Source organism: Pristis pectinata, chromosome 37, assembly GCF_009764475.1.
Source record: "Pristis pectinata isolate sPriPec2 chromosome 37, sPriPec2.1.pri, whole genome shotgun sequence".
In the NCBI taxonomy this organism is placed as follows: domain Eukaryota; kingdom Metazoa; phylum Chordata; class Chondrichthyes; order Rhinopristiformes; family Pristidae; genus Pristis; species Pristis pectinata.
The window spans coordinates 3,809,708-3,870,655 of record NC_067440.1 but is presented as its reverse complement, the minus strand read 5'-3'; the positions used below and the strand labels follow the sequence as shown (position 1 = coordinate 3,870,655).

The 60,948-nt window shown below is 46.2% G+C and overlaps 17 non-coding genes across 17 annotated transcripts; all 17 read left to right on the top strand.

Moving 5' to 3' along the window:
• Positions 1-2,299: 2,299 nt before the first annotated feature.
• trnaq-uug (transfer RNA glutamine (anticodon UUG)) lies at positions 2,300-2,371 on the top strand. The gene has a single exon. It is a non-coding gene; the product is annotated as a tRNA-Gln (tRNA).
• A 10,603-nt stretch (positions 2,372-12,974) lies between these two features.
• Positions 12,975-13,046, top strand: trnaq-cug (transfer RNA glutamine (anticodon CUG)). The gene has a single exon. It is a non-coding gene; the product is annotated as a tRNA-Gln (tRNA).
• A 271-nt stretch (positions 13,047-13,317) lies between these two features.
• Positions 13,318-13,389, top strand: trnaq-uug (transfer RNA glutamine (anticodon UUG)). The gene has a single exon. It is a non-coding gene; the product is annotated as a tRNA-Gln (tRNA).
• A 1,349-nt stretch (positions 13,390-14,738) lies between these two features.
• trnaq-uug (transfer RNA glutamine (anticodon UUG)) lies at positions 14,739-14,810 on the top strand. The gene has a single exon. It is a non-coding gene; the product is annotated as a tRNA-Gln (tRNA).
• A 1,912-nt stretch (positions 14,811-16,722) lies between these two features.
• Positions 16,723-16,794, top strand: trnae-uuc (transfer RNA glutamic acid (anticodon UUC)). Its single transcript has one exon. It is a non-coding gene; the product is annotated as a tRNA-Glu (tRNA).
• Positions 16,795-18,331: 1,537 nt separating this feature from the next.
• Positions 18,332-18,403, top strand: trnaq-uug (transfer RNA glutamine (anticodon UUG)). The gene has a single exon. It is a non-coding gene; the product is annotated as a tRNA-Gln (tRNA).
• Positions 18,404-20,540: 2,137 nt separating this feature from the next.
• trnaq-uug (transfer RNA glutamine (anticodon UUG)) lies at positions 20,541-20,612 on the top strand. The gene has a single exon. It is a non-coding gene; the product is annotated as a tRNA-Gln (tRNA).
• A 5,275-nt stretch (positions 20,613-25,887) lies between these two features.
• trnaq-cug (transfer RNA glutamine (anticodon CUG)) lies at positions 25,888-25,959 on the top strand. The gene has a single exon. It is a non-coding gene; the product is annotated as a tRNA-Gln (tRNA).
• Positions 25,960-28,434: 2,475 nt separating this feature from the next.
• On the top strand, positions 28,435-28,506 carry trnaq-uug (transfer RNA glutamine (anticodon UUG)). Its single transcript has one exon. It is a non-coding gene; the product is annotated as a tRNA-Gln (tRNA).
• Positions 28,507-33,679: 5,173 nt separating this feature from the next.
• On the top strand, positions 33,680-33,751 carry trnaq-cug (transfer RNA glutamine (anticodon CUG)). The gene has a single exon. It is a non-coding gene; the product is annotated as a tRNA-Gln (tRNA).
• Positions 33,752-35,676: 1,925 nt separating this feature from the next.
• Positions 35,677-35,748, top strand: trnaq-cug (transfer RNA glutamine (anticodon CUG)). The gene has a single exon. It is a non-coding gene; the product is annotated as a tRNA-Gln (tRNA).
• A 10,579-nt stretch (positions 35,749-46,327) lies between these two features.
• trnaq-cug (transfer RNA glutamine (anticodon CUG)) lies at positions 46,328-46,400 on the top strand. The gene has a single exon. It is a non-coding gene; the product is annotated as a tRNA-Gln (tRNA).
• A 1,644-nt stretch (positions 46,401-48,044) lies between these two features.
• Positions 48,045-48,116, top strand: trnaq-cug (transfer RNA glutamine (anticodon CUG)). Its single transcript has one exon. It is a non-coding gene; the product is annotated as a tRNA-Gln (tRNA).
• Positions 48,117-50,902: 2,786 nt separating this feature from the next.
• trnaq-cug (transfer RNA glutamine (anticodon CUG)) lies at positions 50,903-50,974 on the top strand. Its single transcript has one exon. It is a non-coding gene; the product is annotated as a tRNA-Gln (tRNA).
• Positions 50,975-53,347: 2,373 nt separating this feature from the next.
• Positions 53,348-53,419, top strand: trnaq-cug (transfer RNA glutamine (anticodon CUG)). The gene has a single exon. It is a non-coding gene; the product is annotated as a tRNA-Gln (tRNA).
• A 3,529-nt stretch (positions 53,420-56,948) lies between these two features.
• trnaq-cug (transfer RNA glutamine (anticodon CUG)) lies at positions 56,949-57,020 on the top strand. The gene has a single exon. It is a non-coding gene; the product is annotated as a tRNA-Gln (tRNA).
• Positions 57,021-58,351: 1,331 nt separating this feature from the next.
• Positions 58,352-58,423, top strand: trnaq-cug (transfer RNA glutamine (anticodon CUG)). The gene has a single exon. It is a non-coding gene; the product is annotated as a tRNA-Gln (tRNA).
• Positions 58,424-60,948: the final 2,525 nt, after the last annotated feature.

The window sequence follows — 60,948 nt, the reverse complement described above, 5'->3', positions numbered from 1 at the left end:
AGTTTGATTACTTACAATGTGGTATCATGTGTCAGGTGCTTTTATGACATTATCCTTGTACAGGATGGTATGGTATAAGAATTACAGAGTCACAGTTTTCTTCTGCGGGGTCAGCTGGTGCAGACCGCTGTGGTTATACAGCAGCACTGTGCAAATGTGGTTAAGGATGGTTTTGTGGTGCATCGTCTTGAGAAAATGCGGTAACCTTCATCATCCAGAGAATCTGAGAGATCACATTGGGAATCTATGTGTGGAGACACGAGAAATGGGCAAATGGTTAAACGAACACTTCTCCTCAGTATTTACCATCATGTCGCAACTGGGAAGCAGTGAGTTCAGGGAATTGAACCGTGGTATTCCGAAACATGTCAACGTTACAAAAGAGAAAGTGTTGGTGGTATTGGAGTGCATCAAGGTGGATAAAACCCTGGGGCCTTGGTATGATATTCCTGGTCCAAATGCTGACTGCTTTTCCTGGCCCAACCCTGTACACTTGGACTGAAGCATCATGAACGTCTCCCTGTACTTTCGGGATTACAAACCAATTCATTTGAAACCACACTGAACACGTTACGCATGTTGGTTATGAGAATGAGCAGACGTTAAATGTTTTACACCAAATATGGGTGGATGTCCCCAGGGTGAGGGGATGTTTCACAAACTGGTGGAGCACACAACGGAACAGATGGCTGGCGCTCTGATGGAGACTTCACTGGCCACAGAGCAGGTTTCCTGTGACAGGCGGTGAACAAATGTCATCCTTTAGACAGGCCGGGCCACAGGGAAAAGCCAGGTACTTTTGGCTCAGTAAGTCTGACATCTCTGACAGGGAAATTACTAAAGGTAACTCTCAGGGACAGTATTGATCCAGACTTGGAAAGGCAGGGATTGGTTAGGGTCTGTCAGTGTGGCTTTGTCGATTGGAAATCCAGCCTCAGTAATCTGATTGATTGTTTTGAATAAGTATCTTAATTTATTCACGAGGACAGTTCAGTGGACGTTGGACTTCAGTGAGGTCTTTGACAAGGACCGGCGTTATAGACTGGTCCAAAAGTTTCCAGCCCATGGGACCCAGGGCAGGTTGGATCCAACATTGACTTCGCAACATGAGGCTTGGAGTGTGAGAGGTTTTGCGTTTCTGACTGTAAGTCAGTGACCAGCAGTCATCGAGTCATTGTGTTTTACAGCTTAGAAATGGGCCCTTCGGCCCACCATATCCGTGCGAACCATTTGTCCTTCCACACGACTCCCATCACCTGCATTAACGCCGTGTCCTTCTGCGTCTATCTGTTATCTGTTTCTGTAAATGTCCTTTCAATGTGGTACTTGTCTGATTCCACACCTTCCTCGGGCAGAGCGCTCCGATATCACCCACTTTCTGTAAAAATCTTACCCCTCAGGTTCCCTTTAAACCTCCTTCCTCCCACCTTAAACCTGTGCCCTCTTGTTGATCCCCAATCATGGGAAATAGATTTTGACCATCCATATTTTCTCTACCTCTCATCATCTTACACACCTCTATAAGGTCACCTCTCAGCCTCCTTCATTCCAGGGAACACCAGCTTAGCCTCTCCAATCTCTCCCATAACTAAAGCCCTCCAATCCAGGCAACATCCTGGTGAATCTCTTCTGCACTTTCTCCAGTGCAATAAGATCCTTTCTGTATTGTGGAGACCAGAATTTCACACAGTTCTTCAAGTGTGGCCGTATTCATAAAGTTGCAACGTTATATCTTGACCCTTCCCTTGTCTGCCCTGACCAACGAAGGCACACAAACCCTTTGCCTTCTTCACCATCCCATCCACCTGTGTTATCACTTTCAAATTGCGATGGACATTGACCCCAAGGTCTCTTTGCTCTTCAACATTCCCTGGTGACCCACCATTTATCGGACACGTCCCACCCTTGGATGATCTGCCAGAAGCATCACATCACGCTTGTCAGGATTAAATTGCATCTGCCAACACTCTGCCCAACTTTCCAACTGATCTGTATCCTGCTGGAGACTGAGACATCCTTCCTCATTATCTACATCAGCTATTTATGTGAACACCTACTCCATTCACGTCCATGTCATTAAAGTGCTTCACAATCAGCATACATCCCAGCACCCATCGTAGTGGTACACCATATTGTCATATCATTCAAGGCTTTAGTCCAGTCATGCGTCTTGAAAAGTGTCGGGTGGGGTGATTCATGCTTCTCAGTAAAGTAGTTTGCAGCAGGTTCCGAGTCCCTCCAGCTGGAATGAGACATTCTCCTGGTGGGGAGACAGAAAGAACTTGTCGAGGAACGTGTAGGTTTCATGGTGTAATGGCGAGCACTCTGGACTTTGAATCCAGCGATCCGAGTTCGAATCTCGGTGGAACCTTCCTGTTGGTGATTTGACAGTTGACAAATTTAGGACGTGCAATTTGAAAGGCCGGGTTTCTTGCCATAGTTGGGGATGTGGTGCTTTGTTTCTCCGTTCATTTAGTAACACCAGCCTGTCCTTTGTGCGGCTAAATCAGCAGAGGGCAGACTGGTGCTGTCTGGACCTGTCAACCAGAGTGTTTTGTGGAGCGTTCTGGTCAACTACGTAGACAGTGTTAAATAACAGAGTCGACAATCAGCAGTCCGGTTTCCGGATACAAGCAGTTTATTGATATCCCTGCAGAGAAACGGCTCAAAGACATTTCCAGTGAGTTATAGACTGTTGTGGGTTTTACACAACAAATGCAGCGACACAATCTGAACTTTCAGCTTCTTGGTGTTCACAACATTTAACACTTCCTGCCAGTGAAAAGCCACCGACCCTGTTCACCTTGGTAACCATGTTGCATCAGCTGCTTGTCCAATCCAATCCAGTCATTATGACAATTCTTCTCGTTCCGCTTTGGAAACTATCCCAACCTTCTTCACAGGGTCAGATTTGGCCAAGTTCGACTCTGATACGTCCTGGTGTCCTGTGGTGAGGATGTAGTTCCTTGGTCTGTGGATCTGCTGTTGTCGTGGTGATCAGGTGCAGAGGGAATCCAGACACATCCTGAACCCGTATTGTCCCTCTCTCTTTTTGTACACCGGAGATTTTCTCTTCACATTCCCCATTAATCCTCTGACCTGTCCGGTGAGTTTGTTAGTGTCTCTGGTCGGCATTCACTTCACACCGGACTTCTTCCACACTTTGCCTCACAAAACCAGCCTGAACCACATTTGCACAGTGCTGCTGTATAATCACAGGGGTCTGGGACAGCTGACCCTGCAGATGCTCCCTGTGACTCTGTAACTCTGATACCCTCGCATCATGCGTGAGGATAATGTCACAAACTCACTTATCGTCATTATACCACAGTGTCGGTAGTCCTGAGTGATGTCCACGCTGACACGTGATAGCATCTTCATTGCTCCACAGGGGGATAAGTTTCTTGTGAACTCAGCCCAAGGGTACAAGGTTGGGCCAGGAAAAGCCATCAGCATTTGCGATGGTTCCATGGTGAAATGGTCAGCACTCTGGACTCTGAATCCAGCGATCCGTGTTAAAATATCGGTGGAACCGGTTTGCTGTCAAGTGCTGTGCTGCTCTTGCGGGTGCGTGCAGAGGTTGTGCCTCCGAGCATCCGATGAACCAAAGCAGCCATCAGAGATTTCGCTGCAATTCGTTTCAGTCAAGGTCTCATTCTAACTCCATTTTTGCTGAGATCGTTCCCTTCTTGGCTGATGTCGTTTATTCTTGGCTTGGGTTTGCACCCGGTGACAAGCCCATCTCAGCAGAGTGAAAATGCTTGAGGGTGTGCATGTTCCATGGTGTAATGATCAGCAATCTGGACTTTGAAGCCAATGACCCGAGTTCAAATCTCGCTGAAACATTAATGCTTGTTGGCAAATTGGTAAATATTGGGCATGCAAATTGACAACCTGGGATTGTTGGCATAGATGAGATTGTCGCTGTTTGGTCTCGATGTTAATTAAGAATCTGAGGCCAGACATGTTGTGCTGTTAGATCAGCAGTAGTCAGGTTTGCTGCTGATGGCGTCCAGAGATGTGAACAATTGTGTTTTGCTCAGTGCTCTGGTGTACTGTGTGGACAGTGTTAAACAGGTTAAAACCTGTCTACGCTGCCCAAGGTATTGCCATGAGCAAATGAATAATGATGAATATTTGGGATATAATTCTGCTGAAGAGATGGATATGAACAGTCAATCAGCAATTTCTTAATCTCTCAAACACGTTCCGACGTAAACTTCCTTTCTCGGTTTGCTACCCAGTTCTGTCAACTCGGAGAGAAAGGTCTGGTGTCCTCTGACCACAGGGGAATAAGCTTCTTACTTCCTTAGTCGAAGTATTCAGTATTGGGCCAGGAAAAGCGTTCAGCGTTTTGTGTGGTTCCATGGTGTAATGGTGAGCACTCTGGACTCTAAATCCAGCGATCCGAGATCATATCTCGGTGGAACCTGTTTGCTGTCAAGTGCTGTGCTGCCCTTGCGGATGCATGCAGAGGTTGTGTCTCTGAACTTCTGATGAAGCAAAGCAGCCACCTGAGCTTTCGTTGCAATTCGTTTCATTCAAGGTCTCCGTCCAACTCCATGGGTCCTGAGGTCGTACATTTTGCAGGTTTGTCAGGATTAAACGATCAGACCAAGAAGAAGTCGAGATCCATGAGAATCTTTAAGAAATTCAGTCCATCCAATTGGAAACAGACTGAGGAGAAGAATTGAAGCCATATCGGACAGTCAGTTTGATTACTTACAATGTGGTATATTGTGTGAGGTGAGTTTATGACATTATCCTTGTGCATGATGGGAGGGTATCAGAGTTACAGAGTCACCGTGAGCCTCTCCGTGGTCAGGCGGTCCGGATCTCTGTGGTTATACAGCAGCGCTATGCAAATGTGATCCAGGCTGGTTTTGTGATGCAGGTTTCTCGAGGAAGTGCTGTAACCTTAAGGATCCAAAGATTCTGAGTGATCGCTTTTGGAATCTATGTGTGGAGACATGGAAAATGTGCAAGGTGTTATTGAACACTTAGCCTCAGTATTTACCGAGACGTCGGACCTGGGAGCGGGTTGCTTCAGGGAAGAGAACCGTAGTATTACGAAACATGTGAACATTACAAAGACGAAAGTGTTGGTGGCCTTGAAGTTCATAAGGTGGATAATCCCTGGTGCCTTGGCAGATCTATCTGAGAATATTGTGGGAAGCAAGCGAGGCTGTTGTTGCATTTCCGGCAGAGATGGTTGTATATTTGTCAGCCTCTGGTGAAGACTGGAACCTGACTTTATTTCAGATGGGCCACAAGGACAAGCCAGGGAACTACAGGCCGGTGAGCCCAACATCAGTGATGGGAAAGTTTCTGAAGCGTGTTCTGAGGGACAGGATTTATTTGAATTTACAAAGGCAAAGACTGCTCAGGGTTAGTCAGCAGCAACACACAAAACGCTGGGGGAAATAAGCGGGTCAGGCTGCATCCGTGGAGGAAAATGAACAGTCGACGTTTCGGGTCAAGACCCTTCATCAGGACTGGAATGAAATTGAGGAGATGGTGAGTATAAATAGGTGGAGGGGAGCCTGCAGGTGTTAGGTTGATCCAGGTGAGGGGGTGATAGGCAGGTGAGGGAGGGGGAGAGTGGGAATGATGTAAGAAGCTGGGAGGTGGTAGGTGGGAGTGACAAAGGGTTGAAGATTATGGGATCTGATAGGAGAGGACAGTGAACCTTCGGAAGGAGGTGGGGCGAGGGACCGGTGGGAGAAATGTTTGGGTGATGGGCAGATGGAGAGGGTGGGGGTGTGAAAAAGAAGGGTGAGGGGAGCCGGTGGGATCAGAGAAAGGAAAGGGAAGGGGCCGATGGGAGGGTTACCGGAAGTTTCAGAAATCGATGTTCATGCCGTCAGGTGGATGGTCAGCCCAGCTTTGTGTGCGGGAAATTCTGCCTCACAATTTTAATTGAGTTTTTTGAAGAGGATTGATGAGGGCAGGGTGGGAGATGTTGTCTTCAAGGACTTTAGTTGTGATGATATTGAGTGGACCCGTTCTAGGGTCCTAAACTTAAGCCAAGACCTTAAGTCTTAAAGTTATACGTGTCTACTATGCCTTCACTTTCAGGAGAACATACTGCATCAACCTCTACTGCAAAGACTAATTTACTGAACATTCTCTTTTCTGAAGGGGTTCACCTATCTATAATCACTCTTTCGAGCGGTGGGTCCCCCTCCCAACCAAGCATGAGATCCTTCCAGCTAACGAAGCAGAACACACAGGGTTATTTTTTGTTAAGTTGAACACATTAATTTTGAGGAATAATTCCAACAGAGATTGTATTTCTACAAAGGATTTCTAAACAGAAGTAAAATTCTTACAAACTAGAAAAACATCCCAATGAGTGTCAGGGCAACGTGTCATCCGTCGCAGAAAGACGGCTCTGGGAAGGGATCGTCCTCGGGTTGAGGCTGAGGAGTGGGCTCTCTGTCTGCATCTCCGGAACCCCTCCCCACCCTCACTGCCTTCTAGTGTTTCCGTCTGTTTCTGCCAGTCCTCCATTAACGAGCTCACCTGCGTGTGATGTTTCCCAAACCGCACTGAACAGTTCAGACGGCAGGAAACTTGGCTCAACCTTGCTCCTTCTGATTAGGTTACCGTCTCAGTTAAGTCAACAATTGGCTTCCTGAGCCGGGACATTATTGTTCCTCAACAAGATGGCTGAATAATACCAGTTAAAAATTAACAATAAACATCGTTGACCTCAAACAGTTTCTTTTGCTGTGCCAAAGAGCTGAGTTTAGCGAAAAGCCTCCTGACCCTGGATGGTGAAAATCCATCACATAATGAGGCCTTTGACAAGGTCCCGCCTGAAAGGTAGGTAAGGAGACACATGGGACTTGACGAGAGAGCTGATTGGGGACAAAATTGGTTTGATAGAAGGATGAGCAGGGTGGGAGTGGAGGTCTGGAGGCCTCTGAGAAACGGTCTGCTGCAGGGATCAGTGCTGGTCCCCTGTGGTTTCTCCTGTATATTAATGATTTGGAAGAGAATGTAATCTGCATCATGAGCAAGTTTACAGATGACAGCAAAACTGGTGGTGTGGTGGACAGTGAGGGACATTGTCTGAGGGCACAACAGGATCTGGTTCGACTGGAGAAGTGGGCAAGGGAATGGCGGATGGAATTTAACTCGGACACCTGCGCAGTGATGCATTTTGGGAAGTTAAACCTGGAAGTTAAACAGCTGCTTCGACAATGACCTTACTTCGATCGTGAAGTCAGAGGGCAGGATGTTCACTGATGACGGGACCATGTTCAGCACCATTTGTGACTCCTCAGATAATGAAGTAGTTCCATATCCAAATGCAGCAAGACCTGGACAATATCCAGGCCTGGGCTGATCACTGGCCAGTGACATTCAGACCACACAAGTGCCAGGCAATGACGTATCAACAAGAGGAAATCCCGCGATCACCCCCTGACATTGCACGACATCACGTGGAGACAATGACCATCAGTCCGTGGAGAGTCCAGCTGGAGGAGAGAAGATACTGGACCTGGTTTTGGGAAATGAGCCAAGCCAGGTGACAGATCTGACAGTGGAGGAACATTTTGGGAATAGTGCCACAACTCAGCACGTTTTAAGATAGTTATGAGTAAGGATAACATCGGATCTTGCTGGGAGGTGCTAAATTGGTGCAGGGAAAATTACAACAGGATAAGACAGGATCTAAGGGCTATTGATTGGTAGAAGCTGCTGTGGGACAAGTCCACATCTGACGTGTGGGAGTTGTCTGAAGACCAGCTGATCAGAGTTCAGGGTCGGCGTGTTCCGGTAACGAGTAAAGGTCAAGGATGGGAGGTAAGGGAACCTTGGATTACCGGGGAGGTCCTAAATTTAGTCAGAAGTAAAAGGAAGCATTCGTAAGGTTTAGGAAACTAACATCAGACTGGGTCCTTGTAAAAGATAAAGATAGCAGGCAAGTACTCAAGCAGGTGATTAAGAAGGCCAAAAGGGGCTGTGAACTATCCTTGGTGAGCAGGATCAAGGAGAATCACAAGGCATTTTATACTCAAGGATAAAGGGGGGAATTTGTGCTTGGAGTCAGGACAAGTGGCTGAGTTATTAAGGGAGTACTTTGTGTTGGTAATTACTGGGTAGAAGGCTTTGGAGGATAGAAAAGGCAGAGTGGGGTATGCCAACGTGCTGATACATTTTGAGGTTAAGAAGGAGGTACTTATCGGTCTTCCGAAAAGCATGAAGGAGGATAAATCCCCAGGGCCTGAAGGCACCTGTCCCAGAATATTGAAAGAAGCAAGTGAGGAGATTGCTGGGGCTTTGGCAAAGATCTTTGTGTCCTCACTAGCAACAGGCGAGGTCCCAGAGGACTGGAGAGTATCAAGAGTTGTGCCTTTGTTCAAGGAAGGAGATAGGAATGATACAGGTAATTGTAGGCCAGTGAGCCTCACGTCAGTGGCAGGGAAGCTATTAGAGACGATACTGAGGGATAGGATTTATGCACATTTGGAAAGGCATGGCCTGCTCAGGGACAGTCATCATGGCTTTGTGCTGAGCAGATCATGCCTTGCAAACGTGATCGAATTTTTTTGAAAAGGTGACAAAGGAGCTTGATGAGGGTTAAGGAAGTTGACTTTATCTACGTGGACTTTACTAAGTCATTTGTAAGGTCCCTCATGCTAGGTTGATTCAGAAGATAAAGACGCACAGGATCCAGGGAGAACTGCAAGTTTGGATTCATAACTGTCTTGCCCCTGGAGAGTAGGGGTGGAAAGCTGTTATTCTGGCTGGAGGTCCGTGACCAGTGATGTTCTGCAAGGATTGGTGCTGGGACCTCTGTTGTGTGTGATGTTTATCAATGATTTGGATGAAAATGTAGATGAGTGGATTAGTACAGTCGCGGATGACACCAAAATTGGCGGAGATGTGGACAGTGTAAAGGACTATCAATGAATACAACGGGACATGGATCAGTTACAGATCTGGGCAGAGAAGAGGCAGATGGAGTTTAATCCGGGCAAGTGTGACGTGTTGCATTTGGGAGGTCAAATGAAACGTCAAGGTATACAGTTAATGGTAGGTCCCTTAATAACTTTGACGTACAGAGGGATCTTGGGGTCCAGGCCCATAGTTTACTAAAAGTGGCAACACAAGTAGATAATGTGGTAACGACGGTGTGTGTGACATGCTTGCGTTCATTGAGTACAGAGTATCGAAGACATGCAGCAGCTGTATAAATCTTTAGTCAGACCACACTTAGAGTATTGTGTGCAGATCTTGTCACCCCATTATAGGAAGGATGTGGAGACTGTGGAGAGGGTGCAGCAGAGTTTCACCAGGATGCTGCCTGGATTAGAGGGAATGAGCTATAAGGAGAGGTTGGACAACCTTGGGTTGTTTTCTCTGGAGCTTCGGAGGCTGAGGGGAGACCTGACAGAGGTTTCTAAAATTATGAGAGGCATAGATACTCTGACATTCAGAATCTGTTCTCCAGGGTAGAAATGTAAGGTGAGAGGGGGAAGTTTAAAGGCAACATGAGAGGTGTTTTTACACAGAGAGTGGTAGATTCCTGGAATGGTTTACCAGGAGTAGCAGTGGAAGCAGGCAGTTTGGTGAAGAGGCTTTTCGATAGACACATGAATATGAAGGGAATGGAGGGATGTGGATGATACACAGGAGGAGGACATTAAGTATAAATCATCATTAAGGTCGGCACAACATCGTGGGACAAATGGCCTGTCCCGTGCTGGACTGTTCTGTGTTCTGTTCCCTCTGATACCGTCACTGAATCTCCCAGTGTCAATACCGTGGGGGATACCATTAATCAGAATCTGAACTGGAGTAAACCCAATGTGGCTGAAGAGCAGGTCAGAGGCGTGAACCCTACAGCAATAACTCACCTCTTCACACCCCAGAGTCTGTCCACCACCGGCAATGCTCCAGTCAGGAACACTCTCCACTTGCCTGGATCAGTGCAGCCTAAACAACACTCGACAGCCCACAGAAAAGAACAGCCCGCCGGATAGGCAGCCCATCCACACCCATTCACTCACTCAACCACCAAGACACAGTGGTAGCAGTGTGCACCATCTGCAGGAGGCACTGCAGAAACTCACCAAAACACCTCAGACAGCACATTACAAACCCACCACCTCTACCAGCTGGAAGGACAAGGGCAGCCGAACCACAGGGAACACCACCCCCTGGAAGTTGCCCTCCGAGCCACACACCATCATGACTTGGAAATAAATCATCTTTCCTTCACTGTCACTGGGTCAAAGTCCTGGATCTCCCTCCCTAACAGCACTGTGGGGGTACACACACCTCAAGGACTGCAGCAGTTCACGAAGGCAACTCCCCACCACCTTCTCAGGGGCAGCTGTGGACAGGCAACTAAATGTTGGCTTAGCCTGTAAGGCCCCACGTCCCTTCAGTGAATATCTGAGCAGAAACACAGTGAATGGCAGGGCCCTGGGGACTGGTATTAAAAAGCCAAACCTTCGGCTACAATACATGGTTCCTGAAAGTGGCGGCTCAAGTAGACAGAGTAGTGAAGAAGGCGTGTGGTGTGCGTGCCCCCATCGCCCGAGGCACTGGGTATAGGACTTGCAACATCAATTTACTGTTGTACTGATCCGGGGTTTGGCTGCACTTGGTAAGGTTCAGTGCTCTTCTGGTCACTACACTGGAGAAGGGAGGGAAAGAAGTAGGAGAAGGTGCAGAAAATATTCACGGGAATGTTGCATGGACTGGAGGATGTGTTATGAAGTGAGATTGGATCTGCTGGGATTGTTTTTCCTGGAGCACAGGAGGCTGAACGGTGACCTTCGAGAGGTTTTTAAAATAATAATGGACATAGATAGGGACAGTGGCCACTGTCTTCTTCACGGAGTAGAGGATACAAGTGTAAGGTGAGCGGGGAAAGAGTTAAAGGGGATCTGAGGAGTAAGTGTTTCACCCAGAGGGTGGTGGTTCCGTGGAACGAGCAGCTAGAGGAAGTGGTGGAGGCGGGTATAGTTACAACATATTTAGGACGTTTGGACGGGGACATGGATGGGAAAGGTTTAGAGGGATATGGGCCAAACACAGGCAAATAGGACTGGATTTGGTCGGCACCTTTTTCAGCACGGACAAGTTGGGCCGAAGGGCCTGTTCCCATGCTGTGTAACTCTACAAATCCATGAAGTGAAATGTCAAGTGAGGACGTTGAGCAGAGGGAGGGACCACCTCCCTGGGCAGGTTAGAAAGTCTCCATGAGTTCAGGATGTGCCTGGATCCCTTCATAATGTGCACCTGATCACCACACAATGGCAGGTCCACAGCTCAATGCCGCCGTATCCTCACTACAGGACACGAGGACTTCTCAGGGATGATCCTGTCGAAATGTGTCTCTGGGCTGTGAATTGGGCCGGGATTACTTACCAAAGGTGAACAGTTGTGTAATGATGTACACCACAAGGTGTGTCAGTACTGCTGGATTTATCCAACGTAGGAATGCTGATAAGATTATGGGAGCACAGGGGTGAGACAGATCGGCTGGTTGAGTGGTGTGGCAACAACAACCTGGCACTCACCGTCAGCAAGACCAAGGTGTTGATTGTGTACTTCAGGAAGTGAATGTTACAAGAACACACACCAGTCCTCACTGAGGGGTCAGCGGTGGCAAGGGTGTACAGCTTCAAGTTCCTGGGTGACAAAATCTCCGAGGATCTAACCTGGACCCTACACAATGATGCAGTCACGAAGAAGGCACTCCAGCATCTTAACTTAGTACAGGGCTTGAAGAAATTTGGTATGTCACAAAAACTCTTGCAAATTTCTACGGATGTACGGTGGAGAGCATTCTGACTGGTTGCATCACCGTCTGGTATGAAGACTCCAATGCACAGGATCGCAAGAGGCTGCAGAAGGTTGTAGACTCAGCCAGCTCCATCACGGGCAGAATTCTCCCGACCATCGAGGACATCTTCAAGATGCAGCGCCTCAGGAAGGCGGCATCCAACATTGAGGACACTCACCACCCGGGACATGCCCTCTTCTCGATACTACCATCAGGGGGGAGGTACAGGAGCCTGAAGATCTACACTCAAAGATTAAGAAACTCCTTCTTCCCCTCCGCTATCAGATTTCTGAATATTCCATGAACCCATGAACACTACCTTGTTATTCCTTTATTTTTACACTAATTATTCAATACCACAACTTGCAAATTGAGTTGACAGAACTGGGGTGGAAAGCGAGAAAGGAAGTCTAGGTTAGAACGTGGTGGAATAGATGGAGGAATTGTGGATTGACCGATAATAGCTACCTTCTTCAATTATATCTCAAATATTAGTCATCATTCAGATACTCGTGGCAACAGCTCGGGCAGAGTAGACGGGTTGCATCCTGCGACCAGACCACTGGATATCGAGCCTGTTGCTTAACACTGTCCACTTAGATCACCAGAGCGCTCAGCAAAACACAATTGTTCACATCGCTGGACCACATCAGCAGCAAGCCTGACTTCTGCTAATTTAGCAGCACAAAATGCCAGGCCTCTGGTTCTTAATTAACATCAAGACAAAACAGCGACAATCTCATCACTTTCAACAATCCCAGGTTTTCGCCTTGCATTCTCTAAATGTACAAACTTGCCAAAAAGCACTAAGGTTCCACCGATATTTTAACTCGAATCGCTGGATTCAAAGTCCTCTTCAAGATTCTGCATTCAAAACCAGCCTGAACTACGTTTGCACAGTGCTGCTGTATAACCACAGCAGTCTGGACTACCAGACCCTGCATATGCTCACTGTGACACTGTAACTCTGATACCCACCCATCCTGTGTGAGGATAATGTCACAAACTCACTTCACATATTATACCACAGTGTCGGTAGTCCTGAATGATGTCCACACTGACACGTTGCTGCATCTTCATCGCTCCACAGGAGGATAGGTTTCTTGCCTCCTCAGCCCAAGGGTACAGGGTTGGACCAGGAAAAGAAGTCAGCGTTTGCTGTGGTTCCATGGTGTAATGGTTAGCACTCTGGACTCTGAATCCAGCGATCCTAGTTCAAATCTCGGTGGAACCTGTTCGCTGTCAAGTGCTGTGCTGCCCTTGCGCATGCATGCAGAGTTTGTGCCTCCGAACTTTTGATGAACCAAAGCAGCTATCTGAGATTTCTCTGTGATTCGTTTCATTCCAGGTCTCAGTCCAACTCCATAGGTCCTGAGATCGTTCCCTTCTTGCAAAGGTCGTTCATTCTTGGTTGAAACAACTTTACACCCGGTGACAAGCCCGTCCAGCTGGAATGAGATGGTCTGATGCTGTGGAGGTGGAGTGACATTGTCTGAGGGTGAGCAGGTTCCATGGTGTAATGGTGAGCACTCTGGACTTTGAATCCAGCGATCCGAGTTCAAACCTGGGTGGAACCTTACTGCTTCTGTTGGTAAATTTCGAACATTCAAGGTGAAAGTCTGATCTCACGAACAGAGATGGGAGTCTCGCTCGTTTGTGAGTGGTTACGTCCTTTGTGCTGATAAATCAGCAGAAGTCGTGTTTGCTGCTGGTGTGGTCCGGAGTTGTGAACAGCAGTGTTTTGCTGAGCGGTCTGGTGAACTGCGTGGACAGTGTTAAATAACTGACTCGACACTCGGCCGTCCGATCTCGATCTCGATCTCAGATCTACGATTTTCACCAAGTTCTAGACTGTTGTGGTGTTTCAGAATAAAGTGCAGCTACACGTCCTTTAGCGGCAGACAACGGGGCTTTGATACATTCAGAATAAACAAAGAAAATACTGCAAATACACAGCAGGTCAGGCAGCATCTGTGAGAAGTGAAGCAGAACAAACGGTTCAGGTCAAACCCTAGGTCAGGTTTGATTTTCATTCATGATTTTGGTACATTTATGTCTGGGATATCACATCCTTTGCCCAGTGTGGGGTAGAGAGATTGTTTAGCTGGTCGGTTGCTCCTCAACTGCGTTGTAACTAGTTTTACAGGTGATAGTCTTTATCTGTATCCTGACCACTGCCCGGGGCTAAAGGTCAAACTGCTCCTGTCACCGTTCTGCACACTCTTCCACAACCTCTGCCTCCGTGATCTATTCACTTCACAGATCATACAATCGTACAGAACAGCAACAGGCCCTTCGGCCCAGAATTTAACCTAGACTTCTATGTCTTGGCAATTCAACTGCTTGTCTCAATGTTTCTTACATACTGTGGATGTGCATCCACCGACCCCTCAGGTCGATTTCCAGATTCCAACCACCATCTGGTGAAGAAAATCCCCCTCAGATCCCACTAAACCTCCTACCTCCCACTTTAAACCTCTGTCCTCTTTGCTTTAGACGCCCCTACAAAAGCAAAACACATACTCACCACCTGCCATATAGATCTTCCTCATAATATTGCCCCACTATGTCAGGGTATAATGATGCAGTTCCATGATGTAATGGTGAGCACTCTGGACTCTGCACCAGCGATCCGAGTTCAAATCTCGGTGGACACTGTTGTCAAGTGCTGTGCTGCACTTTCGGATGCATGCAGAGGTTATGCATTCAAATTTTTGGTGAACCAAACCAGCCATCTGAGCTTTCCTGGTGATTTATTTCATTCAAGGTCTCAATCCAACTCCATGGGTCCTGAGATAGTTCCCTTCTTGGCTGAGGTCATCTATTCTTGGTTTTAAACGACTTTACACCCGGTGACAAGCTCCTCCAGCTGGAATGAGACTGTCTGATGGTGGGGAGGTGGAGTGACATTGACTGAGGGTGTGAAGGTTCCATGGTGTAATGGTGAGCACTCTGGACTTTGAATCCAGCGATCCGAGTTCAAATCTCGGTGGAACCTTACTGCTTGTTGGCAAATTGGTACATTTAGTGCGGCAAATTGAATGGCTGGATTTACTGGCAGAGATGAGATTACAACTCTTGTGTTTTGATGTTAATTAATGACCTCAGGCAGCCTTCTGTGCTGTTTAATCAGTGGAATGCAGGCCTGCTGTTGGTACGGTCCGGTGCTGTGAACTACAGTATTTTGTAGAGTGTTCTGGTGAACTAGGTGCACACAACAGTCTACACTCAGTGTCCAGCCTCATATGTGAGCGGTTTACACGCAGACAAGCGCCGAAACAGCTCACAGACCTTTCCAGTGAATTACAGACTGCTGTGCCTCTGATACAGAAAGTGCAGCCATGCGCCCTATGTGCGCAGACAACGAGGCTCACTGGAACATCCACATCTTCTGCTCCAGATGTAAGTCTTACATCTCTGACAGGGAAAGTATTAAAGGCAACTCTCGGGGACAATATTTCTCCAGACTTGGAATGGCAGGGATTCTTTAGGGACCGTCAGCGTGGCTTTGTACATGGGAAATCCAGCCTCAGTAATCTGACTGAATGTTTTGAAGAAGTAGCTAAGTTTATTCAGGAGGACAGTTCAGTGGACGTTGGACTTTAGTGAGAATTTTGACAAGGACCGGCGTTATAGACTGATCCAAACGTTTCGAGCCCATGCGACCTAAGGCAGGATGGATCCAACATTGACTTGGTAACATTAGGCAGGGGCTGTGGGAGGCTTTGCATTTCTGACAGTAAGTCAGTGACCAGCTGTTATAGAGTCATTGTGTTGTACAGCACAGAAATGGGCCCTTCGGCGCACCACACACGTGCCCATCCACACTAATCCCATCTGCCTGCATTAGGGCAGTGTCCTTCTATGTCAGTCTGTTAGGTGTTTCTGTAAATGTCCCTTCAATGTGGTGCTGGTCTGATTCAAAACTCTCCTCCAGTAGGGCGCTCCGATATCACACACTCTCTGTGCAAAAACTTACCCCTTAGGTCCCCTTTAAACCTCCTTCCTCCCAACTCTTGTTGTTGATCCCCAACCTTGGGAAAAAGATTCTGACCATCCACACTTTTTCTGCCTCCCATCATCTTATACACCTCTATCAGGTACCTCTCAGCCTCCTTCACTCCAGGGAAAACCAGCCCAGCCTCTCCAATCTCTCCCCTAACTAAAGTCCTCCAATCCAGGCAACATCCTGTTGAGTCTCCTCTACACTCTCTCCAGTGCAATCACGTCCTTCCTACATTGTGGAGACCAGAACTGCACACAATTCTTCAAATCTCGCCTCACTCATAAAGTTGCAACTTAATATCACAACTCTTCTGTTCTGTGCCCTGACCAATGAAGGCAAACATGGCTTCCGACTTCTGCGCCGTCTTATCCACCTGTTACCATTTTCAAGGTACGATGGGCATGGACCCCAAGGTCTCTCTGCTTTTCAACATTCCCTGGTGCCCGACCATTTATCGGATACCTCCCACCCCTAGATGACCTGCCAAAACATCACCTCACACTTGTCAGGATTAGATTCCATCGGCCAACACTCTTCCCGACTTTCCAACTGATCTGTATCCTACTGTAGCCTGAGACAACCTTCCTCATTATCCACAACACCACCAAATTTCGTGTCATGTCTTCTGAAAACTTACTAATCGCACCTTCTACATTCACATCCAAGTCACTGATATCTATCGCAAACAGCCAATTTCCCAGCACCGATCGCTGTTTTACACCATATTAGCATATCATTCAAGGCTTTAGTCCAATTCATGGGTCTTGAGCCCTGTCCCTTCTTGACTGCGGTCATTCTTTTTTGTATGAAAAGAAGTGTGTGGCAGGTGACAAGCCCCTCCAGCTGAAATGAGAAGATCTCTTGGTGGAGATACAGAGAGAAGGGACTTGCCGGGAAGTATGCAGGTTCCATGATGTAATGGTGAGCACTCTGGACTTTCAATCCAGCGATCCGAGTTCGAACCTTGGTGGAACCTTAGTGCTGGAGATTTGGCATCTGGCCAATTTAGGAAGTGCATGTTGAAAGGCCAGGAATCTTGCCAGAGTTGGGGATGCGATGCGTTGTTCCTTCAGTTATTTAGTAACCCCAGCCTGTCCTTTCTGCTGATAAAACAGCAGAAGGCAGAATTGCTGCTGGTGCTGTGAACCAGAGTGTTTTGTGGGGCGTTCTGGTGAACTACGTGGACAATGTTAAATATCGGAGTCGACACTCAGCGGTCCGGTCTAGGGACACATGCAGTTTATTCACATCCCTGCGGAGAAACAGCTCACAGACTTTTCAACTGAGTTACAGACTGTTGTGGGTTTTATACAGAAATGGGCTGACATTATTCACCAAAGCACAAAGGGAGGCTGAGGTTATTCATTAACATCAAGACAAAAGAGCAACACTCATCTCTGCAGACAAAGAGAGGTTCTAAACCTTCCAAACCCTCAATTTAGCAATTTGTCAACAGCATAGAACTTCCACTGAGATTCGAACTCAGGTCACTGGATTCAAAGTCCATAATGGTCACCATTCCACCACGGAACCTGCACTCTCCGCTCAGACAAGTTCGCACTGCCGAGAGGGGCTTTTTACTCCTTTCAAGGCCCGGAATGAATGACGTCAGCACTTCTCAGAGACAATGCTGCCCAAATTTGACTCTGCGCTGTGAAGTGAGCTGGGGTCATTTACCAAGGGTGAACAGTTGTGTGATAATACACACCACAACATTTATCAGTACTGGTGCACTTATCCAACTTACAAATGCCTGAGCACTGTGATCTGTGGTCTGGTGTGTGGAGGATGACGGGGTCATTAACTAGGGCTGTGATTGGATGAGCAGCTGATGCAACAGGGTTACCAAGGTGTACAGGGTTGGTGGCTTTTCACTGGCAGGAAGTATTAAATGGTGTCAACAGTAGGCGATGTCAAAATCAAAGTCAAGTTTATTGTCATATACACAAGTCTATGCCTGCCCTGGTCAGAGCAGGTACCTGCATCGAAGTGTCCTGTGGTGAGGACTTGGATGCATCCTTCTGTGGATCTGCTGTTGTTGTGGCGATCAGGTTCAGAGGGAATCCAGCTACATCCTGAACCCGTATTGTCCCTCCCTGTTTTTGTACACTGGAGAGCTTCTCTTCACACTCGCCATTAATCCTCTAACCTGCCCAGTGAGGTGGTCAGTGTCTCTGGTCGGTACTCACTTCACACCGGACTTCTTCCAGATTATGCATCACAACACCAGCCTGAACCACATTTGCACAGTGCTGCTGTATAACCACAGCTGTCTGGACCACCTGAACCTGCAGAAGCTCACTGTGACTCTGTAGCTCTGATACCCTCCCATCCTGTGTGAGGATAATGTCACAAACTCACTTGACACATTGTACCACAGTGTCCGGTAGTCCTGAATGATGTCCACACTGACACGGAGCTGCATCTTCATTGCTCCACAGGCGGATACGTTTCTTGTCACCTCAGCCCAAGTGTACAGTGTTGGACAAGGAAAAGCAGTCAGCGTTTGCTGTGGTTCCATGGTGTAATGGTGAGCACTCTGGACTTTGAATCCAGCAATCCGAGTTCAAATCTCGGTGGAACCTGTTTGCTGTCAAGTGCTGTGCTACCCTTGCGGATTCATGCAGAGTTTGTGCCTTCGAACTTTTTATGAACCAAAGCAGCCATCTGAGCTTTCCTTGCAATTCGTTTCATTCAAGATCTCAGTCCAACTCCGTGGGTCCTGAGATTGTTGCCTCCTTGGCAGATGTCGTTGACTTTTTACTTGAACGAAGTTTACAACCAGTGATAATCACCCCTCAGCAGAATGAACATGACTGAGGGTGTGCAGGTTCCATGGTGTAATGCTGAGCACTCTGGGTTCTGTGTTCGAATCTCGTTGAAACCTTAATTCTGGTTGGCAAGTTGATGAATTTAGGGCATCCAAGCTGAAATCCTGTGTTTGTTGGCAGAGATGAGTTTTTTGCTCTTCTGTCTGCATGTCAATGAATAACCTCAGCCACCCTTTTCTGTTGGTAAATCAGCAGAAGTTAGGCTCGTAGCTGGTGTGGTCCAGAGTTGTGAACAACACTGTTTTACTGAGCGTTTCTGGGAACCAGGTGAACAGTGTTAAACAACTGAGATGTCATTTAACCCTATGGTCTCAGGAAACAAGCAGTTTATCACATCCCTCTGGAGAATCAGCCCACAGACTTTTGCACCGTGCTGCAGACTGTTGTGGGTTTTGGACAGTAAGTGCCGGTACACGTCCTTCAACGGCAGACAACGGGGCTTGGATATGTTTGTTTCTGGGTCTTCCATATCTGTCATCTCCAGTGCGATAAATAGATTGTTCCACACCTTGTAAAAGTTTTGCCCCGGATGGTGTTTATCCTGAATCCTGACCCCTTCCCAGGGCCCAAAGGTCAAACTGTTCCGGTGACCTCTTTGCACTCCACCATTCGTTGTCTCTGTGCTCCATTAACCTCTTCAGTCTGGGCTTCCGTTCAACCAGGTTGCCATCCTTCGCTGCCACTTCTGCTCATTCCAATCAAAGTCTGGGTCTGAACAACTACATCACGTCAACTCTCCCTTTGCTCCAGACATTGTTGTCCCTGGCAACCACTTTTGCCTTCTTACCAATTTCCAAATGTCCATGTGTCCTGTACACAATTCTGCCCCAAGAAATTCTAAGCAACTGATTAATTGTTCATATTTGAGGTATAATTCTAATACAGGGGTGGATATCAACGGTCAATCCTCAGTCCCAACATCTCTCCCGCCCTGCACAACACGTTCAATGAACGGGACCTTGAGCCCAGCTCCTCCACGCCGACTGTGATACCTATCTGTCCCAGTCCCGTTTGCCTGCCTGAGGCCCATTTCCCTCACCTTTCTTCTTATCCATGTACCTGTCCAAATACCTTTTAAATGCAATAGTTGTCTATGCCTCTCCCCTCTCCTCTGGCAGATTGTTCCATATACAGGCCACCCTTACCTCTCAGATCTCCTTTCTATTTAGTCCATCTCAACTTCAACCTTTTCCCTCTAGTTTTAGACTCACCTATTCTGGGTAAGACACTGAAGATCTACCATATCTCTGACCGTCATAATCTTATAAAACTCTGGAAGGTCACCTCAAACTTCTGTGCTCTGTGTTCCAGTGAGAACGGGCCTAGTCCTTGGAACTACAGCCATCTATTCCAGGCATCGTCCTGGTGAATGTGTTCTCCACACTTCCTAATTCTGCCACATCCTTCCTGTAGTGTGGCGACTAGAATCAAGACGTCCATACCTCCTCCATCTTAATGCCTCTTCATCTGGGTGAAGATGAATTGCCTTGACATCCTGAAAGAACAGGGAAACAAGTTTCTTGCTGCTTGTGTATAAGCTTGAGGCAAAAAAGCAATCAGCATTTTCTGTGGTTCCACGGTGTGATGGTGAGCACTCTGGACTCTGAATCCAGCGATCCGAGTTCAACTCACGGTGGAACCTGTTTGCTGTCAAGAGCTCTATTGCCCTTGCGGATGCATGCAGAGGTTGTGCCTCCGTACTTTTGATGACAAAGCAGCCATCCGAGCTTTCCTGCAATTCGTTTCATTCAAGGTCTCAGTCCAACTCTAAGGGTCCTGACGTCGTTCTTTCTTGGCTTGAAACAACTTTGCACCCAGTGACAAGCCCCTCCAGCTGCAATGAGAGGGTCTGATGGTGAAGAGGTGGAGTGCCATTGACTGAGGGTGTGCTGGTTCCATGGTGTAATGGTGAGCACTCTGGACTTTGAATCCAGCGATCCGAGTTCGAATCTCGGTGGAACCTTACTGCTGCTGTTGGTGAAGTTTGAACATTGAAGGTGAAAGGCTGATCTCACGAACAGAGATGGGTGTCTCGCCCTTTTGTCGGTGGTAACGTCCTTTGTGCTGATAAATCAGCAGAAGTCGTGTTTGCTGCTGGTGTTGTCCGGAGTTGTGAACATCAGCGTTTTGCTGGGAGGTCTGGTGAACCAAGCGGACGGCATTAAACAACAGAGTCAACACACAGTGGTCCGGTCTCGGGATGCAAGCGGTTCATTCACGTCTATGTGGGGAGACACCTCCAGGCTTTCCCAACAAGTTACACACAGTTGGGGTGTTTCTAAAGGAAGTGCAGATACACGTCCCTCACTAGGAGATAAATTCACAATAAACACAGAAAATACTGCAAAAACTCAGCAGGTCAGGCAGCACCTGTGGGAAGGGAAACGGTGCGCAGGTCAAAAACCTCTTGTTTTACACACCCAGACCAAGAGAAAGAAGATTATTTCCGTCGACCATATTGCTCCACCTCAGAATTTTGCCCACCTCTGTCAGGCCATCCCTCAGCCTCCTCCGGTCCAGGGAGAACAGACCCAGTCTCTCATTCTAACCGAAATGCTTCATTCCAGCAACATCCTGGTGAATCTCCTCTGCTTCCGCTCCAGCACTATCACTTCCTGCTCATAGTGTGGTGAACAGAATTGCACACAGTACTCCAGCCGTGGTCGAACCAGTGTTTGGTAAAGTTGTAACACGACATCCCTGTTCCTATATTCTTTTCCATAGCCGATGAATGCAAGCATCTCATATCCCTTCTTCGCCACACTGTCTACCTGTGCTGCCAATTCCAAGGATCTATGGATCCCCCTTGTTGATCGACACTCCCTCGGGCCCGACCATTTACTGTCTATGTCACATCCTTGTTTGTCCTTTCAAATTACATCACTTTGCATCTGTCAGGACGAAATTCCATGCACCAATATTCCATCAAACTTTTCAGCTGATCCACATCCAGCTGCAGCCGGAGAGAATCCACTATCTATCTACAAAACGAGAGACTTTTAACTCACCTGCCAACTTCGTAATCACACTCTAACACTCACATCCAAGTTATGAATGTACATCACAGACACCAAGGGTACCAGCTCCGGTCCTTGTGGTACAGCACTGGTCGCCGAGCCAATCAGAAAACAATCTCTTCACCTCCACCCCCGCCTCATTTTATCGAGCGAATTTTGGACACAACTTGCCTTGGATCTTATGAGCTCGAAACGTTCAGACCAGCAAAACTGTGCAGCACCTTGTCGAAGGTTTTTCTAATCTCCATCTACCAAACTACGCTCACCAATGCACTTAGCTACTTCTTTGAAATATTCATTCACATGAATTACATAGGATTTCCCAAACACAAAGCCATCCTGAAAATCTCTAATATATATTTGACCTGCTAAGTTTAAATAAATACTGTCCTCCAGTGACATTGACTGAGGGTGTTCAGGTTCCATGGTGTGATGGTCAGCATTCTGGTCTTTGAATCAAGCAATCCGAGTTCAAATCTCCGTAGAACCTTACCGCTGCAGAGTCAGCTGTCGAAAAATTTTCAGCATCCAAGGTTGAAAGGCTGGGAATATTCGTGATGTTTTTGCCCTTTATGCTGGTAAATCAGCAGAATTGGTGCTTGCTGCAGGTGTCGTCCGGAGTTGTGAACAGCATTGTTTTACTGAGCGCTCGGGTGAACTGCGTGGACAGTGTTAAATAACAGCGTCCGGTCTCGGGATGTAAGCCGTTAATTCAGGTCCATGCGGGGAAACACCTCCAGGCTTTCCCACCGAGTTGCAGACTGTTGAGATGTTTCTAAAGAAAGTGCAGCTACACTTCCCTCGGCGGCAGAAAACGGGGCTTTGATGCATACACAATAAATACAGAAAATACTGCTAACACTCAGCAGGTCAGTCAGCATCTGTGGGAAGTTAAACATAGCGAACGTTTCAGGTCAAACACACTTCGTCAGTTTTGATTTTCATTATGATTTTGATTCTTTTTTCTCTGGTACGTCCAACCCCTTCGCCCCTTGAGGCGTAAAGAGATTATTCAGCTGGACAATTGCTCCTCAAATGCATTATAAATAGATTTACAGGTGAGAATCTTTATCTGTACCCTGACCAGTGTCCGGGGCTAAAGCTCAAACTGCTCTCGTAACCTTTCTGCTCTCTCTTCCCCATCCGCTGTTCCCTTCACAGTTCATACAAATCTACAGAACAGCAACAGGGTCTAATGCCAACCGTGTCCATGCTGACCTCTGTACTCATCAATTCACGCCCTATTTGGCCACATTTCGTCTGCAGATTTCCAGGACTTGGTGATTCAATTGCTTGTCTCAATGCTTCTTAAATGATGTGGCAGAACCAGCCTGAAACTCTCCCTCAGCGCGATTTCAAGATGCCAACCACACTCTGCATGAAGAAAATCCTACTCAGCTCACCTGAATCCCCTCCCTCGCACTTTAAATATATGTTCTCTTGTTTTAGACACCCTGACCAAGGGAAAGAAAATTCTCACCATCTACCATATAGATCCTACACTTAATTTTGTCCACCTCTGACAGTTCGCCCTTCCGCCTCCTCCGATCCAGAGAGAACAGCCCCGGTTTCTCATTCTAACTGAAATGCTTCATTCCTGCAATATCCTGGTGAATCTTCCCTGCTCCCTCTCCAGCACTATCACATCCTGCCCACAGTGTGGTGACCAGAACTACACATAGTATTGCAGACGTAGACGAACCAGTGTTTGGGAAAGTTGTAACATGACATTACTCTTCCTATTTTCTACTCCACGGCCGATGAATGCAATCATCCGATATCCCTTCTTCACCACACTGTCTACATGTGCTGCCAATTCCAGGGATCGATGGAAGTACCTCAACGTCCCGCTTGTTCATCAACACTTCCTGGGACCCGACAATTTACTGTGTACGTCCCATTCTTGTTTGTCCTTTCAAAATGCATCACTTTGCACCTGTCAGGATTAAATACCATTCACCAATACCCCACATGCCTTATTAGCGCGTCAAAATCCAGCTGCAGCCGGAGAGAATCCATTCGCTATCTGCAAAACTAGAGACATTTCTCTCACCTGAGAACTTAGTAAACACACTCCAAGACTCACATCAAAGTCAAGAATGTACATCACATTCAAAAGTGTCCCAGCACCTGTCCTTGTGTTACACGACTGGTCACTGACTGCCAATCAGAAAACAATCTCTTCACCACCACCCCCTTCCTCAAGTTACAGAGGGAAATTTGGATCGAACTTGCCTTGGATCCTATGAGCTCTAAATTGTTGGACCACCAGAAATATGTGCCATCGAGTCAAAGACCTTACTAAAGGCTATATGCTAAACTGCCCTCACGAATTCTCTGTGAAACTTCTTTGAAAAAGTCTATCACATTACGAAGGCAGGATTTCCTAAAGACAAACTCATACTGATCATCCCTAATTTATCTCTGACCTGCCACGTTTAAATAAATCTTGTCCTCCCGAATTTCGTTCAATATTGCACTTATGGTAAAATGGAAAACCTCTTCAGATGAATTGGAGAGTAATCTTGATCATAACATGGAGAGGATTCAGCCCAAATGTACAGGATTGGGCCAGGAAATGCAGACTGCATTTGTTGTGGTTCCATGGTGTAATAGTGAGCACTCTGGGCTTTGAATCCAGCGATCAGAATTCGAATCTCGGTGGAAGCTTATTGCTGCTGAGTCAGCTGTCAAAAAATTTCGAACATCCAACACTGAAAGGCTGGGCTTATTCTTCATGTATATGCCCTTTGTGCTGGTAAATCAACAGATGTCGTGCTTGCTGCTGGTGTGGTCCGTAGTTGTGAACAACAGTGTTTTGCTGAGCACTCTGGTGAACCAAGTGGACATGTTAAACAAAAGAGTTAACACTCAGGGGTCTGGACTCGGGATGAAAGCAGTTTATTCACATCCATGAGCGGAGACACCTCTGGGATTTCCCACCGAGTTCCAGACTGTTATAGATTTTCTACAGAGAATGCAACTACACGTCCCTCAGCGGCCGACAACGGGGCTTTGATACATTCATGATAAACACAGAAATACTGCAATTACTCAGAAGGTGAGGAAGCACCTGTGGGAAGTGAAACAGAGCGAAGGTTTCAGGTCAAACACCTCTTGTTTTAGACACCACGACCCAGAGAAAGAAGATTCTCTCCATCTACCATATTGCTCCTGCTCATAATTTTGCCCCCCTCTGTCAGGTCATCCCTCAGCCTCCTCCGCTCCAGGGATAACAGCCCGGTCTCTCATTCTAACTGAAATGCTTCATTCCAGCAACATCCTGGTAAACCTTCCCTGCTCCCTCTCCCGCACTATCACATCCTGCTCACAATGTGCTGACCAGAACTGCACACATTATTCCAGCCGTGGCCGAACCAGTGTTTGGTAAAGTTGTAAGGCGACATCCCTGTTCCTATATTCTTTTCCACAGCCCATGAAAGTCTACCTCTGCTGCCACGTCCAGGGATCTATGCATCCCCTTGTTCATCAACACTCCCTCGGGCCCGACTATTTACTGTGTATGTCCCATCCTTGTTTGCCCTTTCAAAATTCATCAGGATTAGATTCCATGCACCAACATTCCACCCAACTTTTCAGCTGATCCACATACAGCTTCAGCCTGAGAGAATCCACTCGCTGTCTACAAATCGAGAGACTTTTCTCTCACCTGAAAACTTAGTACTCAACTCCAGCACTAACATCTAAGTGTTGTAAGTACAAAACAGACACCAAGAGTCCCAGCACCTGTCCTTGTGTTACAACACTGGTCACCGACTTCCAATCAGAAAACCGTCTCTTCACCAGCACCCCCGTCTCATGTTACCGAGAGAATATTGGACATAACTTGTCCTATATCTTATGAGCTCCAAACGTTTGTACAAGCAAAAATGTGCAGCATCTTGTCAAAGGCATTACCATTGTCCATTGACAAAACTACCCTCATGATTGCACTTCGTGACCTCTTTGAAATATTCATTCACATTAATGAAAAGGATTTTCCAAACACAAAGCCATAATCATCTCTAATATAGATTTAACCTGCCAAGTTGAAATAAATCCTGTCCTACAGAATTTCTGTCACTAATTTCCCTCATAGTAACATGCTAAACCTCTTCAGATGAATGGGCCAGTAATTTTGTAAGAACAAGGAGAGACGTTACTTGCTGCTTCAGCCTAAGTGTACAGGTTGGGCCAGGAAAATCAGTCAGAATTTTCTGTCGTTCCATGGTGTAATGGTGAGCACTCTGGACTCTGAATCCAGCGATCCGAGTTCAAATCTTGGTGGAACCTACTTGCAGTCAAGTGTTGTGCCGCCATGCGGATGCAGGCAGAGGCTGTGAATCCGAACTTTTGATGAAACCAGCCATCTGATCTTTCCCTTTAATTTCGTTCATCCAAGGTCTCAGTCCAACTACATGGGTCCTGAGATCGTTCCATCCTTGGCTGAGGTCGTTCATTCTTGGTTTCAAACAACTTTACACCCGGTGACAGTCCTCTCCAGCTGTAATGAGACTGTTTGATGGTGGGGAGGTGGAGGGACATTGACTGACGGTGTGCAGGTTCCATGGTGTAATTGTGAGAATTCTGCGCTGTAAATTCAGCGATTACAGTTGAAAACTCAGTGTAACCTAACAGCTGTCGAAAGATTTTGAACATCCAAGGTTGAAAGGCTGGAATTATTCTTGATCTTTATGCCATTTATGCTGGTAAATCAGCAGAAGTATTGCTTGCTGCTGGTGTGGACCAGAGTTGTGAACAGTAGTGTTTGACTGAGCACTCGGCTGAACTACGTGGACAGTGAAAAATAACAAGAGTCCTGCCTCGGTATGTACGCGGTTTGTTCACGTCCAGGCGGGGAGACACCTCCAGGCTTTCCCATCGGGTTGCAGCCTGTTGTGGTGTTTCGACAGAAAGTTGCGCTGCACGTCCCTCAGCGGCAGAAAAGGGGGCTTTGTTAAATACATAACAAACACAGAAAATACTGCAAATACTCAGCAAGTCAGTCATCATCTGTGGGAAGTGAAACAGAGTGAACGTTTCAGGTAAAACACCATTCGTCAGGTTTGATTTTCATTCATGATTTTGATTCATTTATCTCTGGGACGTCCAAATCATTCGCCCCTTGAGGAGTAAAGAGTGACTTTAGCTGGTTGGTTGCTCCTCAAATGCATTATAAATAGTTTTACAGCTGATAGTCTTTATCAGTATCCTCACCACTGTGCGGGGCAAGGTCAAACAGCTCCCATCACTTTTATGCACTCCCTCACATGGTGGGCCGAAGGGCCTGTTTTGTCCTGTTCTTCCCCACCCTCTGTACATTTCAGAGTTCATAGAATCCTACAGAACAGCAACAGGGCATTCGGCCCACCGTGTCTATGCTGACCTCTGTACTCATCAATTCACACCCCATTTAGCCTCATTTCGTCTGTAGATTTCCAGGCCTTGGCTTTTCAACTCCTTTTCTCAATGCTCCATAAATGTTGTATCAGAGCACGCCTGCTCCTGCCCCTCAGCGCAAGTTCCAGATTCCTTCCCCAGATGAAGAAAATCCTGCTCAGTTTACCTGAATCGCCTCCCTCTCACTTTAAATATATGTCCTTTTGTTTTAGGCACCCCGACCAAGAGAAAGACGATTCTTACCATCTACCATATTGATCCTCCTCTTAATTTTGTCCAGCTCTGTCAAGTCACCCCTCAGGCTCCTCCATTCCAGGGAGATCAGCTCCGGTCTCTCATTGCAAATGAAATGCTTCATTCCGGCAACATCTTGGTGAAAATTCTCTGCTCCCTCTCCAGCACTATCACATCCTCCCCACAGTGTGGTGACCGTAACTGCACATAGTCCTCCAGCCGTGGAATACCCAGTACTTGGTAAAGTTGTAACACGACATTACGGTTCCGATATTCTTCCACACGGCCGATGAATGCAATCATCCAATATCCCTTCTTCACCACACTGTCTGCTTGTGCTGCCACTTCTAGGGATCGATGGATCTGTACCTCAAAGTCCCGTTTGTTCATCAACCCTCCCAAGGACCCGACCATTTACTATGTACGTCCCATCTTTGTTTGTCCTTTCAAGATGCATCGCTTTGTACCTGTCAGGATTAAATTCCATTCACCAATACCCCACACGGCTTATCAACATATCAATATCCAGCTGTAGCCAGAGAGAATACATTCGCTATATACAAAACGAGAGACTTTTCTCTCACCTGAAAACCTAATAATCACAATCCAACACTCACATCCAAATCATGAATGTACATCACAATCAACGAGGGTACCTGCACATGTCCTTGTGGTATATGACTGGTCACTGAGTGCCAATCACAAAACAATCTCTTCACCACCACCACCCCCTGCCTCCTGTTACCAAGGCAATTTTGGATCCAAATTGCCTTGGATCCAATGAGCTCTAAAACTTTGGACCAACAAACATATGTGCCATCTCATCAAAGACCTGACTAAAGGCTTTCTACTAAACTACCCTAACGAATTCACAGGGATACTTCTTTGAAAAAGTCTATCACATTACAAAGACGGGATTTTCAAAGGACAAAACCATACTGACCAAACCTAATATATCTCTGACCTGCCACGTTTAAATAAATCTTGTCCTCCTGAATTTCGTTCAATATTCCACTTATGGTAACATGGTAACTCTCTTCACATGAATTGGAGAGTAATCTTGATCATAACATGGAGAGAAGATTCAGCAGATGTGTACAGCATGGGCGAGGGAATGCATTCAGCATTTGTTGTGGTTCTATGGTGTAATGGAGAGCACTCTGGGCTTTGAATCCAGCGATCCGAGTTCGAATCTCGGTGGAACCTTATTGCTGCTGAGTCAGCTGTCAACAAATTTCGAACGTTGAAAGGCTGGGCTTATTCTTCATGTTTATATCCTTCGTGCTGGTAAATCAGCAGAAGTCGTACTTTCTGCTGGTGTAGTCCGGAGTTGAAAACAACAGTGTTTTGCTGAGCGCTCTGGTGCACGAAGTGGACAGTGTTAAACAACAGAGTCAACTGTCTGGACTAGGGATGAAAGCAGTTCATTCACATCCGTCAGGGGAGACAAATCCAGAACACCACTGGTCAACGACTGCCTCTCAGAAAACAATCTCTTCACCTCCACCAACTGCCCCATGTTATCGAGAGAAGTTTGGACACAAGTTGCCTTCGATCTGATGAGCTCTGACCGTTTGGACCAACATCTTGGCAAAGGCCTTCCCAAAGTCCATATAACAAACTACCCTCACGAATGCACTTAGTTATTTCTTTGAAATATTCATTCACATTAATGACAAGATTTCCTTAACACAAAACCATACTGACCATCTCTAATATATATTTGACCTGCCACGTTTACATAAATCCTGTCCTCCAGAATTTCCTTCAATAATTTCCCTCATAGTAACATGCTAAACCTCTTCAGATGAATGGGCCAGTAATCTTGTTAGAAAAAGGAGAGCAGTTACATGCTGCTTCAACCCAAGCGTACAGGTTGGGCCAGGAAAGTCAGACAGCATTTGTTGTGGTTCCATTGTGTAACGGTGAGCACTCTCACTCTGAATCCAGCAATCCGAGTTCAAATCTCAGTGGAACCTGATTACAGTCAAGTGTTGTGCTGCCCATACGGATGCATGCAAAGGCTGTGAATCCGAACTTTTGATGAAGAAAACCAGCCATCTGAGATTCCCCTGTGATTCGTTTCATTCCAGGTCTCATTCCAACTTCATGGGTCCTGAGATCGTTCTCTTCTTGGCTGAGGTTCATTCTTAGTTTGAAACAAGTTTACACCCGATGACAATCCCTTCCAGCTGGAATGAGACGGTCTAATGATGGGGAGGTGCAGTGACATTGACTGAGGGTGTGCAGGTTCCATGGTGAACACTCTGGGCTTTGAATCAAACGATCCCAGTTCAAATTTCGGTGGAATCTTTCTGCTGCTGAGTCAGCTCTCGAAAAATTTTGAACACCCAAGGTTGAAAGGCTGGGATTATTCTTCATGTTTATGCCCTTTATGCTGGTAAATCAGCAGAAGCCTTGCTTGCTGCTGGTGTGGTCCGGAGTTGTGAATAGCAGTGTTTTAATTAGCGCTTTGGTGAACTACGTGGACAGTGTCCAGTCTCGGAATGTAACCGGTTTATTCACGTCCATGCGGGGTAAGGCCACAGGCTTCGCATTGAGTCCCAGACTGTTCTGGTGTTTCTACAGAAAATGCAGCGGCACGTCCCTCAGCGGCAGAAAACGGGACTTTGATGCAGAGATAATAAACACATAAAATACTGCAAATATTCAGCTGGTCAGGCAGCATCTGTGGGAAGTGAAACATATCGAAAGTTTCAAGTCAAACACCCTTCGTCACTTTGATTTTCATTCATGATTTTGATTCTTTTATCTCTGGAACGTCCAAATCCTTCGGCCCTTGTGGGGTAAAGAGATAATTCAGCTGGTCAGTTGCAACTCATCTGCGTTGTAAACCGTTTTACAGGTAAAAGTCTGTATCTGTATCCTGAACAGTGTCCGGGGCTGAGGTTCAGACTGCTCCCGTCACCTTTCTGCACTCTCTTCCCCATCCTCTGTACACTTCACAGTTCATACAGTCCTATAGAAAAGCGCAGGCACTTTGGCAAAAATGTGCATGCTGACCACTGTACTCAACAATCAACGCCCCATTTCGCCACATTTCGTCTGTAGATTTCCAGGCCTTGGTGATTCAATTGCTAGTCTAAATGATCCTTAAATGTTGTGGCAGAACCAGCCTGCACCTCTCCCTCAGCGAGAGTTCCAGATGCCAACCATCCACTGAGTGAAGAAAATCCTGCTCAGCTCCTGTGAATCCTCACTCTCACTTTAAATGTATGACCTCTTGTTTCAGACACCCCGACCAAGAGAAAGAAGGTTCTCACCATCCACCATATACTTCCTCCTCATACTTTTGTCCACCTCTGTCAGGTCATCCCTCAGCCTCCTCCTCTCCATGGAGAACAGACCCAGTCTCTCATTCTAACTGAAACTCTTCATACCAGCAACATCCTGGTGAATCCCTTCTGCTCCCTCTCCCGCACTATCACATCCTGCTCACAGTGTGGTGGCCAAACCTGCACACAGTACACCAGTCGTGGCCGAAACAGTGTTTTCTAAAGTTGTAACACAACATCCCTGTTCCTATATTCTTTTCCACAGCCGATCAATGCTAGTTTCCAATATCCCTCCTTCAGCACAATGTCTGCCCTTCTGTCATTTCCAAGGATGTATGGACTCCTATTGACACTCCCTTGGGCCCCACCATTCACTGTATATGTCACATCCTTGTTTGTCCTTTCAAAATGCATCACTTTGCGCCTGTCAGAACTACATTCCATGCACCAATATTCCACCCAACTTTTCAGCTGATCCACATACAGCTGCAGCAAGAGACAATGAACTCGCTATCGCTAAAACGAAAGACTTTTCTCTCACCTGCCAACTTGGCATACACACTTTAACACTCACATCCAAGTCATGAATTTAAATCACAGACACCAAGATGCCATGATCGGTCCTTGTGGTGCACCACTGTTCACCGATTGCCAATCAGAAAACAATATCTTCACCTCCATACACTACCTCATGTTATCGAGAGAATTTTGGACACAACTTGCCTTGGATCTTATGAGCTCTAATCGTTTGCACCAGCAAAAATGTGCAGCATCTTGTCTAACGTCGTTCTAACATCCATCTACGAAACGACCCTCACCAATACACTGAGTTACTTCTTCGTAATATTCATTCACACTAATGACACAGAATTTCCCAAACACAAAGCCATCATGACCATCTCTAAGATATATTTGACCTGCAAAGTTCAAATAAATCCTGTCCTCCAGAATTTCTTTCAGTGATTTCCCTCAATTTAACATGCTAGACCTCTTCAGATGAATGGGCCAGTAATAACAAGGAGAGAATTTACTTGCTGCTTCAGCCCAAGTGCACAGGTTGGGCCAAGAAATTCAGTCAGCATTTGCTGTGTTCCATGGTGAAATGGTGTGCACTCTGGACTCTGAATCCAGCGATTCGAGTTCAAATCTCGGTGGAACCGGTTTGTTGTGAAGTGTTGTACTGCCCTTGCGGATGCATGAAGATTTCATGCCTCTGAAGTTTTGATGAAGCAAAGCTGCTATCTGAGCTTTCCCTGCCATTCGTTTCATCCAAGGTGTCAGTCCAAACTGCATTGGTCCCGACATTGTTCCTTTCTTGGCTGAGTTCTTTTATTCTTAGTTTGAAACATGTTTACATACGGTGACAATCCACGCCAGCTGGAATAAGACGGTCTGATGGTGGGGAGATGGAGTGACTGACTGATAGTGCGCAGGTTCCATGATGTAATGGTGAGCACACCGGGCTTTGAATCCAGCTATCCCATTTCAAATCTCGGTGGAACTTCACTACCGCTGAGTCAGCTGTCGAAAAATTCTGAACATCCAAGGTTGAAAGGCTGGGATTATTATTGATGTTTATGCCCTTTATTCTGGTAAATCAGCAGAAGTCTTGCTTTCTGCTGGTGTGCTCCGGAGTTGTGAACTGAAGTGTTTTGCTGTGCGCTCTGGTGAACTAAGTGGACAAATAATAGAGTCCCGTCTCGGGATGTAACCTGTTTATTCACGTCCATGCGAGGAGACTCCATCGGCCAACCGTGACCATGCTGACCTCTGTACTCATCAATACACGCCCTATTTGGCCACGCTTGTTTCAATGCTCCTTAAATTTTGTGGCAGAACCAGCCTTCACCTCTCCCTCGGCGCGAGTTCCAGATGCCAACCACCCCCTGAGTGACGAAAATCCTGCTTAGCTCCCGTGAGTCCCCTCCCTCTCACTTTAAATGTATAACCTCTTGTTTTAGACACCCCGACCAAGAGAAAGAAGATTCTCTCCATCTACCATATTGCTCCTCCTAATACTTTTGCCCAACTCTTGTCAGGCCACCCCTCAGCTTCCAGCTCTCCAGGGAGAACAGTCCTAGTCTCTCATTCCAACTGACATGCTTCATTCCAGCAACTACCTGATAAACCTCTTCTGCTCCCTCTCTAATACACCCTGCTTACAGTGTGGTGACCACATCTGTACACTGAACGCCAGCCGTGGCCGAACAAGTGTTTGCTAACGTTGTAACAGGGCATCCCTGTTCTGATATGCTTTTCCACAGCCGATGAATGTAAGCATCCCATAACCCTCAATCTGCACACTGTCCACCGTGTTGCCATTTCCAAGGATCTATTGAACCCCACTTGTTCATCAACACTGCCGCGGGCCCGAACATTTACTGTAGATGTGACATACTTGTACGTCCTTTCAAAATGAATCACTATTCACCTATCAGGACTAAATTCCATGCACCAATATCCAGCTGATCCACATCCAGCCGCAGCCAGAGTGAATCCATTCGCTATCTCCAAAACGAAAGACTTTCCTCTCACATGCCAACTTGGCAATCACTCTTTAACACTCACATCCAAGTCGTGAATGTAAATCACAGACACCAACATGCCATCACTGGTCCTTGTGGTACACCACTGTTCACCGATTGCCAATCAGAAAACAATAGCTTCACCTCCACCCACTGCCTCATGTTTTCGAGAGAATTTTGGACACAACTTGCCTTGGATCTTATGAGCTCTAATCGTTTGCACCAGCAAAAATGTGCAGCATCTCGTCGAAGGTCTTTCTAATATCCATCTACCAATCTACCCTCACCAATGCACTGAGTTAATTCTTTGAAATATTCAATCACATTAATGACACAGAATTTCCAAAACACAAAGCCATCCTGACCATCTCTAAGATATATGTGACCTGCAAAGTTCAAATAAATCCTGTCTTCCAGAATTTCTTTCAATGATTTCCCTCATAGTAACTTGCTAAACCTCTTCAGATGAATGGGCCAGTAAGAACAAGAAGAGAAGTTACTTGCTACATCAGCCCAAGTGTACAGGTTGGGCCTGGAAAATCAGTCAGCATTTGCTGAGGTTCCATGGTGTAATGGTGAGCACTCTGGACTCTGAATCCAGCGATCCGAGTTCAAATCTCGGTGGAACCTGTTTGCTGTAAAATGCGGTTCTGTACTTGCGGATGCATGCTGAGTTTGTGCTTCCGCACTTTTGAGGAAGCAAAGCAGCCATCTGAGCTTTCCCAGCCATTCGATTCATCCAAGGTCTCAGTCCATCTCCATGCGTTCTGAGATTGTTCTCTCCTTGGCTGAGTTCGTTCATTCTTGGTTTGAAAAAAGTTTACATTCGGTGACAAGCTGCTCCAGCTGGAATGAGAAGGTCTTATGGTGGAGAGATGGAGTGACATTGATTCAGAGTGTGCAGGTTCCCTGGTGTAATGGTGAGTACTCTGGCCTTTGAATACAGCGATCGGTGTTCAAATCTCGATGGAACCTTACTGCTGCTGAGTCAGCTCTCGAAACATTTTGAACATCCAACATTGAAAGGCCTCGCTTATTCTTGATATTTATGTCCTTTGTGCCGGTTAATCAGCATAAGTCGTGTTTGCTGCCTGCCCGGTCCGGAGTTGTCAACAACAGTGTTTTGCTGAACACTCTGGTGAACGAAGTGGACAGTGTGAAACAACTGAGTCAACACTCAGGGGTATGGACTCGGGATGAAAGCAGTTTACTCACATCCATGAGCGGAGAAACCTCCAGGCTTTCCCAAAGAGTTCCAGACTGTTGTGGCGTTTCTACAGAAAGTGCAACTACACGTCCCTCAGCGGCAGAGAGCGGGGCTTTGATACATTCATAATCAACACAGAAAATACTGCAAATACTCAGCAGGTGAGGACGCACCTGTGGGAAGTTAAACAGAGAGAAGGTTTCAGGTCAAACACCTGTTCTTTTGGACACCACGATCATGAGACGGCAGATTCTCTATATCTTCCATATTGCTCCTCCTCATAATTTTGCCCACCTCCGTCAGGTCATTCCTGAGCCTTCTCCAGGGAGAAAAGCCCCGGTATCTCATTCTAACTGAAATGCTTCATTCCAACAACATCCTGGTGAACCTCCTCTGCTCCCTCTCCAGTACTATCACATCCTGCTCACAGTGTGCTGACCAGAACTTCACACAGTAATCCAGCCGTGGCCGAACCAGTGTTTGTAAAAGTTGTACCACGACATCCGTGTTCCGATATTCTTTTCCACTGCCGAAGAATGCAGGCATCCCATATGCCTCCTTAACAACACAATCTACCTGTGCTGCCACGTCCAGGGATCTATGCATCCCCCTTGTTCATCGACACTCCCTCGGGCCCAACTACTTACTGTGTATGTCCCATACTTATTTGTCCTTTCATAATGCATCAAGATTAGATTCCATGCAGCAATATTCCACCCAACTTTTCAGCTGATCCACATCCAGCTTCAGCCGGAGATAATCCACTTCCTATCTACAAACCGAGAGACTTTTCTCTTACCTGAAAACTTAGTAATCACACTCCAACTCTCAGATCCAATTCATGAATGTATAATACAGACACCAACTTTCCCAGCGCCGGTCCTTATGGTACAACAATGGTCACCAACTGCCAATCAGCAAACAAAATCTTCACCACCACCACCTGCCTCATGTTACCGAAAGAATGTTGGACCCAAATTGCCCTGTATCCTATGAGCTCTAAACGTTTCGACCAGCAAATATGTGCAGCATCTGGTCAAAGGCCTTCCCAATGACCATCCAACAAACTACCCACACGATTGCACTCAGATACTTCTTTCAAATATTTATTCACATTAATGACAAACGATTTCCCAAACACTAAGCCCTACTGAACATCTCTGAGATATCTTTGACCTGCCAAGTTTAAATAAATCCTGTCCTCCAGAATTTCTTTCAATGATTTCCCTCATAATAACTTGCTAAACCTCTTCAGATGAATGGGCCAGTAAGAACAAGGAGAGGATTTACTTGCTGCTTCAGCCCAAGTGTACAGGTTGGGCCAGGAAAATCAGTCAGCATTTGCTGTGGTTCCATGGTGTAATGGTGAGCACTCTGGACTCTGAATCCAGCGATCCGCGTTCAAATCTCGGTGGAACCTGATTGCTGTCAAATGCGGTGCTGTCCTTGCGGATGTATGCTGAGTTTGTGCTTGCGAACATTTGAGGAAGCAAAGCAGCCATCTGAGATTTAGATGCCATTCGTTTCATGCAAGGTCTCAGACCAACTGCATAGGTCCCGACATTGCTCCCTTCTTGGCTGAGTTCTTTTATTCTTTGTTTTAAACATGTTTACATACGGTGAAAATCCACTCCAGCAGGAATAAGACGGTCTGATGATGAGGAGGTTGAGTGACATTGACTGAGAGTGAGCAGGTTCCATGATGTAACGGTGAGCAATCCGGGCTTTGAATCCAGCTATCCCAGTTCAAATCTTGGTGGAATTCCACTACTGCTGAGTCAGCTGTCGAAAAATTTTGAACATCCAAGATTGAAAGGCTGGGATTATTCTTGATGTTTACGCCCTTTATTCTGATAAATCAGCAGAAGTCTTGCTTTCTGCTGGTGTGCTCCGGAGTTGTGAACAGAAGTGTTTTGCTGAGCGCTCTGGTGAACTAAGTGGACAAATAACATAGTCCCGTCTCGGGATGTAACCTGTTTATTCACGTCCATGGGAGGAGACTCCATCGGCCAACCGTATCCATGCTGACCTCTGTACTCATCAATCAACGCAGTATTTGGCCACCCTTGTCTCAATGCTCCTTAAATTTTGTGGCAGAACCAGCCTGCACCTCTCCCTCAGCGCGAGTTCCAGATGTCAACCACCGTCTGAGTGACGAAAATCCTGCTTAGCTCCCGTGAGTCCCCTCCCTCTCACTTTAAATGTATAACCTCTTGTTTTAGACACCCCGACCAAGAGAAAGAAGATTCTCTCCATCTACCATATTGCTCCTCCTCATAATTTTGCCCAACTCTGTCAGGCCAACCCTCAGCCTCCACCTCCCCAGGGAGAACAGTCCTAGTCTCTCATTCCAACTGACATGCTTCATTCCAGCAACTACCTGACAAACCTCTTCTGCTCCCTCTCCAGCAGTATCGCACCCTGCTCACAGTGTGGTGACCACAACTGTACACAGTACGCCAGCCCTGGCCGAACCAGTATTTGCTAAAGTTATAAAACGGCATCCCTGTTCTGATATGCTTTTCCACACCGATGAATGTAAGCATCCCATAACCCTCATTCAGCACACTGTCTACCGTGCTGCCATTTCCAAGGATCTATTGAACCCCACTTGCTCATCAACACTCCCGCGGGCCCGACCATTTGCTGTAGATGTGACATCCTTGTATGTCCTTTCAAAATGAATCACTATTCACCTGTCAGGACTAAATTCCACGCACCAATATACCACCCAACCTTTCAGCTGATCCACATCCAGCTGCAGACAGAGAGAATCCACTCGCTATCTAAAGAACGAGAGACTTTATTCTCACCTGCCAACTTGGTAATCACACTCTAACACTCACATCCAAGTCATGAATGTACATCACAGACACCAAGGTCCCAGCACCAGTCCTTGTGGTACACCACTGTCACTGATTGCCTCCAGAAATTCTTTCAATAATTTCCCTCATAGTAACTTGTTATCCCTCCTGAGATGAATGGGCCAGTATGAACAAGGAGAGAAGTTACTTGCTACTTCAGCCCAAGTGCACATGTTGGGACAGGTAAATCAGTCAGTATTTGTTATGGTGTAATGGTGAGCACTCTGGACTCTGATTCCAGCGATCCGACTTCAAATCTCGGTGGAACCTATTTGCTGTCAAGTGTGGTGCTATCCTTGCGGATGCATTCTGGGTTTGTGCCTCTGAACTTTTGATGAAGCAAAGCAGCCATTGGTTCTTTCCCTGCCATTCGTTTCATCCAATGTCTCAGTCCAACTCCACGGGTCCGGAGATTGCTCCCTTCTTGGCTGTGTTCGTTCATTCTTGGTTTGAAACAAGTTTACATTCGGTGACAAGCCACTCCAGCTGGAATGAGGGATTCTGATGGTGGGGAGATGGAGTGACATTGATTGAGTGTGTGCAGGTTCCCTGGTGTAATGGTGAGTACTCTGGGCGTTGAACACAGCGATCGGAGTTCAAATCTCGATGGAACCTTACTGCCGCTGAGTCAGCTCTAGAAGAATTTTGAACATCCAACATTGAAAGGCCCGGCTTATTCTTGATATTTATGTCCTTTGTGCCTGTTAATCAACAGAAGTCGTGTTTGCTGCCGGTCCGATCCGAAGTTGTGAACAACAGTGTTCTGCTCTGCACGGTGATGAACCAAGTGGACAAAGTTAAACAACAGAGTCAACACTCAGGGGTCTGGACTCGGGATGAAAGCAGTTTATTCACATCCATGAGCGGAGACACCTCCAGGCTTTCCCACCGAGTTCCAGACTGTTGTGATGTTTCAACAGAAAGTGAAAATACACGTCCCTCAGCGGCAGAGAGCGGGGCTTTGATACATTCATAATCAACACAGAAAATACTGCCAATACTCAGCAGGCGAGGACGCACCTGTGGGAAGTTAAACAGAGCGAAGGTTTCAGGTCAAGCACCTTTTCTTTTGGACACCACGACCATGAGAAGGAAGATTCTCTCCATCTTCCATATTGCTGCTCCTCATAATTTTGCCCACCTCTGTCAGGTCACCCCTCAGACTCCTCCAGGGAGAACAGCCCCGGTATCTCATTCTAACTGAAATGCTTCATTCCAACAACATCCTGGTGAACCTCCTCTGCTCCCGCTCCAGTACTATCACATCCTGCTCACAGTGTGCTGACCAGAACTTCACACAGTAATCCAGCCGTGGCCGAACCAGTGTTTGTAAAAGTTGTATCACGACATCCGTGTTCCGATATTCTTTTCCACTGCCGAAGAATGCAGGCATCCCATATGCCTACTTAACCACACAATCTACCTGTGCTGCCACGTCCAGGGATCTATGCATCCCCCTTGTTCATCGGCACTCCCTCGGGCCCGACTACTTACTGTGTAAGTCCCAAACTTATTTGTTATTTCAAAATGCATCAAGATTAGATTCCATGCAGCAATATTCCACCCAACGTTTTAGTTGATCCACATCCAGCTTCAGCCGGAGAGAATCCACTTCCTATCTACAAACCGAGAGACTATTCTCTCACCTGAAAACTTTGTAATCGCAGTCCAACTCTCACATCCAATTCATGAATGTATATAACTGACACCATCTTTCCCAGCGCCGGTTCTTATGCTCCAACACTCGTCACCGACTGCCAATCAGAAAACATCCTATTCACCACCACCACCTGCCTCATGTTACCGAGAGCATGTTGGACCCAAATTTCTCTGTGTCTTATGAGCTCTAAACTTTTCGACCAGCAAATATGTGCCGCATCTGGTCAAAGGCCTTCCCAATGACCATCCAACAAACTACCCTCAAGATTGCACTCAGATACTTCTTTCAAGTATTTATTCACATTAATGACAAACGATTTCGCAAAGACAAAGCCATACTGACCATCTCTGAGATATCTTTGACCTTCCAAGTTTAAGTAAATCCTGTTCTCCGGAATTTCTTTCAATGATTTCCCTCATTATAACTTGCTAAACCTCTTCAGATGAATGGGCCAGTAAGAACAAGGAGAGAAGTTACTTGCTGTTTCAGCCCAAGTGTACAGGTTGGGCCAGAAAATTCAGTCAGCATTTGCTGTGGTTCCATGGTGTAATGGTGAGCATTCTGGACTCTGTAACCAGCTATCCGATTTCAAATCACGGTGTAACCGGTTTGCTGTCAAGTGTGGTGCTGTCCTTGCGGATGCATGCAGAGTTTCGGCCTCCGAATTTTTGATGAAGCAAAGCATCCATCTGAGCTTTCCCTGCCATTCGTTTCATCCAAGTTCTCAGTCCAACTCCATGGGTCCTGAGATTGTTCCCTTCTTGGCTGAGTTCGTTCGCTCTTGGTTTGAAACAAGTTTCCATACGGTGACAAGCCCCTCCAGCTGGAATGAGCCGCTCTGATAGCGGGGAGATGGAGTGACACTGACTGAGGGTGTGCAGGTTCCGTGCTGTAATGGTGAGCACTCTGGGCTTTGAATCCAGCGATCCGAGCAAATCTCGTTAGAACCTTATGCTGCTGAGTCAGCTGCCAACAAATTTTGAACATCCACTATTGAAAGGCCTGGCTTTTTCTTCATGTTTATGGTTTTTGTGCTGGGAAAGCTGTAGAATCGTGTTTGCTGCTGGTCCGCTCGAGAGATGTGAACAGCAGTGTTTTACTGAGCTCTCTGATGAACCAAGTGGACATTGGTTAAAAACAGAGTCAATTCTCAGGGGTCTGTACTTGTGATTAAAGCAGTTTATTCCCTTCCATAAGGGGAGACACCTCGAGGCTTTCCCACCGAGTTCCTGACTGTAATTGTTTTTCAGCACAAAATGCAACTGCAGGTTCCTCAGCGGCAGACAGCGGGGCTTTGATACATTCATAATAAACACAGAAAATACTGCAAATACTCAGCAGGTCAGGCAGCATCTGTGGGAAGTGAAACAGAGCAAGCGTTTCAGCTCAAACACCTGAAAACCTCTGCACTCTCTTCCCCATCCTCTGTTTATTTCACAGTTCATACAATCCTTCAGAACAGCAACAGGCCCTTCGGCCAACTGTGTCAATGCTGACCTCTGTACTCATCTATCCACGCCCTTTTTGGCCACATTTGATCTGTAGATTTCCAGGCCTTGGTGATTCACTTCCTTGTCTCAATGTTCCTTAAATATTGTGGCAGAACCAACCTACCTCAGCGCGAGTTCCAGAAGCCAACCACCGTCTGAGTGAAGAAAATCCTGCTTAGCTCCCGTGAATTCCCTCCATTTCACTTTATATGTATGAGCTCTTGTTTGACATTCCCCGACCAAGAGAAAGAAGATTCCTCCATCTACCATATTGCGCCTCCTCATAATTTTATCCAGCTTTTAGGCCACCCATCAGCCTCCACCTCTCCAGGGAGAACTGACCTAGTCTCTCATTCCAACTGAAATGCTTCATTCCAGCAACTACCTGATGAACCTCTTCTGCTCCTTCTCCAGCAGTATCACACCCTGCTCACAGTGTGGTGACCACAACTGTACACAGTACTCCAATTGTGGCCGAACCAGTGTTTGCTAAAGTTGAGACATGACATCCCTGTTCTGATATTCTTTTCCACAGCCGATGAATATAGGCATTCCATAACCCTGATTCAGCACACTGTCTACCGTGCTGCCATTTCCAAGGATCTATAAAGTCCACTTGCTCATCTACACTCCCTCTGGCTCGACCATTTACTGTAGAAATGACATCCTTGTTTGTCCTTTCAAAATGAATCACTATTCACCTGTCAGAAATACATTCCATGACCAATATACCACTCAACTTTTCAGCTGATCCACATCCAGCTGCAGCCGGAGAGAACCCACTCGATCTCTACAAAACGAGAGACTTTTCTTTCACCTGCCAAACTTGGTAATCACACTCTAATACTCACATACAAATCATGAATGTACATCGGAGACACCAAGGACCCAGCTCCGGTCCTTTTGGTAAACCACTGGTTACGGATTGCCAATCAGAAATCATTATATTCACCTCCATCCACTGCCTCGTGTTATCGAGAGAATTTTGGACACAACTTACCTTGGATCTGATGAGCTCTAACCGTTTGGACCAGCAACAATATGCAGCATCTTGTCTATCGTCGTTCTAAAGTCCATCTAGCAAACTTCCCTCCACAATGCACTTAGTTGCTTCTTTGAAATATTCATTAACATGAATGACACAGGATTTCCCAAAAGCAAAGCAATCTTGAGCATCCCTAAGATATCTTTGATCTGCTAAGTTTTAAATAATCCTGTGCTTCAGATTTTATTTCAATAATTCCCTCATAGTAACTTGCTAAATCTCTTCAGATGAATGGGCCAGTAAGAACAGGGAGAGAAGTTACTTGCTGCTTCAGCCCAAGTGTACAGGTTAGGCCATGAACATCAGTCAGCATTTGCTGTGGTTCCATGGTGTAATGGCGAGAACTCTGGACTCTGAATCCAGCTATCAGAGTTCAAATCTCGGTGGAACCTGTTCACTGTCCTGTGTTGTGCTGCCCTTGCGGATGCATGCAGAGTTTGCGCCTTCGAAGTTTTGAAGAAGCAAAGCAGCCATCTGAGCTTTCCCCGCCATTCGTTCCATCCAAGGTCTCAGTCCAACTCCATGGGTCAGAGGTTGTTCTCTTCTTGGCTGAGTTCCTTCAATCTTGGTTTGAAACAAGTTTACACCTGGTGACAAGCTGCTCCAGCTGGAATGAGAAAGTCTGATGGTTGGGAAGTGGAGTGACATTGCTGAGGGTGTGCAGGTTCCATGGTGTAATGGTGAGCACTTGGGATTTGAATCCGGCGATCCCAATTCAAATCTCCGTGGAACCTTATTGTTACTGAGTCAGCTGTCAACAGATTTTGACCATCCAACATTGAAAGGCCTGGCTTATTCTTCGTGTTTATGATCCAAATCATTGGCCCCTTGAGGGGTAAAGCATTCTTCAGCTGGTCAGTTGCTCCTCAACTGCATTATAAATAGTTTTACAGGTGAGAGTCTTTATCTCTATCCTGACCACTTCCAGGGCTAAAGGTCAAACTTCCCTCACCTTTCTGCACTTTCTTCCTCATCCTCTGTACACTTTACAGTTCATACAATCCTACAGACCAGCAACAGGCCATTCGGCCCACCGTGTCTATGCTGTCCTCTGTACTCATCAATCCACACCCCGTTTAGCTACATTTGGTCTGTAGATTTCCAGGCCTTGGCGATTCAATTGCTTATCTTAATGTTCCTTCAATGTTGTGGCAGAACCCACCTGCTCATCCCCCTCAGCGTGAGTTCCAGATTCCTTCTCCAAATGAAGAAAATCCTGCTCAATTTCTCTAAATCGCCTCCCTCTCACTTTAAATATATATCCTCTTGTTTTAGGCACCCCGACCAAGAGAAAGACGATTCTTACCATCTACCATATTCATCCTCCCATTAGTTTTGTTCACCTCTGTCAAGTCACCCCTCAGTCTCCTCCGCTCCAGGGAGATCAGCCCTGGTCTCTCATTGCAACTGAAATGCTTCATTGCTGCAACATCCTGGTGAACCTTCCCTGCTACCTCTCCAGCACTATCACATCCTGCCCAGAGTGTGGTGGCAGGAACTGCACACAGTCCTCCAGTCGTGGCCGACCCAGTATTTGGTAAAGTTGTAACTGAACATTACTGCTCCGATATTCTTCCACACGGCCGATGAATGCAATCATCCCATATCCCTTATTCACCACACTGTCTACCTGTGCTGCCATTTCTAGGGATCCATGGATCTTTACCTCAACGTACCGCTTGTTCATCAACCCTCTCAAGGACCCGACCATTTACTGTGTAGGTCCCATGCTTGTTTGTACTTTCAAAATGCATCACTTTGCACCTGTCAGAATTAAATTCCATTCAATACCCATCCGTCTTATCAGTAGATCAATATCCAGCTGTAGCCGGAGAGAATACATTCACTATATACAAAACAAGAGACTTTTCTGTCACCTGAAAACTTAGTAATGACACTCCAACACGCACATACAAATCATGAATGTACTTCACAATCAACGAGGGTACCTGCACCTGTCCTTGTGGTAGACAACTGGTCACTGTGTGCCAATCAGAAAACAATCTCTTCACCACCACTCCCTGCCTCAGGTTACTGGGCAATTTTGGATCCAAATTGCCTTGGATCCTCTGAGCTCTAAATTTTTGGACCATCAAACACATGTTCCATCTTATAAAAGACCTGACTAAAGGCTATCTACTAAACTGCCCTCACGAATTCACTGGGATACTTCTTTGAAAAAGTCTATCACATTATAAAGACGGGATTTACTAAGGACAAAACTATACTGGCCATCCCTAATATATCTCTGACCTACCAAGTTTAAATAAATCCTGTCCTCCAGAATTTCTTTCAACAATTTCCCGCATAGTAACATACTAAACCTCTTCAGATGAATGGGACAGTAATCTTGTTAGAAAAAGGAGAGCAGTTACATGCTGCTACAGCCCAAGTGTACAGATTGGGCCAGGTAAATCAGTCAGCATTTGCTGTGGTGCTATGGTGTAATAGTAAGCACTCTAGACTCTGAATCCAGCGATCCGAGTTCAGATCTCGGTGGAACCTGCTTGCAGTCAAGTGTTGTGCTGCCCATACGGATCCATGCAAAGGCTGTGAATCCGAACTTTTCATGGAGCAAACCCGCCATCTGAGCTTTCCCTGCTATTTGTTTCATCCAAGGTCTCAGTCCAACGCCATGAGTCCTGAGATCGTTCTCTTCTTGGCTGAGAATGTTCATTCTTGGTTTGAAACAAGTTTCCACCCGGTGACAAACCCTTCCAGCTGGAATGAGACGGTCTAATGGTGGGGAGCTGCAGTGACATTGACTGAGGTTGTGCAGGTTCCATGGTAAGCACTATGGGTTTTGAATAAAACGATCCCAGTTCTAATCTCGGTGGAGCTTGCTGCTGTTGAGTCAGCTCTCGAAAAACTTTGAACACCAAAGGTTGAAAGGCGGGGATTATTCTTCATGTTTATATCGTTTATGCTGGTAAATCAGAAGAAGTCTTGCTTGCTGCTAGTGTGGTCCGGAGTTGTGAACAGCATTGTTTTAATGAGCGCTCTGGTGAACGACGTGGACAGTGTTCGGTCTCAGGTTGTAACCGATTTATTCCGGTTTAGTCCGGTCTCGGAATGTAACCGGTTTATTCACGTCCATGCGGGGTGAAGCCATAGGTTTCCCACCGAGACCCAGACTGTTGTGGTGTTTCTACAGAAAATGCAGCGGCACGTGCCTCAATGGCAGACAACGGGGCTTTGATGCAGAGATAATAAACAGATAAAATACTGCAAATACACAGCAGATCAGGCAGCATCTGTTGGAAGTGAAAGAGAGAGAGAACGTTTCAGGTCAAACACCCTTCGTCAGATTTGATTTTCATTCATGATTTTGATTCATTTATCTTTGGAACTTCCAAATCCCTCGCCCCTTGTGGGGTAAAGAGATTATTCAGCTGGTCAGTTGCTCCTCATCTGCATTGTAATAATTTTACAGGTACGAGTCTGTATCTGTATCCTGAGCAGTATCCGGGGCTAAAGGTCAAACTGCTGCCGTCAACCTTCTCCACCACTTCCCCATCCTCTGTTCACTTCACATTTCATACAATCCTACAGAAAAGCAACAGACACTTCGGCAAAATTGTCCCTGCTGACCACTGTACTTAACAATCTACGCCCCTTTTCGCCACATTTCCAACCTTTGGTGATTCAATTTCTTGTGTCAATACTCCTTAAATGTTGTGGCAGAAACAGCCTGCACCTCTCCCTCAGCGTGAGTTCCAGACGCCAACCACCCTCTGAGTGAAGAAAATCCTGCTCAGCTCCCGTGAATCCCCTCCCTCTCACTTTAAATGTATGACCTCTTCTTTTACAGTCCACGAGCAAGAGAAAGACGATTCTTACCATCTACCATATTGCTCCTCCTCATACTTTTGTCCACCTCTGTCAGGTCATCCCTCAGCCTCCTCCTCTCCATGGAGAACAGACCCAGTCTCTCATTCTAACTGAAACTCTTCATTCCAGCAACATCCTGGTGAACCTCTTCTGCTCCCTCTCCCGCACTATCACATCCTGCTCACAGTGTGGTGACCAGACCTGCACACAGTACACTAGTCGTGGGCGAAACAGTGTTGGCTAAAGTTGTAACACGGCATCCCTTTTCCTATATTCTTTTCCACAGCCGATGAATGTTAGTTTCCAATATTCATCCTTCAGCACACTGTCTGCCGTTCTGTCATTTCCAAGGATCTATTGACTCCCATCGACATTCCCTTGGGCCCCACCATTCACTGTGGATGTCCCATCCTTGTTTATCCTTTCAAAATGCATCACTTTGCACCTGTCAGGATTAAATTCCATGCACCAATATTCCACCCACCTTTTCATCTGATCCACATACAGCTGCAGCCAGAGACAATCCACTCGCTATCTCCAAAACGAAAGACTTTTCTCTCACCTTCCAACTTGGCAATCACACTCTAACACTCACATCCAAGTCATGAATGTAAATCACAGAAACCAAGATGCCATCACCGGTCCTTGTGGTATACCACTGTTCACCGATTGCCAATCAGAAAAAAATATATTCACCTCCACCAACGGCCTCATGTTATCGAGAGAATTTTGGACACAACTTGCCTTGGATCTTATGAGCTCTAATCGTTTGCACCAGCAAAAATGTGCAGCATCTTGTCGAAGGACGTTCTAATGTCCATCTAACAAACCACCCTCACCAATGCAATGAGTTAATTCTTTGAAATATTCATTCACATTAATGACACAGAATTTCCCAAACATAAAGCCATCCTCACCATCTCTAAGATATACTTGACCTGCAAAGTTCAAATAAATCCTGTCCTCCAGAATTTCTTTCAATGATTTCCCTCAATTTAAGTTCCTAAACCTCTTCAGATGAATGCTCCAGTAAGAACAAGGAGAGAAGTTACTTGCTGTTTCAGCTCAAGTGCACAGGTGGGCCAGGAAAATAAGACAGCATTTGATGTGGTTCCATGGGTGTAATGGTGAGCACTCTGGACTCTGAATCCAGCGATCCGAGTTCAAATCTCGGTGGAACCGGTTTGCAGTCAAGTGTTGTGCTGCCCTTGTGGATGCATGATGAGTTCATGCCTCTGAAGCTTTGATGAAGCAAAGCAACCATCTGAGCTTTCCCTGCCATTCGTTTCATCGAAGGTCTCAGTCCAACAGCATGGGTCCCGAGATTGTGCCTTCTTGGCTGAGTTCTTTTATTCTTAGTTTGAAACATGTTTACATACGGTGACAATCCACGCCAGCTGGAATAAGACGGTCTGATGTTGGGGAGGTGGAGTGACTGACTGATAGTGCGCAGGTTCCATGATGTAATGGTGAGCACTCCAGCTTTACATCCAGCTATCCCATTTCAAATCTCGGTGGAACTTCACTACTGCTGAGTCAGCTGTCGAAACATTTTCAACATCCAAGGTTGAAAGGCTGGGATTATTCTTGATGTTTACGCCCTTTATACTGGTAAATCAGCAGAAGTCTTCCTTGCTGCGGTGTGGTCCGGAGTTGTGAACAGCAGTGTTTTGCTGAGCGTTCTGGTGAAATAAGTGGACAAACAACAGAGTCCTGCCTCGAGATGTAACCTGTTTATTCACGTCCATGCGAGTAGACGCCATCGGCCAACCTTGTCCATGCTGACCTCTGTACTCATCAATCCACGCCCTATTTGGCCACGCTATGTCTCAATGCTCCTTAAATTTTGCGGCAGAACCAGCCTGCACCTATCCCTCGGCGCGAGTTCCAGATGCCAACCACCCTCTGAGTGACGAAAATCCTGCTTAGCTCCCGTGAGTCCCCTCCCTCTCACTTTAAATGTATAACCTCTTGTTTTATACACCCCGACCAAGAGAAAGAAGATTCCCTCCATCTACCATATTGCTCCTCCTCATAATTTTACCCAACTTTGTCTGGCCACCCTTCAGCCTCACAACTCTTGAGGAAGAACCGTCCTTGTCTCTCATTCCAATTAAAATGCTTCATTCCAGCATACCTTATAAAACTCGTCTCCTTCCTCTCCAGCACTATCACACCCTGCTCACAGTGTGCTGACCACAACTGTACACAGTACGCCAGCCGTGGCTGAACCAGTGTTTGATAAAGTTGTAACCCGGCATCCCTGTTCCGATATGCTTTTCCACACCGATGAATGTAAGATTCCCATAACCTTCATTCAGCGCACTGTCTACCGTGCTGCCATTTCCAAGGATCTATGAACGCCACTTGCTCATCAACACTCCCTCGGGCCCGACGATTTACTGTATATGTGACATCCTTGTTTGTTCTTTCAAAATGAATCACTATTCACCTGTCAGGACTAAATTCCATGCACCAATATACCACCCAACTTTCAGCTGATCCTCATCCCGCTGCAGACAGAGAGAATCCACTCGCTATCTAAAAAAACGGGAGACTTTACTCTCACCTGCTGACTTGGTAATCACACTCTAACACTCACATCCAAGTCATGAATGTACTTCACAGACACCAAGGTCCCAGCACCAGTCCTTGTGGTACACCACTGTCACTGATTGCCTCCAGAAATTCTTTCAATAATTTCCCTCACAGTAACTTGCTAAACCTCTTCAGATGAATGGTCCGGTAAGAACAAGGAGAGAATTTACTTGCTACTTCAGCCCAAGTGCACAGGTTTGGCCAGGAAAATCAGTCTGCAATTGCTGTGGTTCCATGGTGTAATGGTGAGCACTCTGGACTCTGAATCCAGCGATCCGAGTTCAAATCTCGGTGGAACTTGTTTGCTGTCAAGTCTGGTGCTGTCCAGAGTTTGTGCCTCTGAACTTTTGATGAAGCAAAGCAGCCATCGGATCTTTCCCTGAATTCGTTTCATCCAAGGTCTCAGTCCAACTCCATGGGTCAGAGATTTCTCCCTTCTTGGCTGAGTACCTTGGTTTGAAACAAGTTTACACCTGGTAACAAGCCCCTCCAGGTGGAATGAGAAGGTCTGATGTTGGGGAGGTAGAGTGACATTGCTGAGGGTGTGCAGGTTCCATGGTGTAATGGTGAGCACTCTGGGCTTTGAATCCAGCGATCCCAAATCAAATCTCCGTGGAACCTTATTGCTACTGAGTCAGCTGTCAACAAATTTTGAGCATCCAACATTGAAAGTCCTGGCTTATTATTCATGTTTATGGTCCAAATCATTGGCCCCTTGAGGGGTAAAGAGATACTTCAGCTGGTCAGTTGCTCCTCAACCTGCATTATAAATAGTTTTACAGGTGAGAATCTTTATCTCTATCCTGACCACTGTCCAGGGCTAACGGTCAAACTGCTCCCCTTACCTTTCTGCACTTTCTTCCTCATCCTCTGTTCACTTTACAGTTCATACAATCCCACAGACCAGCAACAGGCCATTCGGCCTACCGTGTCTATGCTGTCCTCTGTACTCATCAATCCACACCCCTTTTAGTTACATTTGGTCTGTATATTTCCAGGCCTTGTCGATTCAATTGCTTATCTTAATGTTCCTTCAATGTTGTATCAGAGCACGACTGCTCCTCCCCCTCAGCGCGAGTTCCAGATTCCTTCTCCAGATGAATAAAATCCTGCTCAATTTCTCTGAATCGCCTCCCTCTTACTTTAAATATATGTCTTCTTGTTTTTGGCACCCCGACCAAGAGAAAGACGAATCTTACCATCTACCATATTGATCCTCCTCTTAATTTTGTCCAGCTCTGTCAAGTCACCCCTCAGTCTCCTCCACTCCAGGGAGATCAACCCCGGTCTCTCATTGTAACTGAAATGCTTCATTCCTGCAACATCCTGGTGAACCTTCTCTGCTCACTCTCCAGCACTATCACATCCTGCCCACAGTGTGGTGACCAGAACTGCACTCAGTCCTCCAGCCGTGGCCGACCCAGTTTTGGTAAATTTGTAACACGACATTACTGCTCCCATATTCTTCCACACGGCCGATGAATGCAATCGTTCCATATCCCTAATTCACCACACTGTCTGCCTGTGCTGCCACTTATAGGGATCGATTGATCAGTACCTCAAAGTCCCGCTTATTCATCAACCCTCCCAAGAACCCGACCATTTACTGAGTATGTCCCATCCCTGTTTGTCCTTTCAAAATACATCACTTTGCCACTGTCAGGATTAAATTAAATTCACCGATACCCGATCCGGCTTATCAGCAGATCAATATCCATCGGTAGCCGGAGAGAATAAATTCGCTATATACAAAACGAGAGACTTTTCTCTCACCTGCAAACTTAGTAATCCAAATCATGAATGTACATCACAATCAACGATGGTAACTGCACCTGTCTTTGTGGTACACGACTGGTGCCAATCAGAAAACAATTCTTCATCACCACCCCCTGCCACATGTTACCGAGGCAATTTTGGATCCAAATTGCCTATGACCCCATGACCTTTAGATGTTTGGACCATCAAACACATGTGCCACCTTATCAAAGACCTAAAGGCTATCTACTAAACTTCCCTCACGAATTCTCTGGGATACTTCTTTGAAAAAGTCTATCACATTACAAATACGGGATTTTCTAACAACAAAACCATACTGGCCATCCCTAGTATATCTCTGACTTGCCACGTTTAAATAAATCTTGTCCTCCTGAATTTCGTTCAATATTCCACTTATGGTATCATGGTAACGCTCTTCGCATGAATTCGGAGAGTAATCTTGATCATAACATGGAGAGAAGATTCAGCAGAAGTGTACAGTATTAGACCAGGAAATGCATTCGGCAGTTTTTGTGCTTCTATGGTGTAATGGTGAGCACTCTGGGCTTTGAATCCAGCGATCCGAGTTCGAATCTCGGTGGAACTTTATTGCTGCTGAGTAGAGCTGTCAACAAATGTCAAACATCGTACATTGAAGGCTGAGCTCATTCTTCATGTTTATGCCCTTTGTGCTGGTAAATCAGCAGCAGCAGTTCTTTCTGCTGGTGTAGTCCGGAGTTGAGAACAACAGTGTTTTGCTGAGCGCTCTGGTGAACGAAGTGGACAGTGTTAAACGACAGAGTCAACTGTCTGGATTCGGGTTGAAAGCAGTTTATTCACATCCATGAGGGGAGACAACTCCAGAACACCACTGCTCAACGATTGCCTCTCAGAAAACAATCTCTTCACCTCCACCAATTGTCCCATGTTATCTAGAGAAGTTTATACACAACTTGCCTTCGATCTGATGAGCTCTGACCGTTAGGACCAGCAAAAATATGCAGCATCTTGGCAAAGGCCTTCCCAATGTCCATATAACAAACTACCCCCACGAATACATTTAGTTATTTCTTTGAAATATTCATTCACATTAATGACATAAGATTTCCATAACACAAAGCCATACTGACCATCTCTAATATATATTTGACCTGCCAAGTTTAAATAAATCCTGTCCTCCAGAATTTCTTTCAATAATTTCCCTCACAGTAACATGCTAAACCTCTTCAGATGAATGGGCCAGTAATCTTGTTAGAAAAAGGAGAGCAGTTACATGCTGCTTCAGTTCAAGTGTACAGATCGGGCCAGGGAAATCAGTCAGTATTTGCTGTGGTTCTATGGTGTAACGGTGAGCACTCTGGACTCTGAATCCAGCAATCCGAGTTCAAATCTCGGTGGAACCTGATTACAGTCAAGTGTTGTGCTGCCCATACGGATGCATGCAAAGGCTGTGAATCCGAACTTTTGATGAAGCAAAGCAGCCATCTGAGCTTTCACTGCCATTCGTTTCATCCAAGGTCTCAGTCCAACTCCATGAGTACTGTGATAGTTCTCTTCTTTGCTGGGAAGGTTCATCCTTGGTTTGAACCAAGTTTTCACCCGGTGACAATCCCTTCCAGCTGGAATGAGACGGTCTAATGGTGGGGAGCTGCAGTGACATTGACTGAGGGTGTGCAGGTTCCATGGTGAGCACTCTGGGCGTTGAATCAAACGATCCCAGTTCAAATCTCGGTGGAAGCTTTCTGCTGCTGAGTCAGCTCTAGAAAAAATTTTAACACACAAGTTTGAAAATCTGGGATTATACTTCGTGTTTATGCTCTTTATGCTGGTAAATTAGCAGAAGTCTTGCTTGCTGCTAGTGTGGTCCGGAGTTGTGAACAGCAGTGCTTTATTGAGTGCTCTGGTGAACTAAGTGGACTGTGTCCGGTCTCGGAACGTAAAAGGTTTTTTTACGGTTTAGTCCGGTCTCGGAATTTAACTGGTTTATTTACGTACATGCGGGGTGAGTTCACAGGTTTCCCACCGAGTCCCAGACTGTTCTGGTGTTTCTACAGAAAATGCAGCCGCACGTGCCTGTGGCAGAAAATGGGGCTTTGATTCAAGGATAATAAACAAATAAAATACTGCAAATATTCAGCAGGTCAGGCAGCATCTGTTGGAAGTGAAACAGAGCGAACGTTTCAAGTCAAACACCCTTCTTCAGATTTGATTTTCATTCATGACTTTGATTCATTTATCTCTGGAACGTCCAAACCCTTCGCCCCTTGTGGAGTAAAGAGATCATTCAGCTGGTCAGTTGCTCCTCATCTGCGTTGTAAATAGTTCTGCAGGTGAGAGTCTGTATCTGTATCCTGACCAGTATCCGGGACTAAAGGTCAAACTGCTGGCGTCACCTTTCTGCACTCTCTTCCCATCCTCTGTTCTCTTCATAGTTCGTACAATCTTGCAGAAAAACAACAGGCACTTCGGCAAACTTATCCCTGCTGATCACTGTACTCAACAATCTACGCCCCATTTCGCCACATTTCGTCTGCAGATTTCCAGGCCTTGGTGATTCAATTGCTTGTCTCAATGCTGCTTAAATGTTGTGGCAGAAACACTCTGCACCTCTCCCTCAGCGTGAGTTCCAGATGCCAACCACCCTCTGAGTGAAGAAAATCCTGCTCAGCTCCTGTGAATCCCCTCACTCTCACTTTAAACGTATGACCTCTTGTTTTACAGTCCACGAGCAAGGGAAAGACGATCCTCACCATCTACCATTATATTCCTCCTCATACTTTGTCAGGTCACAACTCAGCCTCCTCCGTTCCATGAAACAGACACAATCTCTCATTCTAACTGAAACTCTTCATTCCAGCAACTTCCTGGTGAACATCTTCTGCTCCATCTCCCGCCCTATCACATACTGCTCACAGTGTGGTGACCAGACCTGCACACAGTGCACAAGTCGTGGCCGAACCAATTTTTGCTGAAGTTGTAACACGACATCCCTGTCCCTATATTCTTTTCCAGATCAATGCAAACATCCCATATCCCTCCTTCAGAATACTGTCTACCGTCCTGACATTTCCAAGGATTTATGGACTCCTATCGACACTCCCTTGGGCCCCGCCATTCACTCTGTATGTCACATCCTTGTTTGTCCTCTCAAAATGCATCAGTTTGCACCTGTCAGTACTAAATACCATGTACAAATATTCCACCGAACTTTTCAGCTGATCCGCATACAGTTACAGCCGGAGAGAATCCACTCGCTATTTACAAAACAAAAGACTTTTCTCTCACCTGCCAACTTGGTAATCACACTCACATCCAAGTCATGAATGTAAATCACAGACACCAAGATCCTATCACCGGTCATTGTGGTACACCACTGTTAACCGATTGCCAATCAGAAAACAATATCTTCACCTCCACCCACTGCCTCATGTTATCGAGAGAATTTTGGACACAACTTGCCTTGGATCTTATGAGCTCTAATCGTTTGCACCAGCAAAAATGTGCAGCATCTTGTCGAAGGTCGTTCTAATGTCCATCTACCAAACAAACCTCACCAATGCACTGAGTTACTTCTTTGAAATATTCATTCACATTAATGACACAGGAATACCCAAACACAAAGCCATCCTGACCATCTCTAAGATATATTTGACCTGCCACGTTGAAATAAATCCTGTCCTCCAGAATTTCTTTCAATAATTTCCCTCAAAGTAACTTGCTAAACCTTCAGCCTAAGTGCACAGCTTAAGCCAGGAAAATAAGTCAGCATTTGCTGTGGTTCCATGGTGTAATGGTGAGCACTCTGGACTCTGAATCCAGCGATCCGAGTTCAAATCTCGCTGGAACCGGTTTGTTGTCAAGTGTTGTGCTGCCCTTGCGTATGCATGAAGAGTTCATGCCTCCGAAGTTCTGATGAAGCAAAGCAGCCATCTGAGCTTTCCCTGCCATTCGTTTCATCCAAGGTCTCAGTCCAACTCCATGGGTCCAAAGATTGTTCCCTTCTTGGCTGTGTTCGTTCATTGTTAGTTTTAAACATGTTTAAGTACGGTGACAATCCACTCTAGCTGGAATGAGACGGTCTGATGGTGGGGAGGTGGAGTGACATTGGCTGAGAGTGGGCAGGGTCCATGATGTAATGGTGAGCACTCTTGTCTTTGAATCCAGCGATCCCAGTTCAAATCTCGGTGGAACCTCACTACTGCTGAGTCAGCTGTCGAAATTTTTTTGAACATCCAAGGTTGAAAGGCTGGGTTTATTCTTGATGTTTATGCGCATTATGCTAGTAAATCAGCAGAAGTTGTGCCTGCTGCAGGTGTGGCCCGGAGTTGTGAACAGCAGTGTTTTAGTAAGCGCGCTGGAGAACTACGTGGACAGTGTTAAATTACAGAGTCCGGTCTCGGGATGTAAGCGTTTTATTCACTTCCAGGTGGTGAGACACCTCCAGGCTCTCCCACCGAGTTCCAGACTGCTAAGGTGTTTTTACAGAAAGTGCAGCTACAAGTCCCTCAGCGGCAGACAACGGGGCTTTGATACATACATAATAAACGCAGAAAATACTGCAACTACTCAGCAGGTCAGTCAGCATCTGTGGGAAGTGAAACCGAGCGAATGATTCTGGTCAAACACCATTCGCCTGGTTTGATTTTCATTCATGATTTTGATTCATTTATCTCCGGGACGTCCAAACCCTCCTCCCCTTGAGGGGCAAAGAGATTCTTCAGCTGGTCAATTGCTCCTCAAATGCATTATAAATAGTATCACAGGTGAGAGTCTTTATCTGTATCCTGACCATTGTCCGAGCAAAAGGTCAAACTGCTCCCGTCACATTTCTGCGCTCTCTTCCTCATCCTCTGCTCACTTCACAGTTCATGCAAACCTACAGAACAGCAACAGGCCATTCGGCCCACCGTGTCCATGCGAATGATTCAGGTCAAACACCATTCGTCTGGTTTGATTTTCATTCATGATTTTGATTCATTTATCTCTGTATTTCATCAATCCGCACCTTATTTAGATACATTTCGTCTGTCGATTTCCAGGCCTTTGCGATTCATTTGCTTGTCGCAATGCTCCTTAAATGTTGTGGGAGAACAAGCGTGCTTCACTCCCTCAGCGAGTGTTCCAGATTCCAACCACTCTCTGTATGAAGAACATCTTACTCAGCGGCCCTGAATCCCCTCCCTCTCACTTTAAATATATGTCCTCTTGTTTTAGACACCCCGACCAAGGGATAGAAAATTATCACCATCTACCATATTGATCCTCCTCTTACTTTTGTCCACCTCTGTAAGGTCACCCCTCAGCCTCCTCCGCTCCAGGGAGAACAGCCCCGGACTCTCATTCTAACTGAAATGCTTCATTCCGGCAACATCCTGGTAAACCTACTCTTCTCCATGTCCAGCACTATCACACCCTGCCCACAGTGTGGTGACGAGAACTACACACAGTACACTAGCCTTGGCAGAACTAGTGTTTGGTAAGTTTGTAACACGACATCCCTGTTCCCATATTCTTCTACACGGCCGTTGAATGCAAGCATTCCATATCTCTTCTTCACCACTCTGTCTACCTGTGCTGCCACTTCCTGGGATCGATGGATCTGTACCTCCACGTCCCCCCTGTTCATCAACAGTCCCTAGGACCAGGCTATTTAATGTGTACGTCCCATACTTCGTTCAAAGTGAATCACTTTCCACCTGTCAGGATTAAATTCCATTCAACAATACTCCACCACGTTTATCAGCTGATCAAAATCCAGCTTTACCCTGAGAGAATCCATTCGCTATCTACAAAACTAGAGACCTTCCTCTCACCTGAAAGCTTAGTAATCACACTCCAACACTCACATCCAAGTCATGAATTTACATGACAAACAACAAGGGACCCAGCACCGGTCCTTGTATTACACGACTGGTCACTGTCTGTCAATCTGAAAACAGTCTCTTCACCACCGCCCCCTGCTTCATGTTACCGACGGAATTTTGGATCCAACTTGCCTTGGATCCTAAGAGCTCTAAGCTTTTGGACCATCAAAAACATGTGATATCTTGTCAAAGATCTTACTGAAAGCTATTTTAAAAACTGCCCTCACGAATTCAGTGGGATACTTCTTTGAAAAAGTCTATCACATTAGGAAGACAGGATTTCCTCAGAACAAAACCATACTGACCATCCCTAATATATCTCTGACCTGCCAAGTTTAAATAAATCTTGTCCTCCTGAATTTCGTTCAGTATTCCACTTATGGTAACATGGTAAGGCTCTTCAGATGAATTGGAGAGTAACCTTGATCATAACATGGAGAGCAGATTAGCACAAGTGTACAGGATTGGGTTAGGATATGCAGACAGCATTTGTGGTTGTTCCGTGGTGTAATGGTGAGCACTCTGGGCTTTGAATCCAGCAATCCGAGTTCGAATCTCAGTGGAACCTTATTGCTGCTGAGTCAACTTTCAACAAATATCGAACATCCAACAGTGAAAGGCTGAGCTTATTCTTCATGTTTATGCCCTTTGTGCTGGTAAATCAGCATAAGTAGTGCTTCTTGCTGGTGTGATCCGGAGCTGTGAACAACAGAGTTTTGCTGAGCACTCTGGTGAACCAAGTGGATAGTATTAAAAGCAGCGTCAACACTCAGGGGTATGGACTCGGAATGAAAGCTGTTTATTCACATCCATGCGGGAAGACACCTCCAGGATTTCCCACCGAGTTCCAGACTGTTGTGGTGTATCTACAGAAAGTGCAGCTATACGTCCCTCTGCGGCAGACAGCGGGGCTTTGATACATTCATAATCAACACATAAAGTACTGCAAATACTCAGTAGGTCAGGAAGCACGTGGGGGAAGTGAAACAGAGCGAAGGTTGGAGGTCGAACACCTCTTGTTTTAGACACCCCGACCAAGAGAAAGAAGATTCTCTCCATCTACCATATTGCTCCTCCTCAGAATTTTACCCACCTCTGTCAAGTCACCCCTCAGCCTCCACCGCTCCAGGGAGAACACACCCAGTCTCTCATTCTAACTGAAATGCTTCATTCCAGCAAGATCCAAACATGCAGCATCTTGTCGAAGGTCGTTCTAATGTCCATCTACCAAACTACCCTCACCAATGCACTGAGTTACTTCTTTGAAATATTCATTCACATTAATGACAAACGATTTCCCAAACACAACGCCATCCTGACCATATCTAAGATATATTTGACCTGCCAAGTTCAAATAAATCCTGTCCTCCAGAATTCCTTTCAATGAATTCCCTCATAGAAATTTGCTAAACCTCATCAGATAAATCGGCCAGTAAGAACAAGGAGAGAAGTTACTTTCTGCTTCAGCCCAAGTATACAGGTAGGTCTAGGAAAATCAGTCAGCATTTTCTGTGGTTCCATGGTGTAATGGTGAGCATTCTGGACTCTGAATCCAGCGATCCGAGTTCAAATCTCGGTGGAACCTTACTGCTGCTGAGTCAGCTTTCGAAAAATTTTGAACATCCAAGGTTGAAAGGCTGGGATTATTCTTGATGTTTACGCCCTTTATGCTGGTAAATCAACAGAAGACTTGCTCGCAGCTGCTGTGGTCCGGAGTTGTGAACAGCAGTGTTTTGCTGAGCGCTCTGGTTAACTACGTGCACCAGAACAGAATCCCGTCTCTGGATGTAACCTGTTGATTCACATCCATGCGAGGAGACGCCATCGGCCAACCGTGTCCGTGCTGACCTCTGTACTCATCTTTCCACGCCCCATTTCGCGACATTTCGTCTGCATATTTACAGGCCTTGGCGATTCATTTGCTTGTCTCAATGCTCCTTAAATGTTGTGGCAGAACCAACCTGCACCTATCCCTCAGCGAGAGTTCCAGATGGCAACCACCCTCTGAGGGAAGAAAATCCTGCTCAGCTTCCCTTAATCGCCTCCCTCTCACTTTAAATATATGTACTCTTGTTTTACACACCACGACTAAGATTCTCAACACCTACCATGTTGCTACTCCTCATAATTTTGGCCCCCTCTGTCAGGTCACCCCTCAGCCGCCACCTCTGCAGGGAGAACAGACATAGTATCTCATTCTAACTGAAATGCTTCATTCCAGCAACTACCTGATGAACCTCTTCTGCTCCATCTCCAGCACTATCACACCCTGCTCACAGTGTGGTGACCACAACTGTACGCAGAACTCCAGCCGTGGCCGAACCAGTGTTTACTAAAATTGTAACACGACATTCCTCTTCTGATATGCTTTTCCACAGCCGATGAATGTGAGCAACCCATAACCCTCAATCAGCACCGTGTCTACGTGCTGCCATTTCCAAGGATCTATGAAAGCCACTTGCTCATCGACACTCCCTCGGTGCCGACAATTTACTGTATATGTGACATCCCTGTTTGTCCTTTCAAAATGAATTACTTTTCAGCTGTGAGGACTAAATTCCATGCAGCAATATACCACCCAACATTTCAGCTGATCCACATCCCGCTGCAAGCGGAGAGAATCCACTCACTATCTACAAAACGAGAGACTTTATTCTCACCTTTCAACTTGCTAATCACACTTAACAGTCACATCCAACTCATGAATGTACATCACAGACGCCAAGGTCCCAGCACCAGTCCTTGTGGTACACCACTGTCACTGATTGCCTCCAGAAATTCTTTCAATAATTTCCCTCACAGTAACTTGCTAAACCTCTTCAGCTGAATGGACAAGTAAGAACAAGGAGAGAAGTTACTTGCTACTTCAGCCCAAGTGCACAGGTTGGGCCAGGAAAATCAGTCAGCATTTGCTGTGGTCCCATGCTGTAATGGTGAGCACTCTGGACTCTGAATCCAGCGATCCGAGTTCAAATCTCGGTGGAACCTGTTTGCTGTCAAGTGCGGTGCTGCCCTTGCGGGTGCATCCAGAGGTTGTGTCTCCGAACTTTTGAGGAAGCAAAGCAGCCATCTGAGCTTTCCCTGCCATTCGTTTCATCCAAGGTCTCAGTCCATCTCCATGCGTCCTGAGATTGCTCCGTCCTTGGCTGAGTTCGTTCATTCTTGGTTTGAAAAAAGTTTACATTCGGTGACAAGCCCCTCCAGCTGGAATGAGGGGGTCTGATGGTGGGTAGATGGAGTGGCATTGACTGAGCGTGTGCAGGTTCCATGGTGTAATGGTGAGTATTCTGGGCTTTGAATACAGCGATCGGAGTTCAAATTTGTATGGAAACTTACTGCTGCTGAGTCAGCTCTCGAAAAGTTTTGAACATCCAACACTGAAAGGCCTGGTTTATTCTTGATGTTTATGCCCCTTGTGCCTGTTAATCAGCAGAAGTCGTGCTTACTGCGGGTACGGTCCGGAATTGTGAACAACAGTGTTTTGCTGAACACTCTGATGAACCAAGTGTACATTTGTAAACAACAAGTCAACACTCAGGGATCTGGACTCTGACCACGACTGGAGACACCTCCAGGCTTTCCCAAAGAGTTCCAGACTGTTGTGGTGTTTCTACAGAAAGTACAACTACACGTTCCTCAGCGGTAGACTGCGGGGCTTTGATACATTAATAGTAAACACATAAAATACTGCAAATACTCAGCAGGTGAGGAAGCACCTGTGGGAAGTGAACAGACCGAAGGTTTCAGGTCAAACACCTGTTGTTTTGGACACAACAACCATGAGAAGGAAGATCCTCTCCATCTTCCATATTGCTGCTCCTCATAAATTTGCCCACCTCTGTCAGGTCACCACTCAATCTCCACCGCTCCAGGGAAAACAGCCCCGGTATCTTATTCTAACTGAAATGCTTCATTCCAGCATCATCCTGGTGAACCTCCTCTGCTCCCTCTCCAGTACTATCACATCCTGCTCACAGTGTGCTGACCAGAACTGCACACAGTAATCCAGCCGTGGCCGAACCAGTGTTTGTAAAGGTTGTAACACGACATCCGTGTTCCGATATTCTTTTCCACAGCCGAAGTATGCAAGCATCCCATATGCCTCCTTAACAACACAATCTACCTGTGCTGCCACGTCCAGGGATCTATGCATCCCCCTTGTTCATCGACACTCCCTCGGGCCCGACTAGTTACTGTGTATGTCCGATACTTATTTGTCCTTTCAAAATGCATTAGGATTAGATTCCATGCAGCAATATTCCACCCAACTTTTCAGCTGATCCACATCCAGCTTCAGCCGGAGATGATCCACTCGCTATCTACAAACCGAGAGACTTCTCTCTCACCTGAAAACTTAGTAATAACACTCCATCTCTCACATCCAATTCATGGATGTATATAACAGGCTCAACTTTCCAAGCTCCGGTCCTTATGGTACATTGGTCACCGACTGCCAATCAGAAAACGATCTCTTCGCCACCACCACCACCTGCCTCATGTTACCGAGAGAATGTTGGACCCGAATTGCCCTGTATCTTATGAGCTCTAAACGTTTCGACCAGCAAATATGTGCAGCAGCTTGCCAAAGGCCTTCCCAATGACAATCCAACAAACTACCCTCATGATTGCACTCAGATACTTGTTTGAAATATTCATTCACATCAATGACAAAGGATTTCCCAAACACAAAGCCATACTGACCATCTCTAAGATAGCTTTGACCTGCCAAGTTTAAATAAGTCCTGTCCTCCAGAATTTCTTTCAATGATTTCCCTCACAATAACTTGCTAAATCTCTTTAGATTAATTGGCCAGTAAGATCAAGGAGAGAAGGTACTTTCCACTTCAGTCCAAGTGTATAGGTTGGGCCAGGAAAATCAGTCAGCATTTGCTGTGGTTCCATGGTGTAAAGGTGAGCACTCTGGACTCTGAATCCAGCGATCCGAGTTCACATCTCGGTGGATCATTACTGCTGCAGAGTCAGCTGTCAACAAATTTTGAACATCCAATATTGAAAGGCCTGGTTTATTCTTCATGTTTATGTTTTTTTTGCTGGTAAATCAGCAGATGTCGTGCTTGCTGCTGGTCCGGTCCGGCGATGTAAACAACAATGTTTTGCTGAGCACTCTGATGAACCCTGTGGACATTTGTAAACAACAGAGTCAACACTCAGGTGTCTGGACTCGGGAAAAAAAACAGTTTATTCACTTCCATGATGGAAGACACCTCGAGGCTATCCCACCGAGTTCCAGACATTTGTCGTGTTTCAACAGCAAGTGCAACTACAGGTCCCTCAGCGGCAGACAACAGGGCTTTGATACATTCATAATAAACAAGAAAATATTGAAAATTTCAGCAGGTCAGGCAGCATCTGTGCGAAGTGAAACAGAGCGAACGTTTCAGGTCAAATACCTGAAACCTTCTGCACTGACTTCCCCATCCTCTGTTGACTTCACAGTTCATACAATCCTACAGAACAGTAACAGGCCCTTCGGCCAACCGTGTCCATGTTGA